Source organism: Lactuca serriola, chromosome 5 (assembly GCF_051521515.1).
Source record: "Lactuca serriola cultivar US96UC23 chromosome 5, Lser_US96UC23_V15, whole genome shotgun sequence".
Taxonomy (NCBI): Eukaryota; Viridiplantae; Streptophyta; class Magnoliopsida; order Asterales; family Asteraceae; genus Lactuca; species Lactuca serriola.
This window is the reverse complement of record NC_136412.1, coordinates 253,069,986-253,142,074: the sequence shown is the minus strand read 5'-3', so window position 1 is coordinate 253,142,074 and position 72,089 is coordinate 253,069,986. Positions and strand designations below refer to the sequence as shown.

Here is a 72,089-nt window from a genome sequence, read left to right as displayed (position 1 = left end):
TTGGGAGCACCCTGGAAAGAGAGGGTTGTGCTAGGTGGGTATAGTAGAGGATCCCGGGAAGAGACCCATGACTTCCGATCATCGGGTGAAAGCAGGGTCGGAGTCAGTGCAATGCATACAAGAAAGTACATGAGGGAGTTTGTCACTCCAAGGGTTAGGGCTGCTACAGGATAGCAAGGTTGGTCATGTCAGCAGAAAGGGGAGTAGTATTCCTCCAGATGTTACGGGTATGTCATTTTCCATTGCTATTAGGTGGATGTTTGGAATACATATCACTTTGGAATTGTGAGTAAGATTGGATAAGTCAGATCTCGGGTCAGTTTTCCGTTAGTGTTTGGGTTATCAAGGATCATATATGCCATCCTGCATAACGAAAGGTCCTTGACGAACCCACAGAGCGACACATCTTGCGGAGTGGGTTCCGTGCATACCGTTATCATTCTGAATCTTTTGTCAGGATCTATGCAGGAGTGTTATTTAGAGGATACTCGGTCAGGGTTGGATTGATAGTTCTCCAGTGAAGTCAACGTTCAGGGATTCTATCTTGGTTCAGGTATGGTCGGTAATTGTCTATGGATGAACTTTGGAGTTCAAGGCACTACTGTTGCTAGGACAGGACTGGTAACATGAAGAGGGTAGTGTCAGTTGCGGGTGCTAGGCGCATAAGTGGTTGGTCATCGGATGTTCAAGAGAATTGTATTTTTGCATGGGCTATGTCCGGTTAGAGTTCAGTGGTACTGAAAGATTGGAAGTGGGAACGAGGATTCGTCAGCTAGAGTGAAGATTAAGGTCTTCAACTGACAGCATGTTAGATAGATCGAGGTGTCAGACTGGATCAGATTTCAAGAGTACTCATCGAGATTTACGAGGATGGGAGATCTCAAGGTTTAATCGGTGATTAAGCGCTAGCATTGGCAGGCACAGGTTGTCATAAGTGGGATATTAGAAAGTGAGGAGGATTGGGAATCCTTCAATTCTCATGTAATGTGAAGACTTAGTCGAATCTAAGTGGGGGAGAGACTTTTTATAAAGTTCTCCAAATGTGAGTTTTGGTTGCGATGGGTGCAATCTCTTGGGCACCTTGTCAACCAGAAGGGTATTTTAGTTAATCCGGCCAAGATGGAGGCCGTGATGCAGTAGGAGATTCCAAGGTCTCCATATGAGATTCAGAATTCCCTGGGTCTAGCAGGTTACTACCGTAGATTTACATGGGACTTCTCCAAGATTGCGGTTCCTTTGACCCGGCTGACCAAGAAATCGGTGGCCTTTCGTCGGGGGCCTGAGCAGCAGGCAACCTTCGATACTCTCATACAACAGTTGTACGAGGCACTGATTCTCACCCTGCCAGAGGGTGTAGATGATTTCGTGGTTTACGGTGATGCTTTGATCACGGGCATGGGTACGGTACTGATACAATGGGGTCACGTGATAGCAGGTTTCGGGAACCAGGTTAGAGTTCCGGTTAGGACTCGAGTTCAGTTGAGGGTTAGGTCGAGTGCGTGTTCGACCTGGGTTGGAAGGTGTTGTAAGACTACGGGGGTAGCCGTAGCATTCACTAGACGTCAATTAGTATGGAAAGTATTGTAAGACTACGGGGGTAGCCGTAGCATTCACTAGCAGTCAGTTATCATGGGAAGTGTTGTAAGACTGCGGGGGTAGCCGTAGCATTCACTAGCGACCAGATAGTGTTAGAATGTTGTAAGTCTGCGGGTGTAGCCATAGCATTCACTAGTAGCAGATAGTGTGAGGGGTGGTGTAAGTCTGCGGGTGTAGCCGTAGCATTCACCAGGTTGGCAGATAGTGTTATAGTGTTGTAAGTCTGCGGGTGTAGCCGTAGCATTCACTAGCAGCTAGATAGTGATAGAGTGTTGTAAGTCTGCGGGTGTAGCCGTAGCATTCACTAGGTTGGTAGATGGCATGAGCGTGTTGTTAGAACGCGAAAGGAGCAGTGGTACCCACCAATTCGGGTGTAGCAGTAAGGATAAGGAAATCCATGGATTGGATTTCGGAATTACCCAGATGGATTAGATCTGGTTGAGCCAGTGATAGAACTGTAGGAGCGCCACTACAGTTATGGGATCAGGAAAGTGATGGACTGTATAAGATTGCGTGTGAGATAAGGCTACCATTGGTCAGGTAGCAACTACTTCCAGCCTTGGATTTGATGATGACAGGATTCTACGTATGGATTCGATCGGTTAGATCAGAAAGTTGTTAGAGTCACAGTGGCATGATAACTAGCTGCAACTAATTCTAGAGGAGGATATCGTTCAGAAGTTGTGTGAGGCGACTAAGTGGGAGTCCTTTGGCTCCGCAGCCGGGCCGGAACCCAACATTTCAGATGATTGGCGAACGAATTGAGACCTATGAGGTCTCGGTATCTTTTGGTAAGCAGCTATGTAGCAGCGTATACTGCTTCAGGCAGTTCAGTGTTCAGGCAGTTTCAACGTTTGGGAAGTGATAGTATGTGTGTTTTACTTGTATATGCGCACAAAATAGCTGGTTTATTGGGGAGGCCACAATACCGGCCCACCAGTAGGAGTTGTTGTTAGATGATTGTCTTTGTGATAATTGTCTATGTTTGCTACTACCTGTTATGTTTATGTGCTAGCATGATATGATGTTATGTGATAGTGGTAGTAGGGGGTGAGATAGTCCCCGGTTACCGGTCGATAGGGCCGAAGGGGTAGATTGGTACCCAACTATGCTAGACAGATTATGATATATGTGATATGATATTATGTGGTAGTAGTAGGGGGTAAAATAGTCCCCACTTATCGGTCGACAGGACCGAAGGGGTAAGCCAGCACCCAGATATGCTAGGCAGTATATGACTTATGTGTTTATGCTATGCTTTTATGTGGTAGTGTTAGGGGGTGAAATAGTCCCCGGTTACCGGTTGAAAGATACCGAAGGGGAGGCCAGCACCAGATATGCTAGGCAATATCCGGTCGAGAGGACCGAAGGGGAGCCCAGTACCCAGGTATGCTAGGCAGTATCCGGTCGAGAGGACCGAAGGGGAGGCTAGCACCCAGATATGCTAGACAGCATCCGGTCGAGAGGACCGAAGGGGTAGGTCGGGCACCCAGATATGCCTGACAGTATATATATGTTATATGAGTGTGTGGTATGTGGTATGATGGGGGAACTCACTAAGCTTTGTGCTTATGGTTTTCAGTTTTGGTTTCAGGTACTTCGTTTTCAAAGGGAAAGAGCCGGCTCGATAGCAGCGCATCACACTATGGTTTTCCGCACATGAGATCTTTGGGATTACACTCTGATATTATTTTATGATAACATGTTTGATTATTTCTACTTTGGTTTTGACATGACATGATATTACAAATGTTTTATTACACTGTTGGTTTTATAATGACGTATTTAAAAATGAAAATTTTGGCCTGTATTTTTGGGATGTTACACAATCTTTATACTTGTTAATACAATATTTTTACTCTTTATATTGTTTTTAGAAATGAGGATATTGTATACTATCGTCCGAGTTTCATTCGGTCACTAACTTGTTCTTTGAGTACTTTTCTAAATTCATTCCATGATAATTTGATAACATGTTTGTGAACCATTCCCTTGAGATGATCCGTCGTTAACATATTGTCGTATTGACTTTTGTCAACGCAAAGTTGACCCTTGAGTTGTTCTTACATGAACACATTCAAAAAGGTCATCTCCGTCTCATATATTAAATCTTGCATGCCATCAATTTAAGGTTCTATCATAGGATGTTGATATTTATTAGACTTTTCATGGTTACTCTTTCTTTCCAACTCTTTTGTGGTAGTACGTATTCCAACTCTTTAAGCGTATAGAGATCTACACTCATAAATATCTAAGGAGAACTCTAAACTCAACTATGATACATATGTACATCTTTAGAGCAATCATATTTTAAGCCCAAATACTAATCCTAGTACCTAGTTTACTTAAACCATTCTCGGATAATAAATTGTAATACTATTCGCTTGGGCCTATTTAAAATCATACTTAAGAAACATCATTAACAAAAATATTCCCAAAAATTCAAAGTTTTGTTTTACAAAAAAACGATTTTGTCCCAAAATGGTAAACTTAATCAAGTTTGAAAACTAGTAAGGTTGTTAACAATAACCATATCAAAATAAGATTCAAGCTCACCATACATTTTGTGGCCTATTTAAGGTCCAAGATAATCCCTAAGTCAAAGGTCTTTAATCTGAATACATATCACAATAAGTTAGACAATGGATTTGTCTAGTGAGTTATCAGAGGTTGATTCATGTAGAGTAAAGGACGACAATCCAACTTACTCGAATCAAACCTTTGAAAATGATTAAAAAAAATGCATGGAACACTTTGGTTTAATAACCCAATCAAATAAAGGAGTCTTATATGCTCGAAAGATTTACTTTATTAGTACTATTTCAAAAACGGACACATAAGTCCCACAAATTTACGTAAAAGGGGTTAATGAAGGTTATAACATATATAAGATGCAATGCATGCAACTATTTTCACCCCTTCTTAATCTCATAAGTCCAACTCACCAATGATGGAAGAGTACGTAGAGCTCATGATGGAGAACACTGTCAACTTTTTCCATATTAATCGTATGTCCATCTCATCTAGGCAGTTAATCGCGCGCTATATCAATTTGTGGACTCGTAAGAAGGAGATTATCAAATAGTGGTGGTCCTATTTACAGTGATTCATGTCAACGCTATAACACCATTACAACCGTTATTACTTGTAATTCATTGTTGGGCTAATTGATATAATAAAAACAATTTGTGTGCCACTCCTTATAATAATTATGGCTTTTTTAATGAGCCCAAACCAAAACTTGACTTTCTTTACCGGGTTGACCTAAATATAATATTTTAAATTTACATATTACTATATTAGAATATTAAATATGTTTTATGTTAATGTTTTTAGATGAATTTTTTATGATATTAAATCTATATAGTATTAATACTCTATTATATGAATTCTATATAAATATATAATATAAATTTCATATAATATAAAAAACCGCTATACCACCAAGATAACTGTGATTTCATACAATCTGGGACAAGTCTAGGTATATAAAAGGTGTGTCACTTGACCTACGCCTACTTCACCTACCTTTTTTTTATAAGAGATTATACATACTTATAAATTGTGACCTACCTTAATAATTTCGAGTGAACCACCTTAATGTTTTTGGCAACAAAATTGTATAAATCAAGATTTCAAAAGCCCGTATTTTATATTTTAATAGACACCTGATTCATTTAAGGTATAAACCAATAAAAAATATTTCGATACAACTTAAAGATTATTAAATAAATAAAGGAAAAAAAATAAAAAACAAACAATAAAAAATCCTTTCTCAACACATTGTTCTTCTCCCGCTTCACAACATATGTTGTTACCGTGATACATAATTGCACAAATCGGAAATCGCCCAATGTCATCCATCGAGTGCCGACTCTCCATCACCATTGATATCAAGATATAAGACTTCAACATGTTCAATTGTAATAATTTTATTTATTTATTTATTTATTGCTTATACAACCCAACCCAAACCCGCAAGTAGTATTTTTCGGGTTCACTTAAATAGTGAAACACATGGTTTTATGTTCTAGACTCGTTACTGCATACAATATGATAGTCGAATGTGAAGGGCTCATGACAGACGACATTGTCAGATTTTTCACTAACATCCACAAACTAGGCACTGTGATCCATCATCTTAGGTCACCCAAAAGGTATCGGACATTTACTTGTGTATGTGAGGATTATCTAAAAATCTAATCACAAACAAAACCATAAACAATTGTGCATTTGGATACTCGGGACCACATTGTCACACTTATCCTAACATGATATGGACAAGATGCTTAAATCATTTTTCAAGAACATAAGCTTTTTGATTTTATAATCAAACCAATTTCCAAAGATGATGTCATAATACACACATACCTATATAATACTCTAAGTAGCAAGGATAACTCAACAAAGTTCAAATAAAGTGAAAGATATGTGTTTTCGGTAACTTACCTCAATATAAACTATAAAGCCAACATTAGATCCTCGTTTACCAAATGGCTTCTAGTCCAGCGGTATCCGGTGTTACCCTTCCTCTTTGATGTTGAGAGTTCAAGTTCCATCGTGAACATAAGTGGATTTAAAAAATAGTTTTGAAATATGTTAGATTTACCATTTCAAAAAAAAGATACTCTCATTTAATGTCACATTAAATATGTTAGAGTTACCGTTTAAAAAAAAAAAAAACTAGACCCTCATTTAATGCCACGTTAAATAATGTTACGATCTTAGACCATCTACATCGAGTCTTTCAAGTATAATTTGCAATGTCACTAAGCAATAATTTAGTGCCACCTAGGACTTCATCTTGCAATATATGAAAGGCTTGCAAATACTTTTATGATAGCCCACCGGTTTCTCTTTCTAAAAATAGATGAATAATAATGAGCTCTCCACTATTTGTAAGACCTTAACATGACACCGATGTGAGTGCTCTTAGGCATCCACGTCGGTCTACACAAATTATCCCATAAAAAAACATATAAATATAAATATATATATAACAATATTTTTATTCCACCATCGATTTAACTATAAGTCGTAGTAATATAATATATCACATATTTAGATAATTAAGTCAATCCAAACATCTCATTTAAATAGTTATATTTAAACATAATCTTATATTTACGAAATCCTATTTTGTGACTAGAAACTCCATGATATCATACAACATAAAATTTTATTTAATCTATCTTAATTATCTATTTTGAATTTAAGTAAATCCCTATTATAATAAAAGAAACTTTTTGTCTACGTGTCATATTCTCTATGCTTATTGGGTTCAAGTCCAATTACTAAACTACCCTCCTATAGCTTAAAAATGGTCAAAGATATTCGGTATCAACCCCGTAAATTTTGAAACAAATAGGTTGACTAACTAAATATGTTCATCCCTAAAACGCGGCTTCTCCCCTCCCTTTTGCATTTTGAAAATCAAATCGCACAACCATATTTGTTAATTGGTTTAACCTATTAACTCCATTATTTGTTCTGAAAGTTGCTATTGAAGATTATAAGATGAATGGGGAAATCTCTTTAGTCACGATAGTTGCTTGATGAACTAATTTCCCTCAAAGGTTTTTGATTATCGTTTGCTATATAACAGGCACCAATTTTAACAAAATTAACTCCAAATATTTGAGTGTGGAAATCTTTGATGAATTAGGTTTTTGGATTTTAGGGTTTTCAAAGCAAGGACAACACCAACACCAACACAGAAGGCTAGCGTAGCGGATATGAAAGGGTTGGCCGACGGCTTAAACGGACTAAACAGTTCCACCATGATTGACGGGGAGATTTTGATGGTGCTAATGCTTTGAACGGACTAAAGTATATCATTAAAGGTTAAGTGTCGGAAGAAGAAGCAGGAAAACGACTGGCCTAGGTAAGCATGTGTACAACTTTTAATGCATGTTAACCACCATCTCAACTACAACCATCACCACTCATCGTTGTAGGACCTATTTCTTAGGAGCATTGCATCAGGGATGCACCGATCTAATGAAGTTGCATGCAATCCGACAAAGAAAAATTCATAATCAAATACATAGTAATTTCAGGTTTGCTCTGGTACGTGTTTCTAAATTTAGGCTTTAAATACATGAAAACCAAATACAACGTCCAATCCCCACATAGTTCTAATGTTTTCTTTTTCAGTTTTGTTATTCCTTCTTTAATTTTGATGTTTTAACAATTTTGTTGTTAAGTCTATAGAATCCATGTGTCCCTGCTCAATGGGTTTGGGTGAGTTGTAGCTTGAATGTTCCTCTCATAATCACGGACATTTCGAATATTATAAATTAAAATCTAATTTGGAAAAAAAAGCTAGATTTATATTTATATGTTTTAAAATTGTTTTCATAGAGTGTTTATGTCAAGATATGCGACATTCCATATAACTTGAACCAGGTAGCAGCAGGTAATAACATCTCACTTTTCTTTATTTCTCTTATAGGTATTGTACTTTGAATATAATCACTTATAGCAATAAGGATTGATTTTATTTGAATATATTTGTTGTAATGAGTACTTTTTCCAAAATATAATGCTATAATAGGAATATATAAGAGTAAATGAAGAAGGCAATGCTTCTTTTGACATTAAGATATGCTTTGTTTCGTAGTAATTTTAAATATTAGTTTATTGGGTGATTGCCATATCGAAAAAAATAAGTTTTGTGGTGTGTAATTTTAAACCGTTTTTCCGATTTTCACTTTTTTGTCAAAGAAAAAGAATTACATGCACTATGTATTTTATATGATTTTAATTTAATGGGTTTGATGCTGACGTTCTCACTTCTACTTTTTATAGTACGAATTTTGCCTGCTTTTGTTATTTTAAAGATTAAATACGAACAAGAAGCTAAAATAATGTTTTTTTTTTTTTTTACAAATTATGAATATTTTATAACATAATTTGTTTTATAATGAGATTCTTAGAAATTTTTTTGATTTTCCATATAGGAACCAATTTAAGCATTAAATGTATATAAAATTAGTTTTAAAAAAATCAACCAGTAATATCTGATTGGTAAACATTATTGAAATATTTGTAGCCTTCCAAGTGAGTGGAACTAATTGTTTATAGTATTAAACTAGATGATTTGTTCATTTATATATATCACCTTCAATTAAATTTTTTGTTTCAATATTTTCCATCTAAAATAAAATTTGTTGTATATCAAAATAGTAGCCCTAAAATCTAACACATACTCAACGTCTAATCATAATAATATTGCATGTAAATTTTGACATTTTAATTATAAATTTTAGAAATTTATAAATCATTTGTAGTTTTTAATTTGTAATTCATGGTGTTATGTTTATTTATTTTTATTACATTTCTCTTATATTTAGTTTTGCGTATATCATTGTTATTTCTACAATTGATTTTGTTTATTTTTTTACATTCTAATCAAATTTATATTTTGTTAGAGAAATTATAATTAATTATATTAAATGTCTTCACATACATAACGAACACCAGATATTCAAATAAAAATGTGATATTAGTTTTAAATAATCAATATAAAAGTCTAAACACAACTTATTTCATATTAGTTTAATAAAATTTTATAATGGTTTTACCCGTGGTTTCCATGGGTTGTAACCTAGTATATTATATTTAACAATTATATCTATATATTAATTTGCAACTAGATGAAAGTCACCCGTGCCATTGGTGTGGGTTTGAATACTGCTATAAACTGCTATAACTTTTATTCATCAAAATTCATTAATCTCGTAATCTAATAAACTAAATCGAAAACATTTTTTACGTGAATTTTACTGCCAAAATTAGATCCTGCTACAACATCTACTGAAAGGATTTAAAAATATCTATATTCTAGCCTTTATTCCAATCAACAAAACCTCATGGTCATCTAAATCTTAGATGGTAAACCGATTATACCGATTATGATTTGTAAGTACATGAGTCCAATGTGTGACCTTTAATGCTCCATATGTAAGATAAAAAACTCTGGTAAACACATTCAAGAAAATAACCTTATTGAATCGAAAAAAAAAAATAATAAACATAAATAATAAAACCAAAGCATACTCCAAATTAGTTGATCTTTTGTCCTATTTGTATTAAATCTCTTCTAACAAAGCTTTCCAAAACCTATTATTTCCTGTCTAAATCTACAAAAAAAATGTATGATCTTAATTGGTAAAAAAAATCACACTTAAGTCATTAATCCAGCTATACAAAACACGTTTTACCTAGATTTGGGCCCACATCCACCTTCCAAACTACCTACTTGTCTTGATATATTTTTTCTTTTCTTCTGTTACAAAACCTAAACCTGAGTGACATAAAAGTGAAACTAAATATTAAACCGAAAACCAAGTTTTGTAACGTTTTTTTGGCCCCAATTCAAGTCATGTGACTATTTTTGGGGCCAAATTTGCAAAATTAAGCTACACTTAGAGACCAAAAATGTTACAATAGCCTCAAAGGACCAAAATTGCCATAAAAAATTATTGGGACTAAAATTACAAATATCAGCAAAAATTAGGGACCATAAATGTAATTTACTCTTATAACAAAGATTAAATTACCTCCTTCATTTCTCTTAAGAGTATCCATAATGGTAATTTCAATGGAAGAGTTTAATGAGGTGGCAAGTCTAGTTGTCATTTAATGGATGAAACTCTACCATAGTGAAATGTTACCTTAACATTTAATGGATTTAGAGTTCAATGGTCATTGAACTCTTCAATGGGAAAAAGGAAAGGTTTTAATCTTAAATACATATTATAAATTAGCTTTTGTAGCTTTCTATTAAACTTTGTAGAGTTAAATGCATTGTAGGAAAAAATTGATTGAGTTGTATGAAATACAGAAAAATAATTTGGCAATCCATTGAACTTTATAAAGTTCGATGCATTGTGGATGCCCTACATCCGCCAATTCTTTAAGATTTTTATGTAATTTTGATTACTCGTTATCTTTAATTGCAAGAGTAGACTCAGCATTGGCCAATTTTTGTGTGAGCTCTACCATTTTTTCTAAAGTTTAGTAATTCTAGGCTTTGTTAGCTTGTTCTAAATCTTTCTCAAGCATCGGTACCTAACAAATTATGTAAAACATATTTAATATATCTATTTTACCTTATAAAATATATTTGGTCAAACGCTGAAAATTAAGTTGTACAAACCAATACTGCATTATGTACAAATAGTTTATGCACTGCTGATCTTATTTGTTCATTAAAAGTCAAAAAGTCAAACGAAAAAGTCAGATACAGATACCTGTTATCTTATCTCGTGTTAGTTTCACCTGGCGATATTAATTTGACCAAGCCCCTTCCTGTATCTCGGGATTTCCTCTCAGCACATTTATGGCATTAATTTCTCAAGAAACCCTAATGTCGACCTTGAGAACCAGTGATATACCCTCTTTAAAAAACACCAACCGATGACATCCTGATAGGTCGTCGTTTGGTACTCCGCCTCAAGCACCACACACAGATCTTCCTTTCTCCCCTTTCTCCCCCGCAATGAACACCACCATCGTACCGTTACATCGTCATCAGCAATTTGCCGGTTCCTCATCTTCACCATCTCGCGATCTGATTGTTTTAAGTTGCTTTCCACTTCCCCTTTCACGTGTTCGTCATCTCACAAAAAAACTTCGACTATAGGTTTTTTATCTGTAAGAATAACAGGTTTGATTTTAAGTTTTTCTGTTTCGCTTATAGGTTTTCTATCGTTTGAACTTAACTTAAAGGTTCAATTACAGCCACCACACCTTCGTTCTGGTTTCTGGAAGTGCATTTGGTGTAAAGGATAATGCTTATGTTTGGTAGGCTGATCTGCAATTAATGTTTAAACTAATGTCTTCTTTTGCAGATTGTTAGGGTTCATCAGGAATCCAAGAAGTTCACAAATCATAAGATTATGGAGATCAGGTAGGTTTATTTGAATCTGGTTTGCTATTCCACGTTTCTTATAACTTTTATTGGTTTGTGTAAAGCCAAAAAAATCAAGGTTTTAAGGATTTGTATTATATGTTGTTTTAAGGATTTGTATAGTATGTTGGATCTCAAAGACGGCATGATCATTTCGAATGCAACTTTACAGTTTATGAAATCAATATTTCTTTCAATCTACATTACATTTTTTTTTTCTACAAATCATGTCACTGGTGATTTTTAATGGATGTTTTTGTTGATTTCCAGGCAAGAGTTTATGAAGGAGCTCTTCATTTAGATGAGATTAATATTCTAGCAATCAGAAGGTATGGTTACAACTTGAGATTAGTTTATTGGTCACCTCAGTAGCTTTTTCCTTTTTTTCCGTAAGAGTTCCTTGTACAACATCATCAGAGGAAATGGCCCACTGTCATTCTTAATTTTTCTCATACAAATTATAATAATTTGCATAAATTTGTTATTTTCTCTAAGGTACCTCTTAATATTTGTAAATGTGTTGGCATCGCCTGCATATGTCTGGTCAAACATTTGTTGTCACAAGGTTACTGAAACATAAAAGTCTTGTACTTTATGGTTCAAGAGTCATAGTTGATTCTTGAAATGATAAAAGGCTTCATTAAGAACTTCATATAAAAGAGTGTAAAGATGCATATAGTGACACCATGTTAGAGTATGATTATGGCCGAGAATTAGCTATACTTCGAAGTGACACCACACTCAATGATCAAAATGATTTTAGGGTCATGAATTCGTGATTGAAGAAAGAAATATGACTTGGAAAAGTCAAAGGTCAAGGAACCGGTCAAATTGAAACCTTTTATCTGTTAGCCACATGCTATCTAATTTAGAGGTTGTTGGGTATGATCAACTTGGGTAATATATAAGTTAGTGTATGAATCTATTATGTTTTGGAATGTGAAGCTGAACTATTTTATCATAATAAATGTATGATCACATGCATGGTATTCCTTTGCCTGACTTCTGGTCGAGGTTGGTGACTATAAAACGAAACTAAACAATCGCAAACGCTTGATAATGGTAAGAGTTGTATGCCTCTAAATTTATTTATTTATTTGACATGATTTTTTAAAATATGAACATTTTCTTTCACAATTTATTGATTTCCAAAGTTATGCAGATACATAAGCCACTAGAGGGGGCTGCAATTAGTGGGTATCAAACTCGGGTTAGTTGTTTCATGAAACTTTTAATCTTTATGACATACAAGTTGATGGTTTAATAGTTTGATACTTTGTTGATAAAAATGGTTTAGTGCAACAATTGTGAGGTTTATGTAACGGTTAAATTCTTGTATTGTAGTGATTTGGCATCTTAATGGTTACTTTAGCGCAACAACAAAGATGGTTCCAATCACTATGGCTTTTTTTGTGAATTTGGAATTCCATATACTTTCTGCATAAGACACGAATTAATGAAGTTTTAGATGTTTGAAATTGAGAAACAATTTTGGAGTTACTAATAATAGCGTAGAGCATAGCCGGCTTATTCAATTTTTGTCAAGTTTACTTCTTAGTTAGCCTTTGCAATACTTGGTCACATGTAATCTATGATCATAAAGATGCATTGTTAACCAATCTTCATTTGTAATTTTGTGGTTTCCATAAAATTGTTTATTTGTTATAAAATTTACCTTTTTAGATTATCTTCAGGTATATTGTTATTTTTTTATTTATAAGTTAAACAACAAAAATTTTCAATATTAATATTGTTTTCAAGGTATTTACTATTTATTAATAAGTTAAACAACAAAAATTTTCAAGGTTAAAATATTTTTTATTTATAAGTTAAACAACAAAAATTTTCAATATTAATATTGTTTTCAAGGTATTTACTATTTAGCCTTTGCAAGACGATGTCATTATATTCAAGAAATTATAATAAAAAATATTTTAACCTTTTGGACTTATGAATAATTAAAAACTGAAAACAAATAGAACGGATTAAAACAAAAACAAAATATAAGATAAAAATGTAGTAACTCAACCACCGTTATGGGCATGTGAAGATTCATTATAAATTCTTACAAAATATTTATATAAATACATATTGATGTATTGAATGTCAGCATGGTGAAATAATGGTTATTCATTATGGAAATGTAGTGGAAAAATGAAAATATGCATCTTCAAATAAAAAACTAAATTTATTTTCACACAACTTATATTCTTTTTAACTTGGACAACATTATACTTTTGTTTTAAATCCAAAATAACCTACCTAAATAGGCTAGTTTCCAAGTTAACTGTTATTGGTTTATTTTTTTTACATTTGTGTCAAAGTTTGGTACTCAATCATACATGCTTTTCAATAGAAATAATTGCCGAAATAAACTATTTGCACCCGTCGCTTAGCGCGGGTAAATGACTAGTATATATATATATATATATATATATATATATATATATATATATATATATATATATATATATATATATATATAACTGAATATTAATAATTAAAGAAAATAGAACTTAGATTATTACCTTATCAACTTTCTTCTTTTCAAGCCTTGCAATTCTTTCTTCCAATAACATTTTGTCACCCAATAATTTCTTGTTGGTTTCTTCAGTTGCATGCAAGCCTGAGTTACATGTTCTTAACTTATCTTGGATTCTTTGTAAAACCTATGAACATATCATCAAGTAATTGATTAAGAAATAAGAATAACAAAGTTAATTTAATGATCCAAAGTTAAAATCAAGAGTAAATTACATAAAACTGTCCTTGAATATTATTCTTTTTTTGCAAGTAACTTAAAAACTCTCTTAAAACACAATCTGTTGGTAAATATTTTGCCAAACAACAATACACATGTATTAACAAACACAAAACAACCAACCCATTTTAACTTTGAAGTTTTTATATCATTTTTAGTTCATTTTTCAAGATGAATATTTTTTCCTCTAAAATGTAGTGCACTTTCTTAGAAAGAAAAAACACTGCAATAAGCTCAAATAAGTGAGAAAATTTTGAAAAATAAAACATTTTGGGACTATAATTGAAAAAATGAATTATACTCAGGGACAAACATGTAACTTACTCTCCATCATTTTCCCTGTTTTCTAACTTTCACATAAAACTCCCAACTCATATTTAACATGCCAGTTGATGCAACTAACCCATAGGTTAAATTGTCGAAATAAACACCAATTATTTTTTTTAGAAACTAAACTTTACCATTAGTCAGCAACTTTTCAAAACGTTAAATTGTTTATCTCCTAACCTTCTCGAGCTTTGATAAAACTAATAACGTCCCATTTTTACCCCTCTACTTAGTTAATTTGTTCAATAAGGAATTTATTGACCCACTTAATGTTGCATCAATTAATAAGTAAATCGATTGTGTTATAAAAATCCTAAGAACATAAATCAGGAAATGATTATTCATGCTAATAGAAAATGGAACTACAACCAATGTTGGAACTCATGATATACTTGGCTTTTTAGATGATTCTACCAAATTATCCTAAAAATATATCACAACCAGAATGTTGATTTCTATAATTGAAAGTAAAACATATTTTTATAAAAGTTATAAAAAAGAAAAAATATCGGTTTCATAAGTATACCTTTTTATCTTTCACTTTTCCCTCATATTTAGTCCTTCATGTTACCTTTGTTTTCCTCTACCAAATGTATAATCTTGTTAGAATTTTAAAGTAAAAAAATGAACTTTCAATCAATGAAAGGCAACATAGATATATCGAAAATGAGTAAAAAAGTCACAACCATCTACCTATATCTTAGGGCAACATCACCAATATTTTTGTGTTTTGTTCTGTCTTGTATGAAATACCTTGAATTTATCTTTAGCCATCTAGGCAGTGTTGATAGTGGGTCTGCAATTGGGTGGTAAGGCCTCATTAGGAGCTTCTGCAAATGCAATATGAGGATAACTAGAGTGGTATGTATATTCAACCTGAAAATTAATGACATCAGAATTCCATTTTTTATAATAATGTAATATAAAAAAGGTTGAAGTAAGAATGACCTCAAATATAGAAGCCCAATAGTAATCATAGCGACATCGGAATTTCTTCTTCTCAAAAGGGTAAAAGACATGCTTTGTTTTATAATTCAGCAGTCCAAGTTCACATAGTTTTGCGTATTGAAAATCTACACCTGCAAGAAAATTAAGAAATTTAAAGAACACTTCAGATTTAGTGCGTAAAGGATAAACCCACAAAAAAATAATGACTGAAATCATCCAGAAAAATAACATAGTATTTAATACCACTAATACTCTACATAGGGGAGGTCCAAACATGAGAATGAATGAATTGAAATAGAAATAAAAAATTAAAAGTAGATAAAGAAAAAGGCAGGAAAACATGTTTGCCTAGCTGACATGACTGACATAAGCTACTGTTTTTATGACTCAAAAAATAAATAAAATTAATGGAAACAAGGTGTTTGAAAACTTGATGTTCTGGGTGACCCAATCGTTGATGCCAAAGCGAAGGAGAAATGGTCGTGAGAGCTTGCGGAAGAGTGAAGGTGACGAGATAGAGGTCACCCGTATGAGTAGAGTTTGTTTGGTGCGTTAATCCTTCACAAAAAAAACCAAAATCATCAAATTCAATGCTAAACATATTATCACGAGCATAAATTAATTTTTTTATGATATTTGGTGTGATGATAATGTTTTTGAGAGTGAGAGTACGATATGGGTTTGAGTTAGGAAGAACGGAATGACCGATATTTTGAATAGGAATTTTAGTACCATCACCAACTAACACATATGAGGGTGAAATGTGTTTGTCACTAATAGAGTTGAGTATACCTTCATTTGAGTGCAGATGAGATGTGGCAGTCGAATCCATGTACCATCCAGTAGAGTTAGGATCATTTAATTGCATGGTGTTAAACATTTGAGGTAACGATGTAGCTTGATTTGTATTGGAGCCCGAAAACCAAATCCATGGTGGTGAGATGGGATGTTGAATGTTGATGAGTGGTATTAAAAACTGCCTGAGGGGCTGTTGGATGAGCAGATCGTGGATCAGTGTGGGCCGAAGGTGACATTTGGGCCGAGAAGTGATGGGCGGGCATTGGATTCAGAAAGGGAAAGAGGCCTGATGATGCAGCAGGGGCTGCCGAATGTTGTTGTGATGTTGTGGTCGGCAAGGGGTACCACCCGAAACCCCATCCATGGGGGGCATTAGGCTGATGTCAAGAGAAAGAAAAATTATTTCAACGACCTCCTCGATTGGTAGATCGTCTGCCACCATGATTATTGTGACCTCCGGTGCGTTTGCCGCGAGAATTGTTATTTCCACAAAATTCACGAGAGTGTTGATTAGTATTTGAATTTTCAACAACAAGAACAGTGGGAGAAGAAAAGTTGTCAAGATGTGTACCCAATATAGTTCTCTATTGAATTTGATTCGTAGTTTGCTCTTCAAGCGCAAGTATTGAGCGGGTTTCCAAGAAAGTAGGGAACAAAGTGCGATGACAGAGGATACTTGCAATATGATCAAACCGAGAATGGAGGCCATTGATGGTATAACTTACCAGATTCTTTTCAGGGACGGGAGCTTCAATGTTCACGAGCAAGTCAACAAGGTTCTTGATTCTGGAGCAGTAGGCATTAACAGAGGTATCTCCTTGAGAGATATCGTGTAATTCTTGATCCAATTGCATGGCTCAAGCATCCTTCTTGTCACTAAATAGATTTTCCAGAGCACTACATAGATCAACAACAGTTTGATTATTCTTGTGTATATTCTGGGTCAAGGATTGAGTCATAGTACCAAAAATCCACATCTTGACAATAGCATCAACACGAGTCCATTCCTTTTTGTCAGATGTGTCCGCAACTTTGTCATCTGGTTGACTAAGATGATCGTTGACTCAAAAAGTGACACAGTGGGTTTCAAATACACCACGCCATGCATCATAGTTCATACGTTCCAGATCAAGAGTGAATGGAATGTATGTCTTGATGTTTGTTATATCGTATGGCTTATCAGAAGAAAAAAAAGGAACCGGATTTGATGTCACCATGATAACAGGGAAGAAAAAGAAAAGAATAGAATGAGAGAAAGATCAGTGGATAGAACAGGAAGGGGTCGACGATTAGGGTTAAGAAGAAAGGTTTTTATAGTTTTGGTTATGATACCATGAAATCACAATATTTTCCAGTAACCCTTCTCTCATTCATTAAACAGTATAAATAGTAAAACAATACAAGAGGCCACATAATACACGAAAGAGCCTGAACAACTAAAGAGCCTAAACAACAAGAATAAGACTAACAATAAAGTCCACTAACAAGGATAAGCATATAATTTTCGAAAATAAGGGGTGGTGGCTAGGGAGCCAAGTCGAAATTTAAGCCTTCAGGGTTTAATTTCCATAAACCCCTAATTGTGATCAATTCATTTTAGTGCACAATCAAATAGAAAATATGGCTCTGATACCACTGATGGACTTTCTAGATTATAAAATGTTACATGTAGCGGAAAAACACTTAAACACTTAAGTTCACATGCAACCTAGAAATGATCTATGTTTTATCTAGGTTTTAGGTCATTTTTGGTCACTTGACTTTTGACTTTGTGCTCATTTGGTCACTTAACTCGTTTTAAGTTTTAAAAGGTCATCGAACTTTTGGCTTTGTGCTCATTTAGTAACTTAATTTTTGGTTTGGTCACTTAACTTTTGGATTTGTGCTCATTTGGTCACCTAACTTTAAAAAATGTGCTCATTTAGTTACTAAACTTTTAATTTTGAAAGTTTAGTGACTAAATGAGCACAATTTTTAAAGTTAGGTGACCAAATGAGCACAAATCCAAAGTTTAAGTGACCAAACTAAAAATTAAGTTACTAAATGAGCACAAAGCCAAAAGTTCGATGTCCTTTTAAACCTTAAAAAGAGTTAAGTAACCAAATGAGCACAAAACCAAAAGTTAAGTGATCAAAAATGACCTAAACACTTTTCTCTATTGATAACAACTAACTATAAATATCAAGAAATCCTAGGAGAGAGGCTATGAAATTGAAATTCATATTAGATTAGGGTTACATACCTTTCGATTATTATTGTAAATAATCAAAGTAGAATCCTTCTTCTAGATCTTTAACACCAAAGGAATGGATGCCTCTAATAGCTTGTACCCAAAACCCTAGTAGCAAGAATACTTGAGGAGAGAGGAGGCTTGAGCAAAATTTTTTCTCTTGTATGGAAGAATAGAGTGGATGAAATAGGGCTCCCAAGGGACCCTATTTATAGGCTATAGGATAACCATAGAAACCCTAATCTTGAATTAAATAATAATATTTCAAATTCAAGATAATTATCTAGTATCATTATCCAATAGGATTATCCTAAAACCCTGAAAGATTAGCCAAAATTAGGCCCTATCTAGAAGGTTCTAGAAACCCTATTTTGTTCAACTATTGAAAAATTGCAGCTTAGTCCATGTACTTCCAATTAATTCTAACCAATCCCAAAATTAATTCTGATTAATTCCAAATTAATTATTACTTTTTCCAATTAATATATTAATCATATATTAATAAATTATTTATTCCAATTTCTAATTAATTTATTAAACATATAATAAATTAACAAATCAGTCTCTTCTCCCAAAAGTCATTCTATCCAAATACTAGTTTTGAGGGCAATCCAAAATGGACTTTGTTTCTAATTCAAGAATATATCAATTTAGTTATTAGTTTAGACACATTAATCCAACAAAGAGTTCTAAACACTTTAAGCACTTTATACCCTAAAGCCTACATGTCTCTCATGCCTTTTAAGCAATGCTTACTTTCCCTTATTATATTTAAAAGACCATGTCTTGCTTTCTAGAAACTAACTCATATATATATATATATATATATATATATATATATATATATATATATATATATATATATATATATATATATATATATAGAGAGAGAGAGAGAGAGAGAGAGAGAGAGAAGATAATTTTATAAAATTCTAATAACTCTTTATAAGATACAACTTTAACTTTTAGCTAAAAGACAAAAAAGTCTTTCTAGTCCAAAATAATGTACATGACTTAATAAATCACACCATATGATATTTTACTTGCTAATGAAAATTAATATTTCCATGATATAAATAATTTCCAATTAATTATAAGTTTATTGAATATTTTTTAAAATTAATTTCTAAAAAATAATCAATTGTATCAGTTTGGTTTTAGTATGACCCATTAGTATCATATATTAATTAGCAATATCACTTTAATATGACTCTTGAACATACTAAATCTTTCACACCATCTGTGTCTTCTTCTCCAATATTATAACTTATGTATTACCATTTCCTGATTTCAACATCAGATCCAAGAAACGAACCACGAAAGCCTTCATCATGTTTCCGATATCGTCGATGCTAGGATTGATCATAGGAAGCCTTGGACATTGGTTGATGGAGGTTTGCGATGACAACTCTTTGTATCATCTTCTATATTTCTTCTTCTAATGTCACCGACAACCTTCATTAGGTTTTCGACAAGGTTTATATTTTTGGGTTTGCGCATTTTTTTCTAAGATCTGCATTCTTGGGGTTTAACCTTGCTTGATGAAGCTCAGAACTTAGAAATCGAAATCAAAATGAACCTAATTTGGGTATGTTCTAACTTGATGATGTTGATGACTCATTTTAGTTTTTTGATTATCTTGGTGGATATCTATAGGAGAAATCAGAAACATAGAAACCAAACCTCAAAGCCCATGTGTTCATCCTGTAATTATTGCATTCTTCATGTTGTGGATTCTTCTGATCATATTAGCTCTTGGTTACTTGTTCATCTTCCAAATTTCTGAAATCTATTGAAGTTGATCAATTTTTTGAAATCCATTGATTTGCATCAAGTGTTGGATCAATTTGTACCTGACTAGTCAATTCTTCCTTTTGCAACCTAAGCAAATATGACTAACAATCTTATAGTTCTTAAACTTATAGGAAATCAATTTGGGTGTATGTATGAACCTATTAATGTTTATAAGAATGGGACATTTAGGATTTACAACGAATAAGAGGAACACTAGAATCATATTTATGTTTAATGGGAAGTGGCGGACGGTAGGTGATGGTGGGAGGCGGCATTGAGCGGCGGCGACAGTGGTAGTAAGGGTTAGGGCATGGGTGAAGTAGGGCCATTTCTAATTTAATAATAAGTAACTTAATAAAATAAAAGTATCAAAAACAAAAACTATAAAAAAGATTAAAAGAAAAGATAAAAAAAGTCATTTTATTAGGAATTTAGTAGCTCTCTAATTAGATCTAACGACTTAAGGATGATTTGTATAATATTTACAAAAACACAAGAACCGAGTTTGTTTATTTTTTTGAAGTTGAACTATACATATGCCTATTAGGGAGAAGGGAGTCATTCCCTCCCAACCCACTGAACCCACTGCCACATCACTTTTTCTCTTTTATTTTTCTTCATCTTTCCCAACCCACAACACACGGAAACCTTATCTTTTTGAAACCACTCAACCCATTCAATTAAAAAAAATACAAAAAAATCAAAGGTAAAATCTTAATTAGCAATAGAGTTACCGACGGTACCACTCCCGCTTGAACAGGTTGGTTAATTGATTTCACTAACCCACTTCATCATCTCTATCTCATTTTCTCTTGTACCATGTGTTTTAAAACTTGTACCTTAGTTGTTTTGTATTTTTTTTAATTGATTGGATTGAGTGGGTTGAGAAAGATATGATTTCCATGTGTTGTGGGTTGAGAAAGATGAAGAAAAAGAAAAAACAAAAATTATTATGGCAGTGGGTTCAGTGGGTTGGGAGGGAACGAATCCCTCCTCTCTTATACATACCATAAAGATTTTTTTTTTAAAATTTTCTCAAGTATTTATAATTACCGTTAGTTAATTTTTTTCTTCCACCAGATATATTTTAAGATATGGAAAGGTTCTTGACTTATTGCAAAAAGATCACCAATCTTGGATAGATGATACGATTTCATGATGTCTCCTTTTTTTTTTTCTCAAATTCTTAAAATGTTTATCTTTCCAAACTATTATTCCTCTCGAACAGAACACTTGCATGGTTACCTAACTCCCTTTTATACATTTTTATGGCATGTTTTGTCTTATTATTGCGAATTTCATTAAGGGAGATGTATCACGTGGAAAAAAGACAAAATTGCAAAAATGGTCCCTGTGGTATGTATTTTTTTTGGGATTTTAGTCCAAACCACGACTTTTTTGGATTGGTGGTCCTTTTGAGGTAGTTTCGTTGCGTTTTTGGTCCCTCGGTAAACTGAAATGACTGTAATGACCTTGGGGTATTTATTTTTCATTTTTCTTTCATTCTTTTAAAATCTAATTGTTTTCTATTTATTTTAATAATTAAAAAAGTGGGGCCACCTCTCTCTCTCTCTCTCTATCTCTCTCTCCGTTATCATCCCACGCTGATGAACCCAAATCTGATGAGGTAGTGTCGAAATCTGATCAAGGAAAAAGCCACGATTCAAAAGACACAAAGATGAACTATTATTCAACATACATACATCGATCACACATACATTGATGAACCCTGAAAAAAAAATCCTAAGTTCTCAGATCCGAAAAACATATTCATCGCACAACACATTGTTCAACAAACTACACACATTGATTCAACTTGTTATGAGGTTTCACAGACTGGTGAACTTGATTCAACACACACACATACATGCTGATTAAACCAAATATCAAACACCGGACCAACCTGTTGCACCTACAATCAGACACATCACACCATTCTTTCACTTCATCTCCCAACAGTTCCCTACCCCTGTACAAACCACTTTTGGAATTGATTTTTCCAGACACAAAAAGGGGAAACATCACAGGTCTGGCCTCAAATCAAAATCAAACCTATAATAAATTATGTTGTAGGGCCGGTGAGTTCCCCACCCACATTTGTCAGTCTTCGGTCAAAGAAGCACAATGTCCTTGGTCGAGCATCGATTCCCCTTCTCTGTTCAAGTTCTAAAAAACGTAACAAAAAACTTCTCCAATGAACACGAACCGGGTTGCAGTGGATTTGGGGTTTGTTTACAAGAGTTAAGTACACGACGAAATAAAAATTACAATAAAAAGAATGGAAGCGGGCTCTATATTGATGAATTCCAAGCAAAATTAACTGTGCTTTCCAAAGTTTGTCATTGGTGCCTGATGGAGAGAAATCGGTGAGTTCATGTGAGGATTTAGGGAAAAGAAGGGAAGGAGCAGGCCTATTGGCGGCGATGAGAGGGAAAACGGGTTAGGGCAAAGAAGGGAAGGAACAGGCGGTGACGGTGCAGGAGGAGGAAGTAGACGACAATCGTGTGGTGAGAGGGGGGGGGGGGGGGAAGAATCGTCGACGATGATGGATTATTCGAGGGTGGAGATCATCAAAAACATTGCGTCTTCAGTGGTTTATTTGAGAGGGTCGATTATAAGAGAGAGAGAGAGAGAGAGAGAGAGAGAGAGAGAGAGAGAGAGAGAGAGAGAGAGAGAGAGACCCAAATTAATTAATTAATTTCTTTTTCATTTAAATTAGATAAAAAAAACATAAAAAAATATATCAGAAGGGCATTTCAGTCATTTCAATTTTACGAGGGACCAAATTTACGTACAAACATGGCCAAAATGATCACTAATCCAAAAAAGTTGAGGTTTGGACTAATACCCAAAAAAATTGCATACCACAGGGACATTTTTGCAAAGTTGTATGGAAAAAACAAAAGACTATAGGGACCAAATTTGAAGTTTCAAAAATATAAAAATTCATATGAAAAATAATTTGATCATTCGTACATTACATTAAAACTGAAATAGTAAAATCGGAAGAAGGTATCATTCAAACCTAGATGCTATAGTTGGCGTGGGTCGAGTGCAAATCTCAAATTTTCAGCAAACACCACCTACGACTCCGACTCACATACAAAGATGGAGTGGGAAGCGGACGAGAAAGAGGTAAAAGCCGCCGGAGCTGAGCTTCTACCGGACGGACGTAGAGGACTCCGCATTCATGGCTGGGAGATCGAGTCTAGCAACCGTTCAATCCTCACCTCCCTTAACCTACAATCGTACTCTCTCTCTCTCTCTCTCTCTCTCTCTCTCTCAATCATACTTCAATTGTAGTCCTATAAGCCAATTTGACTTAGGGTTTTACATCGGATTTGTGTTAAAGTTGTTAAACAATCGATTTTTTTATTTAAAGCACATTGAATAAGAGTTGAATTCTGCGAATTACGTTGTTGTTATAACGTTATAATATGTAATTTGTTCGGCGATGTTCTGGAAGCTCTTAGTATAATCTGTTTAATAAAGCTTGGAATTGTTAGGAATTGGGAGAGTGATCGAGTACTTGTTTTGATCTTACATGAGGTCGTAAGGAACTGTTTGCTGAATTATGATGGAGTTTGGACAAATCAAAATGTTATGAACTTGGATTGACTAGCTATTTTCCTGAGATTTGACAAAGAGGGGCCTTAGGTGCAATATAAACCTGGTTTGGCATACAAAACATGGATACTTATCCAATAATTTGGATTCACGTGTTGGCATTTGGCTGTCATGTTTTTGACTCAGAAGGAAATGTAATCCCCAATACCAGCCCCCTCTCCCCTCCCTCCTTCTCCCAAATAAATGGAAAAACGAAATAAATGAAAACCTAGATTTGCATCTACATATCTTTTTGAATTTAAGTAGGGCGACTGACACAAGTTATAGATATTAAGTTGACACATGAATTGTAATTCTGAATTGGTAGAATTGCATTAAAATAATTTGTGTGTAGCCTCTTGCAAGTTATGAAGAACACTATATTATGAAACTATATTTTCATTCCTGATAAGTTATGGATACTGTTTTCCAAAACCTTTTGCAGGTGGGAAGAAAAGCTTGAGACAACCCACTTGCCAGAGATGATGTTTGGGGACAGTTGTTTGGTTCTTAAGCACATGAGCAGTGGCACCAAAATTCACTTCAATGCTTTTGATGCTTTACTTGGCTGGAAGAAAGAAGCCCTACCCCCAGTTGAAGTCCCTGCAGCTGCACACTGGAAATTCAGAAGGTTATACTTATACACTCTTATCTTCACTCTTCTTCTTAATTTTTAGTTATTTAGTCACTAACATATTGTGTACAAGAGAAGCAGGACAATATATAAAAGTTGAGGAACAAATAAAAAAATGAGAACTCTAGTACCATGTGTGAGCATTCGGGATAAATTTACATGAAAATATATTGGAATTATCAGTTTGTGTTCATTTATAAATTACAATTAGTGCTTGATTAGTTTTTGAAGAAAAACTAAACATACCAATGTACTCTATTGTCATTACTAGCCTACCTAGCAATACTAGGTTCCCTCTTTTCTTTATGTCCAAAGATTTTTTCTTTAACTATTGAGTATATGGAGCTTTTTTTGAATTCTCCCAAATATACCCTTTATTAATTGTGATTTTTGATTGAAATGAAATAAGTATAAAAATTGAAATGATACCATGTTGTAAGTTTTATTGATCATACGTGTTTTAAAAGATTATGCTTGAATTTTGAAAACATGCGGATCAATTTTTTTAAAATATACTATTTACATCATATCACGTATATTTTGTGTAACTTAGACATCCATTTGAACAAATATAAAAAAAATGATTATACATAAATACCTGTTTGCATATAAATTCATCACTACAACCTATTCTCTTTGTGATATTTTTCTGCCTAGTTAGTTTTGTTTACCCTAACATTTTATGTCATTTTACATTTCTTAGCTAGCTTATGCTTATCAGCTAGTTTTTACCAAAGGTTAATTTTTATCAACTAGCAGCTAGCAATTTACAAGATGTAGAGTTCCATCCAATCTCAAATTTTAATTTTTTCTATTTTGTTTTGCAGCAAACCCTTTCAGCAGGTGATTCTAGACTATGATTACACTTTCACCACACCTTATTCTGGAAGTGAAACTGTCGAGGTAATTAATTATTCAGTTAATTTTTTTTTTTTTAAATCTTTATAAAGCAGTTGGATGGTGATATACTAAATTACAACGTTTTGCTAAAATATATTGGAAATGTTATCTTGATGATGATCAGAGTGGCAGTGATAGTGAGGAAAACAAGGGTTGTCTAAAATGGGAGGATTGTGATGAAGAAATTAATGTGGTTGCACTTGCATCGAAAAAAGAACCTATTCTCTTTTATGATGAGGTGATTTTGTATGAAGATGAATTGGCTGATAGTGGAGTCTCCTTTTTAACTGTGAAAGTGGTAAAAAAAAATCTTAAATTTTTCTTCAGCTAATCCTTTTAACCTTCATTTACTTTGACGTGTGTTTTTATTTTTCTTGCTTTTTGTAGAGAGTGATGCCTAGTTGTTGGTTTCTTCTCTTACGTTTCTGGGTGAGTTGACTTCCCTTTGAATAATAATAATTTAATATGTTGGTGCAATTTTTTTTTTTTTTTTTTTTTTTTTTTTTTTTTTTATAATTATAATATTCATGTGTATCTGTTGTTACAGCTTAGAGTTGATGGTGCCCTAATGAGATTGAGGGATACTCGTGTCTTTTGCACTTTTAATGAGAATTCAAAGCCACTTATCATTCGAGAGATTTGCTGGAGGGAAACTACATTTAAGGCTCTTGCTTCTGTAAGCCTTTTTTTCACTCTCTCAAACTTAATGGTCAATGTTGTTTTTTAAGAGAATCTTAATAATTTAAAATGCAAAGAAAGCATCACATATTTGCTTATATTTCTAAATAAATGCAAAGCCAGCAATATAATATATCATCTTGTAAATGGCAAGTAAATTGAAATTTTGGTCCCTGTGGATGGTGATTTTTTTTTTCTCGTATAGATCCAAAAAGGAACCTTTTTTCAAATTTGGTCCCTAGTTCTAGGTTTCATTAAAAAAATTTTTTTAATGTTTTTGGATTGTCAAATTTAACAGCCTAGCTGTTAAATTTGTCAAACTGACCATTTTGCCCTTATCTCTGTCATCTTCTTCATCTCTGTTCTCTACTTCTCTAGAACCCTAAATCAAACAATTTCAACCATAATCCCAAAAATCAAATCTAAACTTAATACAAAATATATTTAGATTCGTAATCAAAACCCAGTTTCATAATCTTTATCCCTGGAATCAAACATTACAAACCCTTAGTGGATGCAATAACTTTGTTAAGCTGGAAGACAAAATTCATAAAACGGAGGCATAGATGTTAAAACTCATATATACAAATCTTCAGAAATAGAAAATCAGAATACAAATTTGATTTCAAATGAGAGAGGAGTTTATTGAATTTCAATTGAAGAACTAAATGAGCTTCAGCTATGGACCAAAAATCACTAACCACAGGGATTGAATTTTCAGTTTACCCTAAATATTAATCCAGCAAATCTCTAGCAACTAATTTCACCATTATTTCTTTTAAAGACAAACATGGGAATTATTGATTGGAAACTTGTAAGAAATTTTTTTGAAGTTTAGTTATGATGTTGTTGTAATGTTGTTTCTATGCATACTTTATATGTTATATGTATTTTTTTTTTCTGTTTGTTATTTAAATATAATTATGCAACTTTAAGCTTATGATTTTTTATTGAATTTAGTTCTAAGATAATCAATAAAATGTGCAGAAAGGATATCCTTCTGATTCTGCCTCATACAACGATCCAAACATCATCAGTCAAAGGCTTCCCATTGTCTTCCACAACACCCAAAAGCTTAAAATCCCTTCCTGATACCCTGTTAACTGTAAGCTTTACTTTATTTATTTTCAGTAATCTCAACTTTTATACAATCAATTGCTGTGTGATAATCATAATATATATATCTATGCTTTCTGGACAACTAAGTGATTATCATAAATCTGTTGATGTATTATGTATATGATATATGATATATGATATATCCACTTCCTTTTTCATTTAACTTCCGCATTACCTATATATATATATATATATATATATATATATATATATATATATATATATATATATATATATATATATATATATATATATATATATATATATATATATAAACTTAAAAAAACCCATACACACTTGCAACAAAATCATCACAAGAAGCACATACACAATTTAAATAAACCTAATCAACAAAGTTTATACATACATACATACATAAAGTAGATTACCAAAATCACAACTTGAGAGTTAAATCAAGTGAGAGTTGATCCGAAGGCTGAGGAGCCACCATTTGTGAATCCAAGTAAAAACTTCCAGGCCACATTAAACCCTCTTCACCATTCACCCATGTTGCTCCGTACTCACCCACTGTTACCATTATTTGCCCTCCTTCATTTGTGGTTGGTGTATATGGAAGCGAGTGTGTATGCACACCAAGTGTTCGATGAATTGGGAACTTAGTGTCCATGTTAAGAGAGTGGTATCTTCTTGCTGCATCTCTCTCCCTTTTGTGAGCATTTTGATGACCCCCAAGTGCTTGTGGGCTGTAGAACTTCCTCTTGCAGAAGTGGCATATCTTCACTGAGATTGGTTTTGATCTTGGATAAGAATCTTCAAAGTTTTGTCCCACGTTAAGATTCAGCCAATTCTTTTCTTCATCTATGGGATTCATATTCTAATTTAGGCTTCTTTTTGGGAGATAAGATTTGTGTAGAGTAGTGTAGGCCTTAGATCATGGAGGAAATAAAATACAGGGAAAACAATCTGTTTTAATAGGGGCAACACACACCCCCCCTCTCTCTCTCTCATACACACACTAAGTATTTTTATAACGTTGTAAGTTGGTGTTTGAGATGTGACATTTTTGTGTCATCATCCTATTAAGTTGCTTGCCACTACAAAAAAAAAAAAAAAACTGTTACGCGATTATTGTAATCATATCATCTTGTTGACACTTAGGGTCTCCTGATGAATGGGTAATGATGTTTGAATAAAATATTTATAATAGAACAAATAAAACCATTTGAATTAGACTAAATAACCATTTATTGGTCATTAAGTCTCTCTCTCTCTCTCTCTCTCTCTATATATATATATATATATATATATATATATATATATATATATAATATGGTTTGTTGAAAGAGTGATGACAAAATTGTCCTAGGCAATAGTTTTTGGACATATTGTGCATCTTGTCATACAATGTCCTTGTCATACTTTACTTTAAATGGCTCTCTTTTTGTGGGTTGCCAAAAATGTATATAATTGATGAACAATCCATAGATGTTTCCAATTGAAGTCATGTCAAATATCTTGAAAGTTATTTGGAGTGTCTGCCATTATTATTTTTTTATCCGTACTATTTATTGTCTTATTACTCCAGCTATACCTATGGTCTTGTTAAATAATATAAAATCTTGATTAACAATAATAAAAACCTCGTCGACATTAATATATATGTATTCTTTATTGAAAGCCTAAGAATAAATATGGAACCCACCAATCAGCATTAGGATCTATTGCTGGGTTCTCAAGATCTTGAGTGTCATCGGATGGACCAAGGTGGGGTAATGATAAGTGTTATTAATAGGCATATAGTTTCTCCACTATCATGTGTTTGCAATAATGTTCAAGTGTATGCGTCTATAAATTGCTTTGAGATATGTGGTGGGGTTTATGAAAAGATTTTCTACAGTAATGTACATAATATTTTGTTTTAAAAGGTAATGACTAGATATAGTAATATTCCATTATATAATATTAGTCAACTTGGAAAAAGCATATCAACCCCATATGTGATATTTCTTTTATTAGTAAAGTCTTTAAAAAGAGAATGCTTTTAACCTTTTTGTTCTCTCGTAAAAGATCAATAATACCCATGTAAAAGGGATTGTTTTTTTTGTTCATTGTTCATACAAAAGCATTTCTTTCGATAACTTTTTGATGAGGTTGATGGTGGAACCATTCACATCACAGAAGGATAGATAGGTATGTGAAAAAGTTACATGTGATAGTAATAGGGTGCTTTGGCCTTTCCAACATCCAAGGGGTTCGTTTGTCACTTCAGTCTTGGTTAAACTAGCACACTAAGAGTAACTAAATATCTAACATTCCCCTCCTTTGAATATTATGTTGAAAAATAAAGATTGTCATGAACAATTTTTATATAATTACATTCTAATTTTAATGAATATATGTTTCTTTAAAATGACCATTCTTGTAATAACTATCATTGGTTAGCAAAAGCATCATTTGAAATGGAAATCTCTTCTCTCTTCTCTCTTTTCTAATAAAATAATAGTTTTATTTTTCTATTGATAAATATCATAATATTACAACTTCTCATTAATATTAATTGTCAATTATCATGCCACTTGTCAACATATTAATTATTCATTTTAAATTTCAAATTTTTTACTTTAATTAAATTAAATTAATAATTGATTCTCTATTTTAAATTTCAAATTTTCTCAATCTAATTATATTAAATTAATAACATTAGATTAAAAAATAAATTAAAATTAATACAAATTATAAGGTGATATAACTTCACGTATTTATTTAAATCAACGATTATAATTTTATGTAACTAAAAAATATCTCTTAAGTAATAATTATTTAAAATATTGATTAATAATTTTGATTTTTCAATATGAAAGTTTAATTAATTTTACAAGCGTGGTTCTCATGTTTTATAAACTAGTTAGATAATATGATATATGGCTAGAGCGCTAGATTGTTGGTATAAGGATTACATCCACTTAATAAGTTACAAATCCAAATAATTAATATTGAGAGTAAATTAGAGGAATAGTCCTTGGGGGAGCTGGTGGGGTGCAAGAATTTTTTTTTTTTTTTTTTTTTAATATTTAATTTTAATTTTTAAAAAAACTCAAGGCAATTATATAGTTTGTTTTTGGTTTCAAGCCCAACATAAAAGGAATATTTTTTCGTTAGTGTTTTCCCTTTTTAATTTGTGTATTTTTATAAAAATTCTTTTACCTTTTTTATATCTAAACTTACTATTGCATTTTTTTATAATAAATAATCTTATTTGTAAACCAATGCTCTTTTTTATAATCTTTTAACATATTATAAAAATGAAAAATCAAATTTTATTGTTAATGAGCTTTTTAAAAGATTTAGAGGCATCCTTGAGATGTGTAGATCTATAGAATTTATAATAATCTAATAACAATTTCATATACCACACCTTTGGTGTATTTAGTCTTCTATTAAGTTCTATTTAGTAATAGTTAGTTATTTTATTCAAGTTGCGATTAGTTCACAAAATGTTAAAATGGTTTTAAAGAATTGAAATCTAAAAGAATATAAATAGTTCACAAAATGTTAAAATGGTTTTAAAGAATTGAAATCTAAAAGAATATTAATAGTTCACAAAATGTTAAAATGGTTTTAAAGAATTGAAATCTAAAAGAATATAAATATTAATAATTGTTATTACAAAAAAGTTGTTTGATCTGGTGTATCTGATATAGTTTAAGAGCAGACTGGATATGCTGTTCAAAAATAAAAATCTAATATTTGTATTTAATTAAATAGGTAGCAAATTTTAACCTAACTTGTGAATATTTGGTTGGGTTGGCAAGTTGTATCATCTTTTATCGGGCCTACTCAGGTGTGTCTACAAGAAACTCTCGTATTGTTGTTAAGACCCGGTAAATGGGTTTGTATTTTTTCGAATACAAGAAAGCATTTGTTAATTACCGTTAAAAATACAGTTAAAAAAGACTTAGTACCAACATAATGACATATCATAAATTCATCCATCTAAAAACGTTATCTGTTTTCTAAGACATTTAATTAAATAGGTAGCAAATTTCAATGTAATCTTTGTATTTTCTCATAATAAATGTATTATAATAAGCAAAGTTACATGAAAACAGGAAACGAATCATCCTATCTTTATTGAAATGGTGACATAACACTATTCAATTCACAGATGAATAGTTGATGTCCCCTTTTAACCTCTAGTTCTAATTCAACTCTTTATTTTTTCCTTGTTTTTTACTACAAATTTGGATAGGATGTTAGGGTAGAAAGAGTCCATTTTTTTGTTATTTATAATTCATTTCCCCTCATCATGCTATATTAGTTTTTATGTCTTTTTGTTTTTTAATTTTTATTCTTCGTCCTACCACAAACAAAAACACATTTTTTTCATATTTTTGTATCCTTTCAACCCACTCAATTTTTTTTTTAAATTAAATTTTTATTAATTTTAAACTATAAATATTAAAAATAAAAAGTAAAAAGATAAAATGACAATTAAAATTCAAAAACGATAATTAAAATCTTAAAATACAATTTTAAAAATCTCAACCATATTTTTTAACAATCTGACGTTTCTTCTCAAACATCAATCACAACCAACCTCCAGTCAAATGGTCATGTAGATTTAGAAAAATTCATATCTTGCGCCTGTATCTCGCGCTCCAATATTGGAACTTTCCCTTGCTCGGTTTCTTGCATTATGCACAATTTTTCATCTTGATATTTTTCCTATTCCGTCTCCACTTAGCTTATAGTAGGGATGTCCATGATTTTGTTGACGAGAACAATTATTTCTGGTGATTGTGAGGATATTGATGCCAATTTTTTTTTCCTTTCTGTTGTCTTCGAGGTGGTGAGTCAACAAAATGAACCACTTCTAGGTCTTGGCTGAATCCGAGTGAGAATTATGGATCTGAAGAGGTGGTGTAGGCGTTGGATGAAGATGTTTTGTTCTTTTGGATGGAGGCGGGGAGTCTTCACCGACTTTTCTAACACATAACCATATGTCGCGACGTTTCAAAATATCCCAAGCTGCTTCATGTGAAAACACTTTTATTTTATAAAGCCTTCGATGCTCGATTTGTCTCGATTTTAAAACATCAACCGTGGATCTCCCGCTAGCCACGCTGTTCAATTTTTGGTTGAAGATTTAGTTAACATCGTTACATTTTTTTGGAGATCCTTCCATTTGGAGTTCATTTGGTGCATTGTACGATCCGAACCTTCTAGTTGAACTTTAGTAAAAGCCACCTCTTCGTATCTTCAGAAATGTCGATATACGCCTTAGCCAACTTCACCTTTTGTTTTTTTGGTCCATTTCTTTGACTTTTTCCATATTATATAAGCATGTGTGGTCTCAACGATGGGTTCATGTTCATCGCTTGTTTGTCATGGACATGAGCGCGTTCATTGCTAGATTTTTTAGATTCTAGGTTTTGCATTTCACAAAATTACAGGAAGTGCATAGAATAATATGGTCAAAGATATTACTTTTGCTATAAAAATAACGAATAAAATAACACGGGAAAATAACCCGGAATAATAATACTGAAAAGCACATAGCACATATAACACATAACATACAATTGTTCCTATATATTGAACTCACCTTGAATTAACCGGGGGTCAAAATAGTAATTTGGGCAGCACTTCGACTTTAAATATGACTTTCTATGTTGAAAACCGGGAGCTTTATTAAAATCCGGGCTCTACAAAGGTAGAGCTTCAAAACAGAAAAGATAAATTTTTCTGGCTCTCCGGGCACTTCGGGACATATTTCGGGCTTTAAAAATGATACCGGGGCTTCGGGGGAAGTCAAAATACTAAAAATATTAAATTTGGGGTGAAAAAGTGGCAATTTCTCAAAATTACTCGGCAAATCTCACAAGCCTCCTATTTATAAGCGAGGTCCGAAGTCGGCCGAGAGAAGGGAGTTAGCACCGAGGACACGAGGCAACAGGAGGAGCGAAGCACGTGGCGCGGCAGCTAGCTCGGATGCGAGGAGGTGGCAGCCAGATGCGAGACGTATTAGGAGGCGTCTTAGACGTCACCTAGGACGCCAAAAGGCGCGTCGGAAGTTTACCAGACTGAAGTTCGGTCCAATCAGAAGGCGACACGCGGCTACTGTTCATGCGAGGTGACGTGGCTGGTTCCGGATAAGGCTTATCCATGCGAATTTCTCGGAAATTGAGCCCAAATCTTCTAAAATCCATAACGTTCGCATACGAGTTCCGTTTTTGACGTTATTTATATGCACGCGTAGCTAAAATTATGCTCTACAACTTTCGTTTAGACTTAGTCGGCTAATTTTGAGTTTAATTTTAATATTATTATTTTTAACAGACCGGGATAGGACAATCCGTTAAAAATTCATGACTTCTTCATCCGACATCCGTTTTCGTCAGACTTTTTACCGTTGTACTACAAATGACGAGACCTTCGATTCTCGTTTAGGTTGTGTCGGCTAAATATCGTTCGATCTAAAATTCGAGTTTTTAGCTGTCTACTGCTATTCCGAAATTTAGAAAAATCATAACTTCCTCATACAAAGTCAGATTTTGGCCTTTTTTTTTTATCGAACTTCTCGGTTTAACGAATAATACGACTTTCATTTAGATCACTAAGGCTAAAAAGTAGTTTATCAAAAACTCACTTTTTACGTCATTCGGCGTCGTGCCGGTTTTGTCGCGGATCTTCGATTGGTCATAACTTCTTCGTTATAACTCGAATTTCGACGAGGTTTTCGCCTACAAGTTTCTAACGAGATTATCTACAATTTTCAATAATAAAATTTTACTTATTCCAAAATTTATATTTTCGTTAAATTTTACCATTTGACATTTGATTGGGATCTCATAAGACTTCTATTACTTTCTGAATGATTCTAAGCATAGTTTTACTTCATTTCTAGTAAAAACCATCAATTAGAACTCAAAATTCAAAATCACATTGTCACAACTAGAAATTTTGGTGCCTTGTAACTACAACATTTATAACAACTATGAATCAATAACATGAAAGCATGCATGATGCTCATTCTATAACAAAACTTCATCAAATACTTCATTCTAGCCCTACAAATGGTCAACAAAGAATTGGAAACCTATGAAATCCCAATTTGAGTTCATTTTGGACTAGGATTTCCTTATTGGGCCTAATGGACTAATAAACTTCCAAATTATCCATCTTGAATCTAGAACTCTCTAATGGGCCCTAAATGGACCCATATACATGAAACATAATATTTTGGGCCTTAATGGGTCACAACCAAATTAATTTAGCCATATTTGGTCATAAAAATTACACTTTGATTTATTTGGGTCAAGCATCATCTAACTTAACTATAATATGGGCTTAAGGGCAAAAAGCCCAAAATCTTCTCTTTTCCCTCTCCATTCTCGGCCAAAGCCTACAAAGAGGAAGAGTTGACTTTGTGTGTGTGCCACCTCATTTTTACATAAAGGTTTTCCATGCAACTCTCATATTTCCATGCAACCATCCTTTCACTCATCTCTCTTCTTCTCTCTTTCTTCTTCTCGGCCGAACCTAAACACACACACACACACACTTCACTCAAACTCTCTCAAAGAAATACTCTCCACTCCTCTCCAAATTTTCGAGATCTAGGAAGCTTTCAAGGAGATTTTTCCCACAAACACATCATCTAAGGTAAGTTGATGTTAAATCCATGATCTAGCTACTTCATTTCATCCAAACATCTCTTCTAAATCCATTCAATATTGTTATCTTGCACCTTAGAAGCATCTAAGTTCGAGATCCTCCAAGAAGACTTGCTAGGATCGAAATTTCTTCATCTTTTCCTTCATAAACCGAAACTACAACTCAAGGTGAGCTTCATACCCCTCTTTTTCGGTTTTCATATGTTTTATGGGGGAGAATACAAGAAAATGTGTAGATCTATGTGTATGTGTATGCTATGTGTGATTTTATGCATGTATGTGTGTGATTTTATGTGTTTTTGTGATAAATATGTAACAAAAAGGGGTGTTAATTCGAGATCTATGACTTGAGAAAGGAAACAAACATAATCTAAGTTATTTTACACTAAACAAGCCAAGAAAAATAGCTTATAAGGTTATGAGGGTCATATTCTAACATAAAACCCATTTTAGGGCTTAAATTGTCAAAAATTACAAAACTTGGGTAAAAACTGTCAAGTCATGGTTTCTTGAGGGTCAAAGGAGTCAAAACAGTTTCTATAATCATTTTTCTGAATATTGGAATTTTCAAAGGACTTAAAATGCAAAAATTTAGCTTAATGGGCTAAATTTGGGCTTTTCGGCCCAATAAGCCCAAAATTGCGAAATTTGAAGTTTTAAGGGGCTGAATTGTAACATTCTGAAAAACAGGGGATAAGGAGTGAAATAAATATATTTCAAAGGTCAAAAATGCTTTTCAATTCCAAAAAGGATAAAAAAAAATGTAAACTTTTTACATTTTGGGCCGAAACTGTAAAAGTTGCAAAATTTGGGGTTCTAACCGAGAAACTCCATTCTGGAAAGGCTAAAGTTGTTTAAAAAATATATTTTGGGTTAAAAATCTCTTTTCAACAAGTTTATGATACAAAAGTGTCAAGAAAATGTTTTAAGGACTAAAAATGAAATTCTTTTATATAAAGGACTAAAAGTGTTATTTTTATAAAAGAAAGGTAGTGAAAAGGTCAAAGTCATACTTTTAAACAAATTAATTCATTAAGACAAAATACAAGATACCCGATTAGTAACAAAACGGAAAACGAATACAACTTCAATACCAAATATCGTTATAAACGAATTGATTCGATCTTGAATCAATACAAAACAACAATCGTTAAATCAAAACTCTCCAATAGTTATTTGACGACTAAAATGAATAAACCTACAAACTTTGGGTTTATGAGTTTCAAATCATGCTTGTTGGGCCTTGCAAGCCCACAAACATGATCTTTGGGCCCAAAGGGATAACGCTTATATGTTATTGGGCCTTCAATGACCCAATATTTTATAAAATGACTTTCAATAGCTTTTATGTGCTAGCGGGCCAAAGTGTCTCGTTAGAAAAGCTAGTAAGGTCATAGTAATCGAGTGCGAGTTGGACCATCGTGTCTTTCGCATCCGCGACAGCCTAAGGTACTTACGATAGTGGTGGGACATAATGCTCCCCTTCTCTTCGTACGCTAAGTCTTACGAGAAATCAAAGTAGACAAAACTAGGACGATATACAATGTGGATTAATCAATATTCATTTGTTAAGACAATACAAAAATCAGTAATCACGAATACATTTCAACATCGGAAAACGTCGGGTTTTCCGGGGAATTTAATACTACTCGTTCGAAATTTTATAACTATAATACAAAATGCCCTTCATATATATATATATATATATATATATATATATATATATATATATATATATATATATATATATGTTTTTAAAATTATTCATGCATCAACTTATGGATCTTCACACTTTGATAAACAAAAGTTTTTTCAGAAAATATCGGATTTTCTGGGTTTTACAAACTACACAAATCATTTTATCACAACATTGCTTATGAACTCACCAACATTTCATATGTTGACGTTTTTCCAAAATAACTTGTGTTCTCAGAGGTAAGCAGAAGAGTATTATGAAGTAATGTTAGATGTTATGTTGTTAAAAACACTCAAACTATTTATGTTATGAATGTGTAATGCTTAAACAATGTACTTGATGTGAACAATTCCAGTTGTAATATATTGATGCATGGTGACGTTTATGTTATGATTCATGTATATTCATTGTGATGATATTCAATTAAAGTCACGCGAGCCCTCGGACGTTTCCGCCGTCTGGTTCGGGGGTGTGACACACATAGTATTTCACAATATTATTCATTATAAAACACAATTTCAAAACGTGTATGTTACAGGGCAGTTTAGATTTAGGTTTCTAACACAAAATGAAAAATATATTGTGAAGTTGTTTCATTTCGTCAGTTATGTCTTTGGCTAAAACAACCTTGTTTGGATTTGCCAAGATAATCCATTTAGAATATAATTGGATAAAATTGGAATTGAATTAGAGAGAAAATGAATGAAACTGAATAAAGATTGAATGAAAATGAAGAAATGCGTGGTTTTTGAAAAACATAGAGGGGAGTATTTATAATTGTAAAAAGATAAAAATAAATAAATAAATAAATATTTGAAAACATTACAATTTTTAAAGGTGTGTATATATATGTGCGAGTGTGAGTCTGTGTAAGAAAGAGAAACAAAGGAAAGGATAGAGAGAGAAAGCTAACGTGTTAACTAACATATGAATCTTCAAAATGTCGGTACCTTGCCTTTTCTCAAAATTGATATGTCATCGATACCGCTAATAGGTTATGACTAGAGATTCAAAAACCTCCTTGGGACCCCGATATCGTATGTGACTAAATTTTTAAAAAAACCGTGAACAGGAGCTGGGGCAGAAGTTAGAATTAAACCCTATTTATTTTCAGGACCGGGGTCGGGAGTCGGTATTTCCATCCTGTACTCCTGTGGGGGCCCCGATTGTACATTGATGTAAAAAATATATATTTAATATAAAATAAATATACAAAATATATTTTCTAATTTTAGGTTTAGTGTAGATTTCACTTTCCCATTTCCATTTAGGGAGCTGATTTTGCCACTGAGACTTTTTATCCATCCACAAACAAAATTAAAATATTGACAAAAATGCCCATTATTTTAATTTAGAAAGAGAAATCCTTTGAACTTGTTTCCAAATAACACACCTACTCCTTCTTCTTCGTTCTTTCTTCTTCCCTCTTCACTTCTTTAAATTTTGCCATTAATTAAATAGATTATTACAATCACAAAGCATCATGCAATTTCACTCTAGCAAAACAAAATCCTCTTCAAACTGATTTCTATAAAAAAGGGATACACTAAATTATATATACTTCATATCTTTTCAATCAATTAAACCAGGGTTTGAATCGATTAATCTGCATCGATAATTTGAAAATCAACTCAAATCCACTGTAACGTTATTTTTTTGTGGTGCGGAATTTCTTCTTCTATTTTTTAGTTGGGTAATTTATGTATGTTTTTTGGGTATATAGTTTCTTCATGTGTTTTTTTATTCATGTGCATTCTCCCGCTATGTATTTGTGTATGTTTTGTTTTTCTCTAGTTTGTGGTTATATTCTTCAAAGGCCTTTTGTTCTAGTGAATTTAACAAAAGGATACAAGAAAACAATTGTTTTTTTTTTTCTATTCGTTTTTGGACGAATCAGTAGGACCCTTAAGAAGCATTATAATCAGATTGGAGAGTACTGATGTAGGATCCTTAAGAAGCATTATAATCAGATTGGAGAGTACTGATGATCAGGTATAGTTTTAGTTATTCAAATGTGTTCCTTAAAAAAATAATTGTTTTCTGTAGAGAGCCTTCAAACACAGGATACAAAGTTGCTTGAAGTTAGTCAAAAGGGGGAAATTTTTTCCCTCAGATTTGTGCATTTTGTGTAATTGTGTAATCAAGTGACGGGAAACCTTTTATGACTTGTTCTTCAGTTGTTCTTTCTCGTTACAAATCTAGTATTTGTTTGTTTATGGTGCAAGCTAATGTTGAAGCTGGATTGCCTTAAATGTTTACAAATTAAAACCAAGGGTATAAAGGTCAATTATATTATTTTTCTGTGGAATAATCAATGGATTCAGTGGAAGAATCAGTCCCCTTCCGTTTAATGGATGTTAAAGATGTAGCAAATTGATCATATATTTTTGGACATGTAAGTATTTTATATTTGTAATGTTGGATTTGTCGTACTTTATATTTGTAAGATTGTTGGAATTGTCGTTTTGTAATGTTGGATTTTTAATTTTTTTTGTTTCTAAAATATTAGGTTTTAAGCTTTTAAAGTTATTAAAAATAGTTTTTTTTAAACCTAAAACAAAACAGTTTTTTAGCAAAAAAATTAAGCCTATAAACCGGTGGAACGGGGGCGGGATCAGGGGCGATGGAGGTAACCGGGGGCGGGGGCAACAACTGATTTCGCCTTCGGAAGCGGGGGTGGGGGCAGCTATTTTCACTCCCGTTTGTTCCCGTTGACATTCCTAGTTATGACGATAAAACCCAACGCTGTCTGCCTGTCCTTAAAGGATCATTTGTAAAACTTTTACAAATAAAAATAATTTTTCAATTGATATTTTTAAACAAAATGGCTAAACAATTTTTAAACAAATTGTTAATCAACAAAATTTTGTCATCGTTTTTTTTTCCTTCTGATATGTTTTATGGTTTTCAACAAATTGAAAACAAACAACTTATATGAACCCCAACATAAATATAAAAACAAAATAATGAAACTCGTAAACAAACAAATTGAAAAGCTATCCTATTGTTATACTACTATAATTTATTAGCAATTCGAATAATATAGTTTTGTGTTTTTATAATTTCATCATAGTTTGTTATGTAATATTTTTGCTACAAATTGCTTTGTTATTTCATGTTTTGGTATTTTTTTATAGGGTAAATGTCACTGTAGCCCTATGAAGTTTCATGATTTGGTTTAAATGGTCCCTTTTGTTTTGTTTTGTTTTTTTTTTTCTTGTTTTTTTTGTTTTTTTTTTGGCATTTAAGGGGAACAAAATGTAGTTTTACCGGCTAAAGTAGTCCAATGACATGTTATTACAGGTTTCTTAGCCTAGTCACACTCCAAGTCATGTAATGAGTTCATTCGGAGCCGACTCGCCCTACACATCACCGAGTTGAGTCGAATCGGTTGCTTGGTCCCTAAGGGTCATTGTGGTCCCAATATATATAAAAGGGAGGGTTTAATAAAGCAAACCCTAATACATTATACCCATTTTCGGCCAAACAATTACCGACAAGAAGGAGACAATTCCTTTCACGAGAATCACGAGATGGCTACCCCACCACCGTCACCAGATTCGATCTCGTTAAATTCTCGAGACTGGATGAACTTCAGTGACATACACACAATTTTTTGTGATTGTGGGGAGAGAATGGCAGAAACACAGGTGGAGATGGATCGCATTAAGGAGGAAATGGGGCGCGATTCTGTGATATCAAGGGTCGAAATGCTTGTTGTGCATCGCCGATTAGACCGTCAGGATAAGAAGATGCAAGCTATGACAGTTGTGCTGGTGGGACTGGTGGTGGTGACGCTTGGTTTTCTGGTGGACAAAATGCACAATCTAATGTAATCATGCTTCTGATGTTGTTTATTGACTCGCCCTTTGTCTGTGTTTTTTGTGTTAATCTGCAATATTGTCTATTAGGGTTTATGTAGATTAGTGTCTTTTTGGTGTAATCGTTTGAAGTGGAAGATGAAGTCCTGTGTTAGCAGGCATTTTGTAATCAATATGTAATCGTTGACTAAGCAATATATTAGTTTAACATTAAAATAAACTATGTTTATAACAGTAACCCTAGAATTGTCGCCTCAGTTAATGAGATAGTTGGGGGTATTTTCGTCATTTGACATTATACTCACCAATATATACCACTCACATAGATCCGTTACCATTTACTCTTTGTTATTTCTTGGTTGGCTTTCTCTTGGTACAAATTGAAGGTATGAAGATGGAAAGAAGCTTCAAACCAGTGGCATGCCCCTGTGGGTATGATTCTATAATACGAACGTCAACAACTCGGAGCAACCCAGGTCGAGCCTTTTACGCTTGCCCCAAAAAGGTAAAAAGTGATTTTAATTTTTTTTACTGTTGCTTTAGATTTGAAAACTATTTGATGCGTAAATCATTTGTTTCTCACAAATATCTAATCTCAGGATCCCCGAAATGGGTTTATTTGTTGGGTAGATGAAGTTCATACAACGAGCACAACTAGTGAGGCTATGATGATTGCAACTTTGCTTAGGTCAAATAAGAAGCTTCAGTCCGATGTTTGGAAGCTTAAATTTAGTTTATTTGTTAGTTGGGTTGTTTTCTTTGTCATAATCGTGTACAAGTTGTAATTGGTTAACAATGGAAATTTATTGATGATTTTTAATAATTTCGATAAATGTGGTTCTGTGAACCTAGGGATGTCAACGGGGGTAAATGGGACGGGGAGTGCATTCTCCGCCCCCGCCCCCGAAATTTCCTAGTTCCCCCGTCCCCGCCCCCGCCCCCGAATCCCCTTTATTATCCCCGCCCTCGCCTCCGTTCCCCCGCCCCGATTGATTTTGAGCTTCCTTTTTTGGCTAAAAGAAGTTGTTATGTAGGCTAAAAGAAGTTATTTATTAGGTAACAAATAATAATTTATAGCAGAATTTTACATGTTAAAAATAAAAAATTATGGCATCTTAAAAACATTATACTAACAACTTAAAAACATATTTTTTGATGAATTTTGGAAGATCAAAATCATGTTATTGTTTATTATATTTACATAATTAATATATGTAGATATATGTGTAATTTATTAACGGGGTCACCATGGGGGTTTCAGGACGAGATTGCCTACCCCCAGGCCTGCCCCCGCCCCCGAAATTGAAATGAGGGTTAACCTTGCCCCCACCCCTGTCGCCGCCCCCGATTTTTTTTAAAAATCTCCCCAAACGGGACGGGGCCCCCACGAGAACGGGGTCCCACGGGACTTTTTGACATCCCTATGTGAACCAAAAAAAGTTGTAATGAAAACATAGTTTTTGGCCCACTTTATCTTTAATATGCATGGACATACTATATTCGCATATTAGTTTAGTGGACCACAATTGGGACCACATAAATATACAATAATACAGAAACTTATTAACACAACCATGCACGTTCATTACATAATATGGACATGCATATCAGATCTCAAATAACATAACCACAAACATATAGGTAACAAAATCCATATATAAAATAAACAAGCATCAAACATCCATACGTAAATCCAAGCACATCCAACAAACATCCATAACTAAATCCAAGAACATCCAACAACTTAAACACAAAACAAACACATTATCCTTATTCAATATCTAGTGGATTAGCACTAGTATTGTCTTCTCCATTCTTTCCTTCAACCCTTTTACCCAACTTCTTTTTTATAATCCTTTCAGAATACTTCATTTTCCTTGTAGTGTCTTTTCCTTTAGGTTGTTTTCCAATACCTCCTTCACATTTGTTACCCCTTTCATTGGTTTTTGTTCCACTTCCTCCTTCACCTCCATTACTGCCTTCATTTGTTTTTGTTCCACTACCTCCTTCGCCTGGATTACTGCCTTCATTTTTTTGTTCCACTACCTACTTCACCTCCATTACTTCCACCATTGTCTTTTTTTTTCCTTTTGACCTTAAGTTTTTTGGGCTTGTCAACTTTAGGACATGTAACCTTGTTATGTCCAACCTCTTTACACATACTACATAAAATTCTCTTTCCAACCTTTGAGACCGTGTGCCTTGTAGCCTTTTTACTTAGGTCCTTTCTTCTATTTACTTTAGGTCTGCCTGACAATTTTCTCCTCAAAGGTGGTAGTGGTGGACTATAGTTAGTACATGGCCACATATTGCTCCCGTTCATCCCTTTCATTGGATATTTGTAAGTGTTCCTGTAAAATGCTCCAAAGTACATTGGATCCACATAACTTCCAACATTCCTATTAAGAAAGGAAATGGTTTCAACCGAATACACACAACCATAGCCATTCAGTTGCCACACTCTACATGACCAGGTCTTCTTGTCTAAATCCACCACGTAAGACTCAGCCAAGTTTCTTGTCTCGAACTGGTTTAAACCTGTTGGTAGAACCTGGTAGTATCTAAACACATTGGATGGAAGTTAGTTTATGTTTATAGTAACCAAACTAAAGATATTCAATATTTACCTTTGAGCTTTTTTAAGTTTATTAAGTAATGTTCTAATTGTAGGACATGGTTTAAACTCAGGCCATGCACTACCTTTCATGCTCAAATTAAACTGCATTTCCATAACATACAATCTAATTTCCTCAAGCATTGTGATAATTGGTTTTTTCCTTGCCTCTCTTATGACATTGTTAAAATTTCAGATAGTCCATTTTCTACTGCATCACACATCGTACCCTCCTGAAAGAAAGCTCTGCACCATGATATAGGGTTCTTCTCCATAAGGTATTCAAAGGCTACAGGGTTCAAAATTTGGATTTCCTTCATTGCTGCATTAAACAAAGGCTCAGTGGATGCCTTGCATGGCCTCCAAAACATCTTCTCATAATGCACACCTGTAAATCTTTTCCTAAAGTTGGCTAAAGTATGCCTTGCACACTGCCTATGTTCTGCAGTAGGCAAAATTTCTTTCACAGCTTCCAACAAACCCTACACCAAAAAGTAAAATTATTAAAACAAACAACAACAATTAGACTAAAATTAAAGGATATGGTAGTTAACATACCTTATGTTGATCTGACATCAAAGTAACACCAAAACGATTTTCCAATCCTAGATCATCCCTTAAATTCTCCAAAAACCATCTGCAGAGGGATATTTGAATCAACATGTATTTTCTGATGGTTTCAAATTTTGAATTATCCGAAATTCAGAGAAGGAGATAGAATTTGTTGAGAAATATAAGGATTCAAAACACATGTTAAAATTTAATATTATTTTATTGATGACTACTTGTACTATTAACTTAATGATTTGAACGTCTTAAAGAAATAATATTATTATATTCAATCTATTTTTAGAAATAGTGAGATTTCTTTTATAAGATAGTAAAGATATATATATATATATATATATATATATATATATATATATATATATATATATATATTAAAATTATCAATCCTTAGCTACAGTAAACTGCTAAGGATTTGACATAAATGATCCCCTGATTATGGCAATTGTCGAAATTGGTCCTTATTTATATATGTATGGTTAATTTTGTGTGTTTTCTGCTTTTCTTTCTAGGAAGTCCTTCTAGACTTTTTTTTTTGTATTTTTTTTTAATTATAGCTATACACGTGTTCTATCTGCCTTTCACTGTCTCTGTAAGCCAATCAAATTAAGATCGGTGTCATTCTTCTTCGCACGCCTATCTCTCGATTACATTACTATGGTCTCACATTTTACTTTATCCTCCCCAAATCGGGTCTCCTCCCTTCTTCTACCTGCTGCTACCTCCACTGCTTCAGGCAATGTTTTAAAACCCGGTTTTTAGTTGACCCGGTGTGATGACCGGTTCACGGGTCAATCGGTTGAACCGCCGGGTCAACCCGGTTTATGATATTTTTCTATTTTTATATATATTTACTTTCTTGCATAATGTATAAACATATAAAACCAATAATTTAATGTTCATAAAGTTTAAACATTGAAAAACATTGAAGAAACCGCAAACGACTTGTTGTTTTGGCGTTCGCTACTTGTATACAACTATCGAAACCCTATTAAAACGAGTCAATCCGGTTTTAACCGGTTCAACATAAGTGGTCGAACCGCGGTTTAGGAAAAACCTGGCCGGTTCGATCCGGTCCGAAATTTTACAAAAATCCGTTCTCAATTGACTCATCTTCTACCCCGGGTCACGGTCCAACCGGCCGGGTCGACCCGAGTTTTAAAACATTGGCTTCAGGCGATGTACCAACAACCAACCACCGGAGTTCGCCGTTTACCCAGTGCTCCACTACCGTCTCCACCAGAAAAAAATGACGCCCCCGATATACCATCGCTTCCTCGCTTTTTTTTTTTTTTTTTTTTTTTTTTTATCTCATTAATTTCCACATTAAATTTGTCGACTCTGCTAACAGAAGCCGCACGTTCTTCTCAACCTAGCGGCTTCTGATTGGAAATCAAGAAGGAATTCAGGTTTCCCCGTCTCCGATGAAGAAGTCATCGTCACTGTTCGTCGCGAGAATCAACGGAGATTCGGTCGATGGGTTTGCAGATTCTAGGGTTTATCATGGTTGTGTTGATTGATTAGATTTTGATGACCCCACGACCCAATTTATGATCAAAGATGAGGTTGATAAATGGAAAAATGAAGGTACGAACCGCAGGGGTTCTCGATTCCTCTATGATGACCACCGGAGAGCGCCTCATCAGGTTAGTTTGTCTACCATGATTAGTTTAATCCTTCGCCTACCTAACGTTCGTTCTTTCACCGCTTCAGATACATTTGCTTTTTCATTATTTTTAGTCGGCAACGCTTAATCCCACCACCAATCCCTCCACCGATCGCTCAAAACCTTCAATCGCTTTGAATGTCGACAACCTCCACACCAGAACCTCACGGTAGCGCTTCCCTTTATGGCCCCTTTGTTCTCAACCTTCATTTTTCTTGATGCAGACGAAATCGCCTGCACCGACATGTTCGACCCTAAATCACCGCCTCCGGTTTCCTTTACTTGCATCGTCTATCTTGCTGAATAATTTGACCCACTGCACGCCGCCATCGTATTTCCCCATCTGTTAACAACATCAGTAGTGGAGCTGACGAACAACCATACTCAAACCATCAGCCGATGTCTGTACCTGTTCTCAATCCATGAATACCGTATGTCGAGCCAACTTCCATGAACAAGGTGCTTCAAAGCTCAAATTTCAACTTACTTTATGGTTTTTGATAATTCATCAATTCTATCTGACGGTGCTTCTCTTCCTCAGTCCATGTATCCACGGTAACTACTCTCTTTATTATACTCTTCATATTCGTTCTCAACTCTTGATTAATTCAACTTGATTTCGGGCTGCAGTGTTCAAATATGTGATAAATTGTCATGTCCGCCAACCGTTTGATGTAAGTTTTCTCCACCTGCTCACCGATGTCCTTTTCCTGTTCAATTCAAATCGACCCATTTCAAGGCTTGCTGTGTCGCGTCATCGACTGGAATAGAGCATCGTTCCGTCTTCCAATCAATCGTCTCCACAATCTGAATCTATGTATTGTATGTAATGAGTGAAGTTCGTTTACTTAGTTTCATGCTTTCATTTTATGAATTTATAAGAATCCCAAATTTCTTTGTCTCCTGTACGCCAATGGGTTTTACTTTTCCTTCTATATTTATTGAGGTTATAATCTAATAATGTTACCTGAAGACCCAACCAAAAACCATGCTCAAAGCCCCAAAATAAGAAGCCTCCGGAGGTAAATTAAGTTTTTATTTTGTTATGTATTCAAGTTTATGAATTATACATGGTCATTTAGGCATTTATCTACTTTTTTAATCATTTTTGGCTTTAGGTCGAAGGAAAGAAGAGCAACAACAGAAGCTTACTCTGACAAAATTTATCAATAATGTGAGTTGGTTTTATTTTCATTATTTTTCAAACAATATATGAAATGAAGTTTGTTTCTCACATCTATTAATTGCCTCCTGCTATCTGCATCAAAGGTTGTGGGGAACAATGTAAACATAAATAAATATCCTTTGAGTATTCATATGGGGATGCATAACTTGAAGATTTCCACATCTGATGAGTTATGGAGAGCCATCCGGAATTTCCGGCCATCAGCCATGGTTGGAGTTTCGGATGGTAAGTCGATCTATAAACAGTGGGTGGACAGGACATCATAAACACCATTAAAATCTGGAGTAAGGATAACTGTCGCGATCAAGATTTTAAACACAAATAATGTTCAGAGTCTCAGTGCCACTGAGTGGCAGGTCTGTTTGCCTATTATAGAATCAGATTTTGTTTCCTTTGGTTTGAATTTTCACCTCAAGGCTAGGTCTAACTTTGAAATTTGTTAAAACTTTTGAGTTTAGTTATAGTCCTTTATAAAAAAACACCTGCTATTTTGCTTTATAGAAAGAGAGACATATCCTGTTATAACATTTTATCATTAACGTATTAAACGATATGTTGTGTTTCAGTGTGTCACGGGAAGAAGTGAATCAGTGAAGGTTTAGTCATTCCAATTTTGTTAATACCTTTTTTGTGAACTTTGTTTTTTTTTTTTTTTTTTTTGGGATTTTTATTTGGATTTGCTTTCTTGAAGGTGATCATGGTGCTCCAGCCAAGTATACGATTCTTGAACACTCAGTTGTCATTCATTACATCAATCTATATATCTCATTAAATCATGAAACGGGTATATCTATTTTACGTGTGTTTGATCACAAACTTATTTTTTCCTTAACTATCATCTTATACACTTTCTATTGTATCGTCGCTGTCATCTTCATCGGTGTGGAATCGGGTTCATACAGCTAATTTCGGAAGCTTACGGTTGCATATGAGGTTGGCATTGCAACGGTTTTGAAGAATCATTGTTCAAATGCAGAAACTGCAGATAAAAAGGTACAAGATTTAAACTTTAGATGTTGGTGATGAATCTTAAAAAAAGGGTATGATTTTTGTTCTTTGATGCAACAATTTTCGTATTTTTTTTTTGTTGTGTTTAACTATTTTTTGATGTTAGATTTTTGACGTGGGGTTTTGAACGAAAGAACAATTTGGTGGCTAACTTGGTGGCTAAGTGTTTTGATTTTGATTTTTTTAACTTTTTCTTTGGATCACAAGTTTTAGGTGATGCTGATTGTTTTTAACCTATAGCTTTTAGTGACAATATACTAGGTTTCACACTTTGCATTTGGGTTCTTCAGATTTACACTTCACATCTTGAGTTTATGTTGGAATAAAATGATATCATCCTTGTGCAATTTAATGATTCGCATGTCTATTAATTTATTTAAAATATTTAAGCCACTCCCACCTATGTTAAAATTTGAAGGTGAGCTATTTGATAAAGTTGTAAGTCTCAGCTCTCCAAGCAAGGTCAAATGGATGTATTTTGGTCATTTGGTTTCCATGGACTCATAAATCTAATGCATATTCACCGGGTCTATGATGAACGCCTTAGTGAAGAGAAGCTAGAAGATTCTTTCAGCAGCTCATTGATGGTGTTGAGCATAACCATAGTAAAAGTGACCCGTGCAAAACTTCACTAGTTACTCATCAACTTTTTTCCTTTTTAAATTTATTTTACCAAATTCATCCCCATTAATTACCCAAACACCTCTTATTTTAGATTTAGATTATTTTTACCTTTTTGTTTTTCCTTTTTCCTTTTGATTTTATGTTTTTGCTTTATTTTTTTATTTGATTGTTTTTTTTTTCCTTTGTATAATTTAGATAATAGAAATGATTTAGCGGGTGTTTAGTAACACACTTATTTTCTAGGTAAGATTTGCATGTTGGGAATCATTTGGTAGGTGTTCATTACTCCTCAAAATTTAATAGAGTGAATATATATATATATATATATATATATATATATATATATATATATATATATATATATACACACACACACACACACACACACACACCGTTGTAAAAGTCCCGACTAGGTCCCGATTAATCTTCGATTAATACATAGGCGCTACTCAAGCGATTAGATAGCGCCTAACGATTAATCATTGCATACATAATGAGTGAAACATTATAAAACAATGAAATTTTAACATTTTGAAGAAGTTTTATCTCAATGAAAATTATTTGAGGCATGATGAGTGTTGTATTATTCATATTATGCTATTTATTTATCATATTAGTGGTATTTACGAAGTTTGATATGATATTATTTTTAAAATTCAACAATTTAGCAATTAATGGTACCCGATTAATCTCCACCTAGCTGATTAATCATTTGATCTCAGTCCGCCGACTACGTACCTGTCATATATATATATATATATATATATATATATATATATATATATATATATATATATATATATATATATATATATTAGCAAATGAAAACACCTAAAATATATAGAACGCGATAACAATTCTGCACCAACCAATTTATAAATTTAATATTTGAATTACATTGCAACTTCTAAAATCTAGGGACAATGATTTTAGTTACTTCAAAATTAATAATATTTGTAGTTAATAGAACAAAAAAAATATTTTTTTATCACTTTCACGTTTTTTTTCTTTTTATACAACTTCAATCACAAATAAATATATTTGTATTTACAAATAAAGTTTTTGTTCAAAAACTAATATAACAAATAGATTCCTGCTCCATCACAAATGATTAAATTTTTATTCGCAATCACAAATAAATATATACTTCTATTTACAAATAATACGCATCAAACATGAATTCAATGTTTTTTTCATCAATTTAAAATAAAAAATTTCAAAAATTTTATCATTTTTTCACAAATGAATACATGTAATCACAAATAAATATTCTTATTTACAAATGAATATACATTAAATCACTGTTTTTTGACGAATGCAGGGTTGCTTGATCAGTGAAGAAGACGTATCAATTAGGGTTCTCTTCAAAAATTCATGAGCGTAGGTATAGAGACGTGAGAGATGATGATGGCTGATATTAAGGATCAAGCTGATAAAATTACCTAAGTATCTTTTTGGTATATTTTAAAATACCGAAAATATTTAAATTAAATGAAAGTTTTAAGTAACTAAAATCATTATCTCTACATTTTAGGAGTTGCAATTTAATTTAAATATTAAATTAGTAACTTAACCTTATAAATTGGTTGGTCGAGAATTGTTCTCGCGTTCTCAACGTTTTTGGTGTTCTCATTTGATCCTATATATATATATATATATATATATATATATATATATATATATAAAAGATTGGGTTGGAAATGCATTAAAAAATGAATGAGAAAGTTGATTCCAACTCCACCATGGTGCGGTGAGAGGCTTACCGTAGTGTGGTGGTTGAGGTGGTGGTTTAGACAAGATTTCGTTGTAGTTTGTAGGCAACATTACCACGATGTTGTATATGTGTATCGCGATGTAGTCACAACGTAGTTTAGAGACATGTTAATAGATATTTTAGGGCTCATTTTCTCTCAAACACACCCCCAACACTCTAGAGCGAGGCTCCAACAATTTTGAGCTTGAAGAAAGTTCTTAGGGAGATAAAGGGTGATTGTGGCAAGGTTTGAGTATTAGAAGCTCCTTGAGGTACAATCTTCTCAATTTTCAAGCTTTTAGGGCTTTAATGGTGTTTTGGTGATTTGAGCTAGTTATGCAAGATTAGTCATGAATAACTTGTTAGTAATTTTTAATAATATGTTGAGAAGCTTAATACAAGATTTCTATGGAAGTTCTATGTCTAAATTCATGTTTTGATTATTAGGGTTAGAAACCGTAGCTTTGGAAAATCATGAAATGGTTAATGTGTGTTACGAACTTGTTATATTAAGTATTGAAAATCTTGATTAGGGTAGTTTAACAGGTTCATTGAAAAAAGATTGTCAATAAGGAGTTCCACCCAAAATATGAGATTTTGGGTAGAAATGTTATTGAGCTCTTAATAGGTTAAGTTTTGTTTAAAAGGGAGCTTAATTTATATGGATTGTAAGGGTGGTGGCAAAAGTGGAGTTGGAGTTCTCCACAAGAAGGTTTGAAGAAGCTTGGAAGTTGGTTGTCATTGTCTTCAAAGAGGTGGGTCATACTTCCCTTTAGAATATGATGTTGTGGGATAGATTGATGTTAAAGTATGTGGAAATGAATATGTGAATGTAAATTACATCATTGTTAGATAGAGACATGTTGGATAAAATGTGTTATGTGAATGTTATGTTTATTATGATGTTATGTGCATATGTATGTATTGAGTAAAAAATAGGTATTGCAATAAAAAAGAATGTCTAGAGTTTTGTATGGGAACTTTAGAGATGATAAAGACCTGTTAATTGTCTACCGTTAAGAGTAAAGATGCATGGTCACTTATTTGACTAGTTACGTTATGAAGTACATTAACTAATGAATGATTTTATATATATTATTGTTTCCATGTGTTTACAGTTTTAGATAGCAAATCATAGAGATAGTGGACCTAGATGCATCAAGAACTTGGAATGAACTTTTGTTTCATGTATTATTCTTATTGCTTGAATTGTGGTTAGGATATGATTGGTACACCCGTATTTTTTTATTGAAATACTTTTGGAAATATTTTTGAAATTCTGGTTTTGTAAACAATGAGAATTACTCTTATATTTTCCAGAATTTAATGTGAAATATTTTATGAAAAATACGGGTTGTTATAGCCAACTTGGGAGGTTTCAATTCATTTAAGTAACGAATAAGTGTATTTATAAAATGATCATTTATAAGCAAGTTCCTATGAAATTTCTCATTCCTATGAAATTCGTGACAAATACCAAGGGAATGTCGAGGAAAATGAAGTATTTATAAATTCCTAGGAAAAGCAGGGATAACTGAATGTATTTATAAAGTCATTTTTTTTATCTTTCTGCTTAAAAACGATATGATTTATTTTGTCATAACAAAATTGTTAAAAAAATATTAATGAGGAAATATCTGGGAAAGTTAAGTATTCATAAAGATTTTAGAAAATGTCTTTTCTAGGAACTTTGAGAAAATCAAGTTTCTAGTTTTTTCTAGGAATATCCTCATTAATGTGTTGGAATCCTGATAAATTCTTTTTCCTCGAAAACATGAGTAGAAAATCCATCTTTTTTTTTTCTAGTAGCGGTCACAAAAGATTTATTCGAAAACAAGCAAACTGAACCCTAGTTTTAAGTTGGTGGATGAAACTGTGGAAGTTATGCGAGCAGTCAGATTGGTTGTATACGTTCCTTTGAAACGATCAAATTGCTTTCATTCAATTTCTACGAGTTAAAAGATAAGAATAGATTAATTGAAAATTTTGGGTGTCATCTATTCGATTTGAGAGGTCGAAGATTGTGCAAAAGTCGGTATGGGTGGGTAACAAAGGCAAGAACGGTCCTAATGCTGTTAAGTTCACATAAAATATTGAGAAGCAAGGGAATGAATCCTATGCGGGCACGATATTAGGGAGTAACTCCAAAATATGAAAAGAGAAGGTAGTCTAACGATGATTATATTGCTCTAGATGAAAAAGACCTCGATCCTGAAGTCCTATTGGTCGTGGACGCTGCCGCCTGTATTTTATGCTGCGTAAGGGACATGAACCATATTGCTAACTTGCCTAAAGTCTTGAGGGACATGAACCATATTGCTAACTTGCCTAAAGTCTTGAGGAAGGAAGATTTCGAGGAGGTGAAGTGTCTCTTACATTGGTGGAATGTCGCCTACTAAGTTCATAAGTTCATATCATAAAATGAACACATAAACATCTGATAAAAGACACATGTATTAAAAACATAAGTAACTAAAAGTCTAAAACAATGTCGTGCACCTTATCCCATTTCCATGGTTTAAGAAGCATAATAGCATTTACTCAAATATGTGAGACTTATAGCCATTCTCATGTATGTGTTAACCATCCAAATACATGTGCAAAATGATTTATAAAACTTTTAAAAGCCATAAACCATATAACATATAGACACAAATACATATTATTGAATCCTTGTCAAATTGAACATATATACTATTTATTTATAGAAAATACTTGTGAATTTAACAAAGAATTCAATCCGCCTTTATGAATTGTAGTTCCTTATCAAAAGTATATACTGTTCCTTTCAACATTTTTGCCACGACACTCATTTCATCGTAATGTATAGTTCTTGTGACACTTTCACTTTCCACCGCCTCTAAATTGTTGTCATTTGGGGACCAAAGTTTGAACTCATTCAGACCTCCATCATTCCATGAAACACTCACAGTTACATTCCCACGTGCCTTTAGACCTTTCACCGATCCACTCCCCCATTTATCTTTAGGAAGTGCCGGAAGCAAGTAAATATCATTCACGGTGCTTTGGATCACCATCTCTGCTATAGCTGCACTGAAACTGTACATCAACAAGTACAATTTCAGTATCTCCAAACATACATCATTTATCCATTCAACATTTTATTAATTATAGATTATTCGGCAAACATATGTAAAATATGGTAATTTGTAATTACCCGAAATTGCCATCGATTTGGAAAGGCGGATGTGCGGTGAATAAATTACTATAAAGTCCACCTTCATAGTTGGCTTCGTTTTCAGGGTCAACCAAGTCAAACAAATGTTTGACCATTCGGTATGCATGGTCACTGTTGTGAAGTCGGGCCCATGAAGCCGCTTTCCATGTAGTTGACCACCCGGGACCCTCCTCTCCTTTTTAAATAAAAATGTTGAATCACGTAAATAATGTTTGATATATATCAATCTATAATACTATAAGATCATATTTTCAATTTTTACAAACATAACATGATTTATATTTTCAACCATACATGTAGTTTCTTTAAGCATTGTTTCTTTTTCAATTAAAAAGACTTAACCCCACAATCTTTCTAGGAGAAACCAAATACATTCTCAAGTTTTCCTATGTTAGCCAATTTCACGAGTTTTTTTTTTTTTTTTTTTTTTTTTTTTTTTTTTTTTTTTTTTGAAGAACTAGAATTATATCTTTGCAAAAATTTATGTCAATTTGCAATAAATATTACTAAAAAAACTTTTTTTTTCCCGCTAAATAAGTTGGTATTTTGTAACAATTGTTGAAAAGATGATGATTTTATTATTGATATTATGATATGACCTTCCATTTTTTTTGGGTTAGTTTATCATAAAATGTGATATAGTAGCACCTCTTTTATTAAGAGTGACATCAGCAGCTGTACATAGATCCGGTGTTTTATCAACCGTTATTGTATGCCCGGGAAACAATCCAAATAGGTGTGAAATATGGCGATGATGCACATCTGGATCCTCAAAATCCTCCGCCCATTCCATAATCGAACCATCTTTACCAATTTTTGTTGGCTCAAGTCTCCCTTGAGCTTCAACAACTTTCTTGATCAAATCATCTTCACCTTTTCCCAAAACCTGTTTGTTTCCAACCATTCAGTTGTCATACAGTACAATCCATGACATGACAGAACAAGTTGTACTGTGTTATACCTGAGCAGCAGATACAACTGCAAAAAAAACTTCTTGAATGATCGACACATCCATGGTGGTTGAATAGCTGACACTAGCTGGTTTACCATCAGGTGTAGTGAACATGTGTTCGGGTGAAGTTGATGGGTTAGTTTGAAGAAATCCTTCTTTTCCTTCAATCAACCAGTCCAAAAGAAAAGAAACACATCCTTCTAGCAACGGGTATGCTTTTGTTGCTAAAAAATCCTTTTTTTCAACCAAAGTCAGCATATATATTAATATATGTGAAGATAACAAAAAAAAAAAAAAAAAAAACCCGAGGGTCTTACTTTGTTCATTGTATAAGTATAATGTTCCCATAAATGGGTACAAAGCCATGCTCCACCCATGGGCCATAAAGCCCATACAGCTTCACCACGATCAGGTGATGTTTTGGCCCATATATCCGATACTTGGTGTGCAACCCACCCGTTTGTCTCGTAGTTTACCTTTAGCATAGGGGTAAATTAGTCATTTACTATTTTGGCGCTTTTTCATAATAAGAAAATAGAAAGTTCAAAGTCGTCTTACTGTTGCGGTTTTGGTTCCGTTTACAGAAAGTGATTCAATGTAATCGAACAAAGGCTCTTGGCATTCATGGAGGTTGCAGGAAAGTGAAGGCCAGTAATTCATTTGAAGATTGATGTTCAAGTGTGGTGCACCACTGAAAATATATATAAGACAATAAAAATGGTTTTAATTTCCATTTTGTAAACAAAAAGGTCGGATTCGGAATGGAATAGCTTACTCCCATGGTGGTGTGACTTTATCATTCCATATACCCTGAAGGTTTGCAGGCTGAGTTCCAGGTCTTGAACATGAAATAAGAAGATAACGACCGTATTGGAATAGCAGCTCGATCAACGAAGGATCTTCATCTGTTTTGAAAGATTTCACCCTCTCTGATGTTGCCACCATGTTCTCTGTCACATCTTCTGAATCGGTTTTCGAAAGATCAATCGAGACACGATGAAAAAGTTTCTGATAATCATCCAAGTGACGAGTGTAAAGTTGTTCATATGAAAAATCCTTGACCGAATTTAAAGTATTCAAAGCCTCAGATGTAGGGTTTTTCGTTGAATCAGAAGGCTTAGCGAAAGGGCTTTCAAATGAAGACGATGCAGCTAAAAGTATGACACCCCAATCACATCCTACGACCTTAATTTTGTTGTCTTCTGTAACAGTTATGGTGCCGATTCCATCGCTAATTCGCAAATCAAGGATAGCAGAAAACTTAATTGACTCAGAGTTATCGTCATTTTCGGCTCTTTCCATAACGATCTGATTTTGAGCATTCACAGATGAACGATGAGGTAGCTGGCTATTAAGAGATACAGTGAAAGACAAAGAACCTGATTTGTTTGCAGAAACTTTGGAGACGATGAGTTGATCAGGGAATGAGGCGAAATATTCCCTCGCGAATTCAACTTCTCCAATGGAGTACCCGACTTTTACTGTAGCGGTGTTTAGGTCAAGCTCTCGTTGATACGTTGTCGCGTCGTAGGCAGCAGCAGTGTTGTCGAATTCGAGATTGATATCGCCCACAAGCTGGTACGCCTGAGAGAGAAAGAGAAGAGAGATTAGATTGTATTTACATTCAAGTTATAAAAGGAAGGAAAGTTTGTGCATCAATTAAAAAAGTAAATGAAGAAGCATACGGCGGAGGGTTCGCCGGATAATTTGACGGCAGCAGTAGTAGCTTCGGCATAGTTTCCGTCGTCCACAAGTTTTCGGACCTCGGATAGTGCTTTTGGGGCATCTGGATTTGTGTAGTTACCTGGACTTCCTGTCCACAATGTATCATCTGCACAAACAAATTTACAGTTAGGTAGTGGCCTTGAGTTCATCGACCTCCATTTCAACCAAACAAACGACTATTTGCCTTTATTATTTCTGTTTTACATTCTTTTATTTGTTTTAGTATTTAAATAATCATAAAAAAATAAAAAATAAACTATCATCCTTTTTAATAATTATGAAAAAAGAAAAAATAAAATCAACTGCTCTCTCTCTCTCTCTCTCTCTCTCTCTCTCTCTCTCTCTCTCTCTCTCTCTCTCTCATCTTCATTTTTTCCTGCGGCCTACCCCCAACGTCAGCATTGCTGCCTACTCCGTCCTTCCTATCGACCCATTGTCGGCCATAGCTTCAGATTAATGAGCATGAACTTTATATGGGTTCTCTAAGTTCATCTTCTTCCTTTAGCTGCAACTTCTTCTTCGGGGGTGTTTGGCTTAGCTTTACAAACCCCAAAAGTCATTTTTGGAAAAGTTACAAAAAGTCAGGATTTCCTGACTTTTCAACTAGTTAAACTGGTTTAGCCCCTCGACCCTTGTTTCTTTTGGTTAGCTGCAGTTAGTTTGGAACACAAAAGAGTAAAGAAAAATATAAACCTCTCGGTTAAACATGTTTATTCGAAAATGAATAAATACCCCAAATATTTCATTATTTGTTTATAATAAGTTTGAAGTCGAATTCAAAAGTAGATATATTGATAATTAGTCGTTATTGAAATAAGTAATAGATAAATAATGATAGTAATAAAACAATATAAAAAAATATAATAATAATAATAATAATAATAAGATATATAATAATAATAATAATAATAATAATAGAAGTATGCTTAATGTCACTAATTCAGTTTAATTAGTAATATTTAAAAAAAAATCTGTTATAAATAAGTTTAAAGATTTTGATTTGGTTTTCAAAAAGAATAATATATATATATATATATATATATATATATATATATATATATATATATAATTTTGGACATATTTATTATATTTTGAAAAACAATGTAATTTATACCCTAAAAATAGGTTTATTTAGCATAACCATTATAGTAATTGGAAAGAAAAATCATTATTTTGCAAACAAATTATAAAAAACAGGCATTACTTTTTCTTTTTCTTATATTTTATTGTTAGATAATTTCCAGTAAAAAAATATATGCAATCCGACGGTATCGATTGTGTAAAAAAGCTGTTATTAATAATTTCTATTTTAATAAAGTTAAAAATAAACTAAAATTTAATATAAGTTTAGCAATCATTATGCTTAATTAATCTAAAATTAACTTAATTTGCAATATTTCATTCTCGATCACTATTATTATTTCAAAATGAAAGCACATCTTTGAACAAGTATTTTCTTTACATGCACTTCTATTACAAAATAAATATGATGATTCCATTTGTAACTATCAAAAAAGAAAAATAAAATGTAAAATGGTATTGATTATTAACTGAAATTATCACTTTGATCTAAAAATGTTTGGACTAGCTAGTATTAGTGGTCTAAAACTTTTATTTTGTTGAGGTTTTGGTTTAATTTTTTTTGAAAATATTTAAGTTGACAGATTAATTTGGACTAAATTTGTATTAAAGTCTCAGGAAAAATATAACACATATAAATAACATAATAAACTTATAGTAGCATGTAAAAATATATAAGTTTGTTACTGGATTTTATTGGAAACTTCAAGAAAATTTAAATAATTCATTTTATAAAATCACTAGTAAACCCTACATAAAACAATCTTAGGACAAAAAACGCCTAATCAACCCCATCTGATTTCAAATCTAAATTAAATTCTCTATTGGTAATGAAAAAACATTGCTAACACAAGACAAACGTTTATGATATATATGTATTCGTTGTCTAATTGTCTTTTAGATACCAATGATTAAATTTAAAGCTACTCGACTAAAAGAAAATTTTATTTGAGTTATATATTATTTTATTAAATAAAAGATCATTTTATTGTAGGGTCATAAGTTTGTAATTCCCCCACCGAAACACGTCTAATGTAGGGGGGTGTTTGGTTTATCTCGCCCAAAGTTTTTTGTGAAAAAGATAGAATGCAAAAGATGTTTGGTAACACCATTTTAAAAACTATTTTTTTTATTTTTTATATAAGGAAAAATGACTTTTTGGAAAAGTCAGGAAATACTGTCTTTTTGTAATTTTTGCCAAAAGAACTTTTGGCTCCCAAAAAGATAAGCCAAACACCCCCTAGGTTTATCAAAAATTATCTAAAGGTATATTTAGATAGACAATTTGTATACATACCGCAATGTTGTATAACCCTGATGTGATTATTTATGTGAGTGAAATGGTTACTTGTAGTATAACCTTTTAGAAATTTATGAAAAAAACTTTATGATGTTATCAATGAACCATGTCAATTAGCTTTTAAAAAAAAACCTAATTTACCGATCAAATCCTGTATAATATGTTATACTTTATACTCATTAAAAATATGTTATATTTTATACTCATTAAAAACAGTTGAATCATCGAATCAAAAGTTATCTATATCCGAAATTTCATTACGAGCATTAGCAGTGTAAATTAGTCGAGTCGAGTTTGATCTCAACTCGTTTAAAATTCATGGGGTTCGAGCTTGAACTTGGTTCGTTTCGAGTTTTGTTCAAAGCTCAAGGTGGACTCGTGGAGGATTTAAAATGTTTGAGCTTGGCTCGGTTAATAATGAAATATCAAGCTCATTTGTGTGTTTTAAACTCCTTTTATCATTATTTGATATTTAATATTTAATATTTACTTATTTAATTATAATTTTAGTATATAAATTTAAAAATAAAAATATGTTATATAAGTATGCATAGGCTCGAGGTCGGCAGATGAACTCTAGCTCGAGCTCTTTTGATAAATGAGCATGAAACTAACTACAAGCTCACCTCGAGCTCGCTTAACTGAGTTTGAGATGAGTGGCTAGCGCTCATGTGAACCCTAATTATGATACAACTTTGGAGAAAATCAAGATCAGTATCCAAAATTTCATCATAACAGATATTTGACCAAACCATAATAGATTTGAAGACGTTTAAATGTATGATATCAATAAGAATAAGAAACAAGTCATAAAGTTGAGAGTGTAGTGTTCGTACCATTGAGATTGATAGTTTCAGAATAAACACCACCCCAAATCATTCCACCAAGACGCCCATTGCCAATCGGAAAAGCATCTGTCCAATACTTAGCTTCTTCCTTGGATATAACCTTCAATACTTTCTTCTCATCTTCAACCACTCCACCGACACCTTCATCTTCCATTTTCACACACCTGCACACACACTAATGTTGTATGGTTGATCTATTAATGGAAAATATGGTGAAAAGGGGCAAGAAAGTCAGCAGAGGGCGGCCGAGGATGGGGAATCGGAGGGCCAAACTATTTAATGATTACAGGCTCTAACAACAATGGCGTTTATCGCGTGTGTGTGTGTGTCATGTGTGTGGGACCTGTGTGTACTGATTTCTTTCAGCATGCGCCATCAATTATGGGTTTCGCGTTTACTCATAAGATTGGTATCTTATATCCTTCCTTCACGTTTAATCCTAAACACTCTATCGTTTTATTCCATACTTAATAATGCTTTGGACGAAATTACCCTCAGGGTTAGGGATAGCTCTCTGGAGTTTTTCTACTTGATGTTGAAGGCCCGTATTTCATTTCCCATTTTACAATCCTATTTTAGTTGGCCTTGTAGTGTTGGCTTCATTTTGTATTTTGATTTTGCTCATTTCTGTACTGTTTCCAGCCTGGTTTTGATTTTCTCTAATGCATTTTGCTGTTAAAAAAATAATAGAAAAATGAGGTTAAAATTCCCTAATTATTTCTACCAAGTAAGATCAATTACAAAAGATGCTTCTTGAAAATCGCAATTTTTTTATTTAAATTTAATGCTATTTATTGGAAACACTGCTAGGAAAAAAAAAAAAAAAAAAAAAAAGAAAAAAAAAAAACTTTTAATGAATGATGAATTACAATGTACACTAAGGGGCTATTTGTTTTTTTTTTAAGATCTGCGCAACCACTTTTGTCTGCGCCGCACAGACAACGCGTAGACATATGTCCTTACAGAGTGTTTGTTTTTCGGAAGTGCGCAGATCAAAAAACGTTTGTGCAAGGTCTCCCTGACGCAGACATGGATCACTGTCTTCAGACCCCATTTTAACCTAAACAATAAAAACATGGGTCACCGTGTAGTTTTTTTTTTTTTTTTTGCTGAAAATAGATTTTTAATGTTTATCATATGAAATTAAGTTTGAAAAATCAATTTATTTCAACAACTGCAGACGTTAAAAACAAACAGTCATTTTATTACAGACTGCAGACATTTGGTCCACCTCTTCTACCGCAGAGTCTTGCAGATGTGGTCCGCAGACTACAGACGTTTTGGCTTCAAAAAAACAAACAACACCAAATTTCATGACAAACAAAGAAGTTTCTCATTATATCCATCGTGTTAATTATTGTCAAACAAAAAATACATGCTACATTATTCAAATATGTTTGTACTCGTTAAAAAAACTCTTTAGCTTTATATTTTCAAATCATGGGTTCAAAACATAGTCATGGGCGTTCTAGGGTTCTATTGAGCATTTCCATCTCTCACACTCTCTCCCCCTTAGCGCTTCTGTTTCCCTTCTCCACCACCTGCATCGGTCACCACCATAGTGAACACCATTTGCACCGTCTGATGCTCCAACCTTCGGTCACCTTTTCTTCAATCACCCACAATCATCTTTATTGTATGTCATCTCTTGGCTCCTCTAGGTCAAACACGTTTCGCTTATTTTGGAGGTTGTGTTGTCAATGTCTTCTAATTATCGCATGTTGAATGCCTCAAACCTCTTCCATCTCATCGATTTATAGGGCTCTCTCGGCACCCACAGGCTATCGATTCCATCTTGTTTTCATATTTAGGGAGTCATCGGCCAACAATCTCTCATCATCCTTTCTATCATGCAAACCCTTCCTCAATCCCCTTATCTTCTGATTCAAATATATCTTCGTAATTTCATTACAATAACAAGCATTTATATTCTTCAAACTCCTAGGCACTTTAGCCTCACCGCCACGGCTCTTACTAAACGTGATGGAAAAAGCAAAGAAAAGTACTCTTACATATTCTTTACACTACATTTCTAGTAGAAATTGCGATGTAATGCACATGTTTTTATGTTTCTACAGTAACCAGGTAATAAGGTGTTGAATTGTTTTTTACATTACTTTTGGTCTTGTACTTTTAATCTAGATTAGTTTTTACAAGTTTTGCAAAAGTCGTTAGGCATTCATAGGATGGTCAATTCAGGGAGTACTAGATTGGGTAATTTATAAGTAAATTAGTTTTAAAAGAATTATATATTTAATAAATACCATAAGTTTATTAAAATTTATAACAACAAAACAAATGATTTATAAATAAGTAAATATATGATCTATGTTAAATTAATTTGTCAATAATTATAGTTTATTTGAAAAAAGTTAGAAATCCTGAGCTTGACTTAGTTTTTCCAAGTTCGACAGAGTTCGTTGAATTGGATTGATTTGCTCCAAGTTGGACCGAGTTTGATATATTCTGATTTTTACAACACTTATTTTTACCAAAACAAAATGAACACGATCAATGCAAAAATACTAACCATGAATTTGTGGTTGTGGTTCCCAAAACACTTCATTTAAATACAATATCTAATACCTATATTCTTATTCAACCGTAAGAAGAAAATAAAACAAATAGAGTGTGAACAATCAACAATCATTTCTTGTTGAAAGGAGTGACATTAGAAGTGAGTGTTATATTATAGACTAAAATGATCGTAATGTCTTTGTTCAAAACGAAGAAGGGGGACATACTAAACGTAACCACTCCCTTGGTTGGGGTTGTGCCGCCCCGCCTCTCGATCTATACACAGTTGAGGAGGCCGATCACGAACGTTATAGGTGTGGGAGCGACCCTGGTCAGGGAAGGCTAAGACGACGCCTCACATATGGGTAGCAAGAGGGCGCTTATGCCCCGACGGTGGGGCCTTATGGGGAAGGGCCCAACTCACTAGGGACAACACACCCCCCACTTCAAGCGCACCTATGTATCGACTGAATCACTCCCATGCGTTGTTCAAATGAAGCTCATGAGTTTATTAATCAACCAAGAACAATTATTATTTTCGTATTGTGTCTTGATCTAAGCAAGGAACCATTGTTGATATTTTTCTTTGTTCTACACCAAGCTCGCAAATGATTAAAATGTTTGTATTTAGTCATATTATTCAGATACTTGATCTCGATCCCAATAATAAAAAGTATCGGCGTTGGTGATGAGTGTTAGGACAACATCACCCAAAAGTGCACAAAAGAACAAACAGAAAGAAAATTGGTTGAGGCCTGTGTTAAATACAGTTTCCTTAAAACAAATTCACTCTATATGGATGTTTGTTTCCTACGATACAAGAGCGGAAAGCGATCAAGATCACACGAACCCTGAAAAAGGCCGGAAAATACCTTGGTTGCAGAAGTAGAAAGAAGCAGAAGTAGAACTGGAAGAGAGAAAGAGACGATTCGATCATCTGGTGTTACCCAATCAGTGAGAGAAATGCAATATTTATACTGCAAAATGTAACTGATATGATTAATTTGAAATCGTAACTGTAAGGAATTAAATGGCCCAATTACTTTTAATTTCAGGTTTATAACTGTTAAATGAAAAGAAATTAATTACAAAAAAGGTCCTTGAACTTTTCTGGTCGATTGGTGGTGCATTCGTGTAACGCCCGTGTTTCGAGGCTAAGCATTGATGCGATGATGTAATAATCTAGGTCAACTGTTGTAACCTATTTTAAAGTAATAAAGATGAATTACTTGAATATTATGTGAATTATGTGCTTTTATGTGATTATATAATTGTTTGTAAAGATATAATAAACATATGCGTAAAAAAAACGTTAGACAAGCCCATTATCTATGAAGAAATTTGTAGTGGTTGTGACAAAGATTATGTGGATATAAAGAACGCCGAAATCCGAGTTATAACAAAGAAGTTATGGCATGTCGAAGTTTCGCGACAGAACCGGCACGACACTACGTGATGTAAAAAAGTGAGTTTACGATGAAGTGCTTTTTAGCCTTAGCAATCTAAACGAAAGTCGTAGTATTCGCTAAACTGAGAGCGTGCATAAAAAGAACGCACAAATCTGACTTCGTATGAGAAAGTTGTGATTTTTCTAAGTTTCAGTTTAACAGTGTGCAGCCCGGAGTTCGAATATTAGATCGAACGGTTTTTGGCCGACACAACCTAAACAAGAATTGAAGGACTCGTTAATAGTAGCTCAACAGTAAAAAGACAGATGAAAACGGACGTCGGATGAAGAAGTTAAGAATTTTTAACAAATTTTCATGTCTCGGCCCGTTAAAAATATAACTTTAAAAATAAAGTTAAAATTAGCTGACGGAGTCTAAACAAAAGTTGTAGAGTACGTCTCTACCTACGCGTGGATATAAAGAACGTCAAAAATTGAGCTCATATGCGAAAGTTGTGAAAATTTGAAGTCGGGATGACAATTTGCGAGCTGTTCGAGGAACGCCCCGCGTTCTCGCATCACTTGGTCTCGGATCGGCCACGATGACCCAACGGACTTCAGATATCTGTTAGTATGAACGTGCAGCATAGGCCGGAGCGCCTTGCGTCCGAGGTATGCCCTGCGTACCCTCACAGGAACGCCCCGCGTAGCCAGCAGCCTCACGGCTATAAATAGGATGCGAGGCATCCCGTATTTGGAGTTGGCAGCGGTAGTATTCGCCCTAAAGATGCCCATGAGTGAAGGAGAAAGAGTATTGTCAACAACAAGAAGACTTGATGCCAATATTCTTCTAAAAAATAAGTACATTCAAAACATTTTGGATGAATCCAGACCTTTCTAACTCTGAAAGAAGAAGTGTAAATAAATCTTAGATAGGCCTGAAAGATAGATAAATAGAGAGAAAAGAGAATACTTGTAAACATTAGAAGCAAAACTTAAGCAAACTCTATAAAGTTCTAAAAGCAAAATAAAAGCAACATTTGTCTTTGTGTTTTAAGAAAGAAAGTAAAAGAGATTTAGAGAACAATTAAGTCATTGAAAGTATGCCAAGATCTGCAATCAATTTGTTTAGTGTCTTCTCGTCCAATGCCTTAGTGAAAATGTCAGGCAGTTGATTAGTGGATGGGATGTAGAACAACTCCACTTTTCCTTTTTGAATAATGTCCTTGATGAAGTGATGACGGATATCGATGTGCTTGGTTTTGGAATGCTGCATTGGGTTCTGTGTCATCTGAATGGCACTGGTGTTATCACAACAAATAGAAGTTTTTGAAAAGTTTAGAACATAATCTAAAAGCTGATTTTGAATCCATAGAATCTGAGCACAATACCTTCCGGCGACTACATATTCAACTTCAGTGGTAGAGCAAGCCATATATGTCTACTTCTTCCTGCACCAGCTCACCAATCTATATCTAAGCATTTGATCCCCTCCTAAAGTACCTTTGCGATCAACGCCACATCCACCATGATCGGAATCAGTGTATCCCACCATAGTAAACTCAGAATCACGAGGATACCATAACCCAATATTGGGTGTATTCTTTAAGTAACGGAAACTCGTTTTTATAGCGAGAAGATGTGATTCCTTAGGACAGGCTTGATAACATGCACATAATATGGTAGCAAACATAATTTTAGGATGACTGGTAGTAAGATAGACCAGTGAACCTATCATTCCTCAATACAAGGTTGTATTCAAATTAGCGCTAGTTGGATCGGCGCCGATAAACACCTATGAGGGCATTGGAGTCTTTGTTGGCTTGCAATCAGAAAACCAAACTTCTTCAGCACGTCTGTAATGTATTTAGCTTGACAAACAAAAATTCCATTAGTTAGTTGTTTAACCCGCAAACCAAAAAAGAAAGTTAGTTCACCCATCATACTCATCTCAAACTTCTTAGCCATGATTTCAGAGAATTCTGAACTTAGCTTCTCATCAGTGGATCCGAAAATGATATCATCAACGTACACTTAAGCAAGAATGATGTGAGATCCTGAATGCTTGATGAAAAAAGTGTTGTCAATCTTTCCTCGTTTGTAATCACTTTCAAGAAGATAACTTGCCAACATGTCATACCACGCTCTAGGTGCATGCTTCAAACCATAAACAACTTTATCAAGATGATATACATGACTTGGAAACTCTTCACTTTCAAACCCTAGAGGTTGCTTTAGAAAGAATTCGTCTTGAAGATCTCCATGCAAGAAGGAAGTCTTAACGTCCATTTGATAGAATTTAAAGTTTTTGAATGAAGCAAAAGCAAGAAATAGAAGAATTGCTTCAATTCTAGCAATGGGGGGAAAATGTTTCATCATAGTCTAATCCTTCTAATTGAGAAAAAAATTTAATTCACAAGTCTTGCTTTGTTTCCTATGACGATCCCATATTCATCCATCTTGTTGCTTTAGAAAGAATTCTTCTTGAAGATCTCCATGTAAGAAAGTAGTCTTAATGTCCATTGGATAGAATTTGAAGTTTTTGAATGAGGAAAAAGCAAGAAACAAACGAATCTCTTCAAGTCTAGCAATGGGGGAAAATGTTTCGTCATAGTCTAATCCTCCCAGTCGACAAAAACCTTGAGCCACAAGTCTTTCTTTGTTTCTCATGACGATCCCATCTTCATCCATCTTGTTTTTGAATACCCAGTGAGTGCCAATGAGAGTTTTTCCTTGAGGCATAGGAACAAGATTCCACACACGATGTCGCTCAAATTCATTTAGGTCATCCTACATATCCTTGATCCAGTCAGCTTCTTTCAAGGCATCGGTGACATTCTTTGGTTCAATCATTGAGACAAAATTCACAAACATGCAGAAGTTGCTGTTGACTCTGCTACGAGTGAGAATCCTAGAATTTACATCTCCAATGATTTGAAATTCCAGATGACCACGAAGAGTTATAGGATTAAAACATTCATTCGTATTATTTGGAACAAAATCTTCCTGATTAGATGCCTCAGCTTCTTCAGAGATGACATGCTGATCTTTAAAGATAGGTTGAGAGCTTATAGTTTAGTCAACATTGGGAACAACAGGCTCGGTATCATTTGGCAAGAAATCAGGAACAGGGTCTGAAGGACTGTAATTAAGTTCGTTCAAAATGGATGAAGGATGATCAATCCGATCATGAATTAATGAGTCTTCATCGAATGTGACATGTGCAGTCTCCTTAACATTTTTCCTTGAAAGATTAAATACCCAGAAGGATTTGGATACACTAGAATAACCTAGGAACACTCCTTCATCATCTTTAGCTTTGAACTTAGAGCCATAATATCTTTGAGTCAAAATATAGAGAACACATCCAAACACATGAAAGTAAGAGATGTTTGTTTTCCTACCTTTAAGTAGCTCATAGGCAGTTTTCCTATGACACTTAACAATGATGGAACGATTTTGGTTATAACATGTTGTGTTAACAGCTTCATCCCAAAAAAGACCAGCTTCAACTACCATAGTTCTCCTAGATTCAATTAGAGTTCTATTTCTTCTTTCAGCAATGCCATTTTGTTGGGGGGTTCTAATAATGGAGAAGTTCTGAGAGATTCCTGATATTGAGCAAAATTCTTCTAGGGAAGAATTTCTAAATTTAGTTTAATGATCACTACGTAATTGCCTGACTTTATGATCATAAAGAACTTTCCATTACATAACAAGTGAAATGATTTCACAAGCATCATGACTCTTCTTCCTTAAAAAGACTACTCAAGTAAATCTTGAGAATACATCCATAAAAACAAGATAATAATTCTTTCCAACCCTTGACTTAATCAGGACCAATCCAAAAAGATCCATATAGAGAAGATGAAGAGGTTGGAGAATGCAAGAACAAGACTTTTGCTTGAAGGAAGACATGGTTTTCTTTCCCTTTTCACACGTGAGCATAGTTTGTCTTTGACAAATTGTTGATGGGTTTTGAGAAAAAGAACATCCTATGTGCACATGCAAAACCCTAAAGCTTTGGATCTAGATTTCTTTATTGTACATGCAAATTTATCCAAAGCTTGCAAACCCTATCTAGCATACTATGAAACGAGATCTATAATAAAACAAGTTTAGATGATACCTTTCAATAGTTGCAAGAATCTTCAATCTTCAAGAGCTTATTATCACAAGTGTAATACCTCTAATAGCTTACAAACACCAATGCAAGAAGATGATTTAGAAGAGAGAAGGAGAGAGCCACAATTTTGGCTCTTAGGAACTCTAGGGTTTCTTGGGTAGCCGAAATCTGTAGCCCTGGGGTCCCTTAAATAGCTGAGCTGCTAGGGTTTCAGTCAAAACCCTAATTGGATGACTTAGACCCTAAGCAGCTTCAAGAACCTTCTGGAATAAGGCCCCTTGGACGAAATTAGAGTGGGCTTCCACTCTAAATTTCGTCCCCCCTTATATCCATAAGGATTCATAGCCGAAACTCAATTATCTTATAATTGACAGTTCCAGTTCCCCTTATTTAATTAATTTCTTTTAGCCACATAATTAATTCTTAACCAATATTAATTAAACTATATGATTTCTCTTTTAATATATTATTCATATAATATATTAATAAACCATAATAACCTCTCTCCCTCTCTCTCTCTCTCCATAAATTGCCCTGTCCCATTGCTTTGGTGAAGGCAACCCAAAAGGACCGTACACAATCGGATCAAGTACATACCAAATATAGTTATGGGCTTAGACACTAATCCAATAGTCTCCCACTTGGATAAGTCTAGTAACTATAAATGCAAGTATGGCTTTAGGATCCGATTAGAAATCTTAGCTCTCAAAGACGTTGTCAAACTATGATCTTATCAGTAATATGTCCTTTAGATAAGGGATCGTATAGTCCTCCGTTCTAGATATCTTGCAGACAATTACATGGAACATAGTCATACTTATTGTCCTGCAGTTTGTTTCTCGATCTCTGACATGGAACTTAATTGAACACATCAATTCAGTCCTGACTGAGCCCGACACATAAGTCAAACCAAATCATCGAGGGGCCCAGATATCACTTTTACCCTCTTAGGATAAAAGGAACATATAAACTTTGACTTATATGCATTTACCATTTACTCATCAAATCATGCACAACAATGCGTTTTATAACATCAAGTTACTGATGCGTTTACGCATTATCAATGCACAACCAACTTGCAAACAATAAACCATATATCTAGGTTTAAAGACTATATGATATTATCCTCTTGCAATCACTCGTGATAAATTCCATGAAGTGATACCAGCAAGTGTGGGTTTAATCCAATGCTCAAATCTTATTCATAAGCACTCATGAACGTTGCAACAAACTTTTGCTATGTCTAATACACTTTAGACAGTCTACAAACCAATTCATGATAGTCTTCTTTCATACCTACTTCCAAAGTATGAGCGACTGTGGACTGTTCGAATAATCTTATTATTCAGGAAGTTAAAACATGCAAAGTGAAACAATAGGTAAATAATTAACACAAGACAGTAACTTTACTCATAAGTAATACTCATTTATTTAATCATCAAATGTTAATTACAATTTATCTATTACACGTTTCGAAGCTATCCAATATACACTAATATCGTCCTTCAGCCCAATGCTCCTAGCGTGCTGCAAGTGCTAAACCCTACTAAGTCCCTTCGTAAGGAGATCTGTTGGGTTCTCTTCTAACGATACCCTATTCACTACGAGGATTCTCTCTTCTACCCGATGTCTAATGAAGCGATATTTCCTGTCGATATGCCAGGATCTGCCATGATCCCTCGGTTCCTTGGTCAAGGCAACCGCTCCTTCATTATCATAGAAAATCTCCATGGGCTCCTTTATGGCTGGCACAACTCCAAGGTCTCCAATGAAGTTCTTCAACAATATCACCTCCTTTGACGCTTCGCTCGCCGCTATATACTCTGATTCGCATGTTGAATCAGCTACAGTCTCCTGCTTGGAACTTTTCCAAGTCACTGCTCCTCCATTCAGGGTAAAGACCCAGCCCAACTGAGAACGTTAGTTGTCTCGGTCGGTTTGAAAACTGGCATCACTATACCCTCACACCGTTAATTCATCACTCCCACCGAGGACTAGAAACCATTCCTTGGTCCTCCAAAGGTACTTAAGAATATTCTTGACTTCAGTCCAATGTGCTCTTCCAGGGTTCCCTTGATATCTGCTGACCATGCTCAAAACGAATGCCATATTAGGGCGAGTACAAGTCATAGCATACATGATCGAGCCATGATTTTATTGACGAGAACAATTATTTCTGGTGATTGTGAGGATATTGATGCCAATTTTTTTTTCCTTTCTGTTGTCTTCGAGGTGGTAAGTCAACAAAATCAACCACTTCTGGGTCATGGTTGAATCCGGGTGAGAATTATGGATCTGAAGAGGTGGTGTAGGCGTTGGATGAAGATGTTTTGTTCTTTTGGATGGAGGCGGGGAGTCTTCACCGACTTTTCTAACACATAACCATATGTCGCGACATTTCAAAATATCCTAAACTACTTCATGTGAAAACACTTTTATTTTATAAAGCCCTCGATGCTCGATTTGTCTCGATTTTAAAACATCAACCGTGGATCTCCCGCTTGCCACACTGTTCAATTTTTGGTTGAAGATTTAGTTAACATCGCTACATTTTTTGGAGATCCTTCATTTGGAGTTCATTTGGTGCATTGTACGATCCGAACCTTCTAGTTGAGCTTTAGCAAAAGCCACCTCTTCGTATCTTCAGAAACGTCGATATACGCCTTAGCCAACCTCACCTTTTGTTTTTTTGGTCCATTTCTTTGACTTTTTCCATATTATATAAGCATGTGTGGTCTCAACGATGGGTTCAGGTTCATCGCTTGTTTGTTCATCATGGACATGAGCGCGTTCATCGCTAGATTTTTTAGATTCTAGGTTTTGCATTTCTAAATATTACAGGAAGTGTATAGAATAATATTGGTATTGGGTTTCTCGAACTGATTGATTATATTGCGTATAACCGATATTTTCTGGCAAAAGACGGAATTGGTTGTAAGATTGTTGAATCGAGAGTGAATTATATTGTTGTTGATAGTGTATGTATTGTGGGCAGTTTAGATTTAGGTTTCTAAAACAAAATGAAAAATATATTGTGAAGTTGTTTCCTTTGTCATTATGTCTTTGGCTAAAACAACCTTGTTTGGATTTTCCAAGATAATCCATTTATAATATAATTTGGATAAATTGGAATTGAATTATAGAGAAAATGAATGAAACTGAACAAAGATTGAATGAAAATGAAGAAATGCATGGTTTTTGAAAAAATAGAGGGGAGTATTTGTAATTGTAAAAAGACAAAAATAAATAAATAAATAAAATTTCGAAAATATTACAATTTTTAAAGGTGTGTATATGTATTTGTGAGTGTGAGTGTGTCTAAGAAAGAGAAAAAAAAAAAGGAAAGGATAAAGAGAGAGAAAGCTAACGTGTAAACTAACCTATGAATCTTCAAAATGTCGGTACCTTGCCTTTTCTTAAAATTGATATGCCATCGATACCACAAATAGGTTATGACTAGAGATGTCAAAAACCCTCGTGAGAACCCGATACCGTATGTGACTAAATTTAAAAAAAAAAAAAAAAAAAAAAAAAAAAAAAAAAAAAAAAAAAAAAAAACTGGGAGCAGGAGGTGGGTCGGGGGTAGAATTAAACCCTATTTGTTTTCGGGATCGGGGTCGGGAGTCGGTGTTTCCGTCCCGTACTCCCGTGGAGGTCCCGATTGTATATTTATGTAAAAAATATATATTTAATATAAAATACGTATACAAAATATATTTTCTGATTATAGGTTTAGTGTAGCTTTGACTTTTTCATTTCCATTTAATGGATGTTAAAGATGTAGCAAATTGATCATATATTTTTGGACATGTAAGTATTTTATATTTGTAATGTTGAATTTGTCGTATTTTATATTTGTAAGATTATTGGAATTGTCGTTTTGTAATGTTGGATTTTTATTTTTTTTTGTTTCTAAAAGATTAGGTTTGTTTTAAAGTTATTAAAAATAATTTTTTTAGCCTAAAACAAAATAACTTTTTAGCAAAAAAAATTGAATTTTAAACATATAAACCGGGGGAACGTGGGCAGGACCGGGGGCGATCGAGGTAACCGGGGGCGGGGGCAACAACTGATTTCGAAAGCGGGGGTGAGGACAACTATTTCCGCTCCCGTTTGATCCCGTTGACATACCTAGTTATGACGATAAAACCCAACTCTGTCTGCCTGTCCTTAAAGGATCATTTGTAAAGCTTTTACAAATAAAAATAAATTTTCAATTGATATTTTTAAACAAAATGGCTAAACAATTTTTAAACAAATTGTTAATCAACAAAATTTTGTCATCGGTTTTTTTTCTTTATGTTTTATGGTTTTCAACAAATTGAAAATAAACAACTTATATAAACCACAACATAAATATAAAAACAAAATAACGAAACTCATAAACAAACAAATTGAAAAGCTATCCTATTGTTATACTACTATAATTTATTAACAATTCGAATAATATAGATTTGTGTTTTTATAATTTCATCATAGTTTGTTATGTAATATTTTGGCTACAAATTGCTTTGTTATTTCATGTTTTGGTATTTTTTTATATTAGCCTATTTGGTCTATAAACTTTTTGAATTTGTAATTTGTAGCCCTTTACTTTGTAGAATGATACTTTTCATCCCTTACATTGTAGAATGACATTTTTATCCCTTTATTTTGTAAAAATATCAGTTTTACCCTTTTAAATTTGAACAACAACAATTTCCATCCCTTTAACTTTTATATATTGGGAAAAATGATTGGTAAGGGTAACGAAGTATTAGACTTGTACAAAAAATACCATTGAACTTTTTTTTGTACACATATCACCAATCCACTATAGCTTTTGTACACATATGACCATTAAACTTCACTTTTGTTCAAAAAATACCATTATGTTACCGGTAATAGTAGGTCACCAGCCACGTAACATACCACGTGGCATGCCATGTGGCTGCTAACGTGAATTTTATTGTATATTATGTACACATTATACCATTAAACTATTTTTTTGTACACATTATACCATTAAACATTTTTTGTGTACATTTTACCATTAAACTTTTTGTACACATTTTACCATTAATCTTATATAATTTA

The 72,089-nt window shown here is 33.6% G+C and overlaps 4 protein-coding genes and 2 long non-coding RNA genes across 7 annotated transcripts; 3 read left to right on the top strand and 3 right to left on the bottom strand.

Annotated features, from left to right (window-relative positions):
* The first annotated feature begins 10,891 nt into the window (after positions 1-10,891).
* On the top strand, positions 10,892-13,199 carry LOC145054027 (uncharacterized). Of its 2 annotated transcripts, XR_013684679.1 has the most exons (4): positions 10,892-11,512; positions 11,783-12,574; positions 12,675-12,722; positions 12,857-13,199. It is a non-coding gene; the product is annotated as an uncharacterized LOC145054027 (long non-coding RNA). The 2 variants fall into 2 exon arrangements; XR_013684678.1 differs by having other exon boundaries at positions 11,783-12,722.
* A 10,142-nt stretch (positions 13,200-23,341) lies between these two features.
* Positions 23,342-27,389, top strand: LOC145054026 (TIP41-like family protein). Its single transcript, XM_079002160.1, has 7 exons — positions 23,342-23,618; positions 24,422-24,607; positions 25,438-25,513; positions 25,635-25,808; positions 25,898-25,939; positions 26,058-26,186; positions 27,176-27,389. Exons 1-7 carry the CDS (start codon positions 23,479-23,481, stop codon positions 27,278-27,280), a joined length of 852 nt encoding a protein of 283 aa, XP_078858286.1. The 5' UTR covers positions 23,342-23,478; the 3' UTR covers positions 27,281-27,389.
* Positions 27,390-27,701: 312 nt separating this feature from the next.
* On the bottom strand, positions 27,702-28,139 carry LOC145050385 (zinc finger protein 7-like). The gene has a single exon (XM_078998644.1). The coding sequence runs from the start codon at positions 28,137-28,139 to the stop codon at positions 27,702-27,704; it is 438 nt and encodes a 145-aa protein (XP_078854770.1).
* A 14,092-nt stretch (positions 28,140-42,231) lies between these two features.
* LOC145050384 (uncharacterized) lies at positions 42,232-43,738 on the bottom strand. Its single transcript, XM_078998643.1, has 5 exons — positions 43,634-43,738; positions 43,288-43,557; positions 43,089-43,180; positions 42,596-43,022; positions 42,232-42,507 (listed from the first exon to the last, which is right to left on the bottom strand). The coding sequence occupies exons 1-5, from the start codon at positions 43,736-43,738 to the stop codon at positions 42,232-42,234; spliced, it is 1,170 nt and encodes a 389-aa protein (XP_078854769.1).
* Positions 43,739-45,022: 1,284 nt separating this feature from the next.
* Positions 45,023-46,717, top strand: LOC145051570 (uncharacterized). The gene is made up of 4 exons (XR_013683706.1): positions 45,023-45,288; positions 45,356-45,863; positions 45,939-46,330; positions 46,427-46,717. It is a non-coding gene; the product is annotated as an uncharacterized LOC145051570 (long non-coding RNA).
* Positions 46,718-52,525: 5,808 nt separating this feature from the next.
* Positions 52,526-59,360, bottom strand: LOC145054024 (alpha-L-fucosidase 2-like). The gene is made up of 9 exons (XM_079002158.1): positions 58,972-59,360; positions 55,716-55,861; positions 54,806-55,614; positions 54,589-54,721; positions 54,348-54,506; positions 54,040-54,264; positions 53,727-53,964; positions 53,058-53,253; positions 52,526-52,939 (listed from the first exon to the last, which is right to left on the bottom strand). Exons 1-9 carry the CDS (start codon positions 59,135-59,137, stop codon positions 52,615-52,617), a joined length of 2,397 nt encoding a protein of 798 aa, XP_078858284.1. The 5' UTR covers positions 59,138-59,360; the 3' UTR covers positions 52,526-52,614.
* Positions 59,361-72,089: the final 12,729 nt, after the last annotated feature.

What these genes read in the sequence shown, in the direction of transcription:
- LOC145050384 (XM_078998643.1), bottom strand. Translation starts at nt 43,738, where the DNA reads ATGTTGATTCAAATATCCCTCTGCAGATGGTTTTTGGAGAATTTAAGG. An exon ending in TGATGTCAGATCAACATAAG is followed by an intron (nt 43,558 to 43,633) that starts GTATGTTAACTA and finishes TTTTTGGTGTAG; the next exon opens with GGTTTGTTGGAAGCTGTGAA. An exon ending in AGGGTACGATGTGTGATGCA is followed by an intron (nt 43,181 to 43,287) that starts GTAGAAAATGGA and finishes ATGGAAATGCAG; the next exon opens with TTTAATTTGAGCATGAAAGG.
- LOC145050385 (XM_078998644.1), bottom strand. Translation starts at nt 28,139, where the DNA reads ATGAATCCCATAGATGAAGAAAAGAATTGGCTGAATCTTAACGTGGGA.
- LOC145054024 (XM_079002158.1), bottom strand. Translation starts at nt 59,137, where the DNA reads ATGGAAGATGAAGGTGTCGGTGGAGTGGTTGAAGATGAGAAGAAAGTA. An exon ending in TATCCGGCGAACCCTCCGCC is followed by an intron (nt 55,615 to 55,715) that starts GTATGCTTCTTC and finishes TTTCTCTCTCAG; the next exon opens with GCGTACCAGCTTGTGGGCGA. An exon ending in CAGTTGTATCTGCTGCTCAG is followed by an intron (nt 53,965 to 54,039) that starts GTATAACACAGT and finishes GGAAACAAACAG; the next exon opens with GTTTTGGGAAAAGGTGAAGA.
- LOC145054026 (XM_079002160.1), top strand. Translation starts at nt 23,479, where the DNA reads ATGGAGTGGGAAGCGGACGAGAAAGAGGTAAAAGCCGCCGGAGCTGAG. An exon ending in CTGGAAGTGAAACTGTCGAG is followed by an intron (nt 25,514 to 25,634) that starts GTAATTAATTAT and finishes GATGATGATCAG; the next exon opens with AGTGGCAGTGATAGTGAGGA. An exon ending in TTCTTCTCTTACGTTTCTGG is followed by an intron (nt 25,940 to 26,057) that starts GTGAGTTGACTT and finishes CTGTTGTTACAG; the next exon opens with CTTAGAGTTGATGGTGCCCT.